Genomic DNA, 69,423 nt, shown 5'->3' with positions numbered 1-69,423 from the left:
TGATGAAGGGTAGTTCTCTTCATTTGGGAAAATGAGGAAACATGAAAAAATGCCTGCTAGGAAAGACTTGTCACTATCAGTGACCTAGTTTGTTAGACTAAGAATGAATTGTTACATTCTTCTACTAAAGGAGGGGGGAAAAGTGATTGATTTGCAAGTTAGAAAACTTAGCAATTGTTGTGATATTTTCTTGCTAACAGATATTTGTTTTGTAGGCATATTTCATAACAAATATGGAACCTATGAAATTTTGGGAGTTCGTGTCAGTGGTAGTGGAAGGTCTTGGATATGAAGGGTAGGTTCTTACGTACTGTTAACCATTAGATATTAATCAAGGATTCAAAACACCCACAAATTTCGTGCAAAAAATTGCAAGTTTTCTTTTTTTATTAATGTTTAATAATTTATAGAAAAAACCAATTTGAATCTCTGAAAAGGAGTATTTATAATCCTAGACTGAACCAATAGTCAAATCCTAATCAAACATAGAGGCTACCTAGAGATATGGAAAATTTTCCTAAACTTAAAAACTTAAATATAGCATAAATTATCTGAGGTTATGCTTAGTCTGCATCACCCATGGGTGGCAGTTTGGAATTGTCAGATTATAAATAAAATTTCTATGTGATTATACTCAGTAAACATTTATACATCCTTTTTCTTTGTTTTGTAAAATTGTATGAAAGATGCAAATTTAAGTTGTGCTTATCAGCAGGATTAGGCTGAAGTTGCTGTCAATTTGGGATGTTGGATTATGGAAATTTTGGTCTTGCTAGCCTGGCTAGTGGCTATTATTTGTTATCTATTTTACTGCATAATGATGATGATTTCTTTATGTAAATTAGAATATTGGCTTCCTATTATTAATCAATAATTCATAAGTATTTGTCTCTTGCTTTTATATTTAAAATAAATAAGGAACATAATTATGCTTTTTGTCCAGATAAACAAACATGAACATTATCAATGCCTCTTCTTGGTTATCTGAGTCATGTTACTTGCAGGCCAAGAATAAAGATCCCTACCTTTGTTATCATGCCATTTGCACATTTGGTGGAGTGGATATATAGGCTACTAGGCCCATATGGGATGAAGGTGCCCCAGTTAACTCCTTCAAGAATAAGACTCACGTCTTGCAGCAGGACTTTTGATTGCTCAAAAGCAAAGGATCGCCTTGGCTATGCACCCATCGTAACTCTACAGGTTCTATGACGTTTCAGAAAAGTTATAATATATATGCTCTATCATGGACATTCTTCTTGTTTGTTCATACTTTGAAAGAGAAAAAACATGAGAACTTGGCTAACTCAAGGCCCCCAAAATCACTGATGATAACAAGTTAAGATTATCTAATAATAATATATATTATGAAGTCAAGTATGAGATGTTATTCTTAAGTGGATGATATTTCAGTGCACCAAGGTCCTTACATCTATTGCAGTGAGTGTATTCATTAATCCTAATTTTTGCCTCGTGCTTCTCCCATAATAATGAGATTGTAATGTTTCTTGCAGGAGGGTCTGCGTAGGACAATTGAATCATACACACACTTGAAGGCTGAAAATCAACCTAAAACTAAAAGAGAAGGTTCCTCAAAAGCTTCCATATATCTTGGAAGTGGAAGAGGTGTGAATAATCAACTATATGTATCTAATTTCTTTGTTCGGGCAATCTGGACTTGCTGTTTTTACAATTGGTCTGGGTTTATTGTAAAGTAGAATTAAACTGTTAATAGCCATATAAAAATAGGCACATGGCTGCTGCTCTTATATTACTGTATCATATGTTTTATTGTCTCATGAGTCTGGTTAGATTATAATCAAGAGCATATTGATAGACATGTGATTCACATAACATTTATTTTCCAAGACAGAGAAATTGGGTAAAATTGTAACAGATAGTGCAGGAAGTTGTAGTTATGCTCACTACTGCAGGTCCTTATCATATACTACCTATTATCTATATATCTCAATCTTGATAATTCCTTTTTTAAAATTGTAATAAAGCATGTATGTGGTTGATGTGCTAGCTCTAAGAAGCCTAAAACAACAATTGAACCAATTTTGAAGTTAATGTTTGTAACTTAATTGATTATCTTAAATTGACCAGTTATTATCTATTTGTGTGATCAATGCTATCAAATCTCTTCTACCTACTATACCAACACAACATTGTAACCAGTTCATGGTGGAAGTAATTTTACAGTTTACATTTATTTCTGTAAGTTTTATTGATCTGCTAATTTGCAGTTGCCGACACATTGCTTTGGAAGGATAAAAAGCAAACTTTCATCGCATTGTTAGTCTTGATTGCAATATACTTCAACTTCATTGCATCGGAAAATACCATCATTAGTGCTCTGACAAAGCTTCTGTTGTTTGCATCGATCTTTTTATTCATTCATGGCATTCTACCTGCAAAAATGTAAGTACATTATGTACTGTTGAATATTACAGTTGTCACACCAACTTGTCCAATGATGTCTATAAAGATAATCTAGTTGTTAGAAGCATTGGAGTTTGTAATGTTAAAATAAATGCTAATTATTGCTCTGCTTTAAATGCTTGTGCAGATTGGGGTATACTCTTGAGAAAATACCCAAATCATGGTTTCACTTATCAGAAGATATGTCTCATCAAATTGCTCTCTCAGTAGCCTCATCATGGAATATTGCTGTGAATGTTTTGAAATCCCTTGCAGATGGGAATGATTGGGTGCTGTTCTTCAAGGTATCTGTACTGCATTTGTTTTAAAATTTCCATGTGAAAGTTTATTTATAAGCAAGCTTACATATGCAGACAATTTACTGAGTATAAGTTTATTAAGTATCAGAAGCACTGACACTCTTTCCCTTGCTGATTAATAGGCTGTTCTCTCTCTGTTCATTCTCAGCTTCCTTGGAGCCTTTTCACTGCAGAGCTTGTATACTATAGGTTCTCTCTCTCACACACAAACAAACATGCATGCGCCAACATGAACTTGTCTGCGCAGAAAATATACTGCTATGCTTGCCTCCATTTAATTGGATTTATTTCTGCAACCAATAAAATTATGACAGGAAGCCAATGTTATATTACTTGAATTTGCAAATCACAATATTTGTGACATTGGTTGAATTTTGAATCATGTTTGATAACTTTTTTATTTCAAAAAATTTCATTTGCAAATTGCAATCAGCATTCAGAATTCGCTTTTTGGCGGGGCTGTTGCCAGAAGACAAGCTTCTTCGATGCCTCATATTACTTATGTGTGTTGTTTGAACCCAGTACCCCCAATGGGAATGATACTAATTTTTGTCTCTTGTCATGGTTACAGGGGTTACCTTTGCGTTTATAGCTTTCTACGTATACGAACAGAAGGAGGAAGAGATTGGTGGCTTATTCATCAAAACACATTCTCTTGGATGCAAATTGAAATCTGATCTCACCAGGAAGTTTCTTTCTTCAAAGAAGATTGATTGATAGCTTTTGTAGCGCTAGCTTTTTTCTTAGTTGCACCTTACATATCCGTTGGAGTTCTGTGTATGATTGTACAATAATTGTAATTTAATTGATTGATATTTAGTCAACTTGCAAAAGTTTTGTTTCTGTTTTTTCGAAAATTCTTGCTTTGACGAGTTGTACTCATTACATTGAATTAATTTTGTTGGTTGGGCTATGTAGCTAAGTATAAATTAGAAGTAGTAAGGATGACTATGCCGAGGGGTGTAGTACCTCCGCTCTTGATTCCCATTTCTATAATCGAGTATTCCTTATCGTACAGGTAATAGGTAATTTCAGATATGAGAAATTATAACTGTTTTTTAATGTACTTTTTTTTAAAGAATCTCTGTTATTGATTATAATTTAATGAAAATTACAACTTTTTAAATTTTAATATTGGTAAGAAATAAAAGACGTGGGATTCATGATAAAATTTTAAAAATTCCCACACAAATTCATTCAGCCAAACACAAATGCACACTCAAATTCCACACAATTTTCTTCGTTTCATCTCTTGTTTATTGTAACCAAACAAAACTTTTCTTATAAAAGATGAATTTGTTAAGTGGCTCAATTTGAAAGTGTAAAAAAAATATAGCAGAGGATTTTTTTAAAATATTTTTTATTTAATATTAACTGTTTATCTCTTTAATTTATTTTTATATATAATAAAATGTTAATTTTCCGAACATTATGAGTATGAGCGGCTAAGTTGTGCGTGAAATAACTTTTTATGTCTGTTATTCACGCATTCAATTGTTTTTTTTGGGAATAAAACATTTGTTACTGAGTTTTTTCAAGGCAAATAATTGTTATTGATACTTAAATTTAAATCTATTTTAAATTAGTTTTATTTAAATTTAAAATAGTGCACAACATATAATGAGGTACAAAACAAGTATTTTTTTCTAATAATGAAAAGATAAATTTAACCTGTCAAATTTTTTATTATTCCAAAAACATAAATCACAAAATTCCTTAAAATATATTTTTCAACAACCTAAATAAAATATAAATTAGTTTTCACAAATAATTAAAAAAATCATACATTTTAAATATAACTTTTTAAATAATAATTATAAAATTCACTAAACGATTTTACTGCAAGCTCACTAAACTTATACTACATTAGGGAAAAGACAGGCACTTGGTGTCTAAACTGAAAATATTAAATATATATGTAATTGGTGTAACCTGTTTATAAAGATGTAAATAAAATTAAGAAAATTGTAATTGAAATCAGAAATTTATAATTATTGAGAATAGTTATAGATTATAATAAATAATTATGAAAAAACAAATACTATATATAAAAAAAAGAGGGAGAAACCTATCTTACCTGAGCCGCCGCCGCACTGTGGTTTTGCGTTTCTGAAAGTGGAGAGAACCCTAGAAACCAAACTGTGCTGTGCTTCCTACAGTCATGGCGGACGTCATGATTATGAAGGAGATCGAGGACACGTCGCTTCGTCTCGGCGTCGATCTCTCCACTCTCGATCTCGACGCCATTCGCCTCCCTACCGGCGAAGATTGCGGCATCGTCAGGTATCAATTTCTCTTGTTTTGGCCGCTGAAACGAAACCCTAGGTTGCTGTTCTGACTACGTTTCCTTTCTTTTGTATAGTGATGACGAGGAGGTTTACCAGGAGGAGAATCTCGAGTTTGAGTCTGGATTTGGTAACATCATTGTCGTGGATAACCTCCCTGTCGTTCCGAGGGAGAAGTTCGAGAAGCTCGAAGGAGTGGTTCGCAAAATTTATAGTCAAATTGGTGTTATCAAGGAGGATGGCCTCTGGATGCCGGTTGATCCTGAAACCGAGAAAACCCTAGGTTACTGCTTCATTGAGTACAATACCCCTCAGGTATACACGCACGCTCGGTCTTTCTAAAAAAATTGTTGACCTGTTTGTTTGTTGTTAGTGATTTTAATAATGTCAATTGTGTTGTTGGAAGTGCTTTTAGTCGAGATATTGAATTGTAAGTTTTTGTTTTTTTTTTTTTTTATTTGGGTGTGGTTAAATTGGGCGTTTGTTATTTTCTTAGGAAGCTGAACTTGCTAAAGAGAAGACTCATGGGTACAAATTGGACCGTGCACACATATTTGCCGTGAGCATGTTTGATGACTTTGACAGATTCATGAAGGTGCCTAATGAGTGGGCTCCTCCCGAAACTAAGCCATATGCTCCAGGGGTAAGGTTCATATACTTATATTTTATTGTATTATTGTATTTCTTTCTGTATATTGTAGCCATGACTTATGCCTAGTTTTGTCTCAATTGTTCCCTTTTGATACTATGATAATCTGGATTATATGATGCTTTTTGCTAGCTTTACATCCAATATATATTTGCACATTCAAAATATGTTATGAAATATATAGGCACTGGCTCCCTTTTAATTTGGTTCTGCTGATTATATTAGTATTTAGATGTATTATAAAGCACTTTCAGGTTTTCTCATGAACCTCCCTTCTATAGTTGATTTACTTGTTGTATAGCTTAAAGTTTGAAAAATATGTTTGTATTTTAGTTATGATTTATGATTTAGTAGATTTTGCCCTGGAACCTTGTACCTTATTGATATTTCTTATGCTCTTTGGTGTTGGTATCTCTGACAGGAAAATCTTCAACACTGGCTCACTGATGCAAAGGCCAGGGATCAGTTTGTGATTCGTGCTGGTTCAGATACTGAAGTTTTGTGGAACGATGCCAGGCATTTAAAGCCTGATCCTGTTTATAAGCGTGCAGTGCGTGGACATTTTATTTCAGTATCTTGCACTAGTTAATATTTACAATTGCCCTACTTTTACATGATTTTGTATTGCTGCTGGCCTGGGTTTTCATGTATTTTTTTAATTACAGTTTTGGACAGAGAGTTTTGTGCAATGGTCTCCTTTGGGGACATATTTGGCAACTGTTCACAGACAGGGAGCAGCAGTCTGGGGAGGTGCTGGAAGCTTTAATAGACTTATGCGTTATGCGCATCCTCAGGTTTTCTTTGAGATTTGCTGTCTCATTGTTTGGCACTTTGGCTTTGGATTTTTTTTTTCATACTAATGATTATATTTTTAGGTAAAACTAATTGATTTTTCGCCTGGTGAGAAGTATTTGGTAACATATAGCAGTCATGAACCAAGCAATCCCCGAGATGCCAATGTGAGCGCTTTCTTCTTTGTTTGTTTTTCTTTTATAGTATTTTAGATACTGTTCCTAACCCTGACTCTTTTTATTTTTGTAGAGAGTTGTGATAAATTTATTTGATGTGAGGACTGGTAAAGTGATGAGGGACTTTAAAGGAAGTGCTGATGATTTTGCAGTCGGAGGTGCTGGGGGTGTCACTGGAGTTTCATGGCCTGTTTTCAAGTATATTTTTTTTCTTTTAATCTAGCCCATGCAATTATTTTTGCATTTGTCATGTGTCTTATGCAGTTATTCATTCTTGTCATTATCTTTGCAGATGGAGTGGTGGAAGAGATGATAAATACTTTGCAAGGATGGGGAAAAATATACTCTCCGTTTATGAGACAGAGACCTTTTCTCTCGTTGACAAGAAATCTTTGAAGGTTGAAAATATAATGGATTTCTGCTGGTCTCCAACTGATCCAATTATTGCTCTTTTTGTTCCTGAGATGGGAGGTGGTAACCAGCCTGCCAGGGTAAGTGTGTTTTTTTCTTTCATGTATGTGGTTTAAAGTTTTGTTTTACTTGGGTATCATAATGAATGGTCTTATATTATTTATCAATTATTATATATATGTTCTTTGACATATTTATAGGTTAGTCTGATTCAAATCCCCAGCAAAGTGGAACTCAGGCAGAAAAACCTTTTCAGTGTCAGTGACTGCAAGATGTACTGGCAAAGCAATGGAGACTACCTTGCTGTTAATGTAGAGAGGTACACGAAAACGAAAAAAAGCACATACACAGGCTTTGAGCTTTTCCGTATAAAGGAACGGGATATACCAATTGAAGTTTTGGAGCTTGAGAATAAGAATGATAAGATCATTGCATTTGCTTGGGAGCCAAAGGGCCACAGGTTTGCAGTTATTCATGGTGATAACCCTAAGCCTGATGTTAGCATTTACTCCATGCGTACTGGTCAGAACAGCCGAGTTTCAAAACTCACTACTCTGAAGGGCAAGCAAGCAAATGCTCTGTTTTGGTCACCTGCTGGTCGCTACATTGTACTGGCTGGGTTGAAAGGCTTCAATGGACAGTTGGAATTTTACAACGTTGATGAACTTGAAACCATGGCTACTGCTGAACATTTTATGGCAACAGATATTGAATGGGATCCAACTGGAAGGTATATGGTCTATCTGAATGAGTAATGATATTGCTAATAAAGGCAGTTCATAGGTTAATCTTTTGTAAAATCAGTTTAAAATTGTATTTACCTTAGTCATTAAGTGTCTGATTTTTGCCACTTTACTGAAAAAGTGCTTATTGTTGGTTTGTTAATTATCCCAAGCTTATATTGCTTTCTCTTTATATGGCAGATATGTTGCAACTGCAGTGACTTCAGTTCATGAAATGGAGAATGGTTTCAATATATGGTCTTTCAATGGCAAGCATCTATATCGGATTCTGAAGGATCATTTCTTTCAGGTACGTTGACATTTGCTCTTGATGCATTGTTGGCAATTATACATGTATTACCATGGCACAATGAATGATGTGTATGTTCATATGGTGATAGGTTTGGACATTGTAATGCTCCATTTTTGAATCTATACTTTGGTAGCATAAATTTTTCTTATAGCAGAATTTTACTAATCATTGAAATCGTTACTGTAGTCCTTATTGGTAATCTGCATGTTTGGCACTGAATGCCTTTATTGTGTAATAATCCTGTGCTAGTCATTCATCAATCACACATTCTTATTTGTTTTTTCGTTTGCTATATAGTTCTTATGGAGACCAAGGCCACCATCTTTCTTGACTCCCGAGAAAGAGGAAGAGATTGCCAAGAACTTGAAGAAGTACAGTAAGAAATACGAGGCAGAAGATCAAGATGTTTCGTTGCTGCTGAGTGAACAAGAGCGGGAGAAGCGCAGGATGTTGAAAGAAGAGTGGGACAAGTGGGTTAACGAATGGAAGCGGATCCACGAGGAAGAGAGTTTACAGAGGCAAAAGCTCAGGGATGGAGAGGCTAGCGATGAAGAGGAGGAATACGAGGCAAAGGACATCGAGGTGGAGGAAGTGATCGATCTTACAGAAGAGGTCCTTCACCTTGAGTATGGTCAAGAGTGAGTTTTATAGGTGGACTTGGATTCGAACATTTTATTCACTTTTTGAGGTTTAGTTGGGCAGCTTATTTCATCTTTGTAAAACCCAATTTTGTAGTCTTTCATTAATTTTTTTTTTTATGTGGAAGGAATTCCTTTTACTCACAAATTTAACGTGAAAGACATTTTTGCTGCCTTCTTTGGGCGAAAGTGTTCACTCATATTCCTCGCTTCCTTGGCACTAACTATGCATGAAGAAATGTTGAGTTAGATTATATGTGGGTTTGTGCATAAAGGTTTTGATGTGATTGTACTTAGGGGTGTTTTTTAGATTTTAACTTATTTGAGCTTATGTTTATAGACTTGTTTATCAAAATATTTTAATTTATTCTAATAAGTTTCAAAGTCAATTTTATGAAAAAGTTTTTATTTGATAAAAAAATTATCGATTGAGTATTAAGTTATTTATCCAAATGCATTTTAGGTCACATTGTGATTTGTATCTATCTACTCACCTCCCCATTTTTTTTCCTAAGTACACTCTTCCTCTTTTTTTTAAAATAAAATTATTTAAGTAAACTTCTCTTCCTGATTTGTAAGTAGTTTTTAATCGGCAAACAACGATGCATAACGGAAATACATAAAGAGCAAGAATAACGAGATTGGGAAACAAAGGATAAAAGTTATCTAAATCAAAATGAAGATATAAATAAGAGAAAACAAGTTACCAACAAGCTATACTTATCTCAATCCCACCCAAAATATGTTCTGCAGGAAGGGTCGTGTCGTGGTCGTGGATCCACCAAAAGGAAAGATGTATATAAACCGACAAGAGTAAAAACAAATATATATGATATATCATCCATCACACTACCATGGTCAAAAGAATTGAACCTCCCCTGAACAAACATGCATTTCGCATCCTCCAGAGATTCCAAGTAAACGCCCCCCATAACACCATTCTTAATTACCTCCTTGCCACTGCCTGATGCAGTTGAATTGTTGAAGAAAATGCATTTTTGATACCAAAGGTAACACAGTAATGCCAAAATGACACCGAGGTTCACACTTGATATATAGCTTTTAATGCAAGAAAACAGCACATGGTGACAGAAGGAGCATCTATATATGATCATCCACAATATATAATATTTCTTCTTAAGAGGTTATTCATTGTCGGTAGACGATTGAAGAAGCATTGCACTTCAGATGGAACTTTAATTTTCCAAAACGCACCATTCTCCAGAGTTTACTTATCCCAATTAATTCCAATATCCACTACATCATCATTCAAAGTGACACCATGCATGTAACAGAGATATTAACATTTCTGTTTAATTTCGTTATGTCTTCCCATCCAAAAGGTTCTAATTCTCCATTGAATGAAGATGCCATTGCCAAACACCATTTACCCATAGACCCATGCATCCATGTCCACAAACAACGTACATCAGAAACATAGAAGCAAAAGAAGAAAACTCACCAAATAGAAGATTTATAGTTAGTTTGTGTTTCCCTCCACGGCTCCACTAACCCTCTCCACCCACTATAATATTATTATCTATTTAATTCATTAACATAAAACTCTAATTTTATTATAGTAAGAAATAAGTTGCTTACTTGAACTTGCCTATTAAGTTGGCCTTAATTACTGATTCACAATATGTGGCCTTAATTACTCCCACACGCATGTCCAGGTGACACGTGCTGGTTAAAGAATCATCCAAGCCATAGACTAACCTAGCAATTGAGAAGAAGTGTAATTTATCACCCTTTATGTTGGTGAATTAAATTAATTTAATGTTTTTTGCCCAGCTTCTGTTTTGAATACTTCAGATCAGACACTTGTATAGGCCTGTAAATTGTCGAAACCAGATACAGTTAAGATATAGTAGGAATGTAAGAACATGCAAAGTGAGAACAATGCATTTTGGGCAACTGGGTGAGTGAGATGGCAGCGAAACGAAGCAATTTTGTGCAAACCAGCCATACCTAAGTTTGATGGCATTGGGCTATATATGTATAATCTTCTTTACTCCTTTTGAATCTATATATGAAGTGTGAACCCATCCACCAAATGACCACGTATAATTTGTAGCAGCTTAAGTAAATTAATAATTGTAATTTTAATGGCACGATGGTGATGGGGTTGTTGGTGCATCACTTAATTTTAAGGTACCGTCTTTCCAAAACTCTTCTTCCTTATATATATATATATATATACTGCGCAAAACATTAAGCTAGTCTAGTTAGTGTGTGACACGAGATATTACTTGTAAACATCTTGGTTCCTTTCACCAAATTGCTGTACACTTGAGCAAAATTATCAAAGAAACCAACTATATATGCTTCCTATATATTCCTATATATAATGCACACCCATTATCCCTTGTACTCTGTACGTAAGACATGCATGCACCAATTGAAACAAACATGCACCGACGTAACGGACACACCTCACTGGAAATATTCCCTACGTAGTAATTGCAACATCACTAATTTTTGTATCTTTTGCCCTACTTTGTGCATGAATCGTTCTAGGGTGAAGTCGTAAAATAAGAGATACACCGGTGAAGCACTAAAAATCACCGTTAGATATATTAATATAAAATAGGACGACTGAGATTAAAGAAGGAAAACCCGATTAACGGGTAAATTTGTAATACATTTGATTTTTTAATATATTTTTTTTTCATTTTCGTCAACTCATCTCCACCCGTCCCCTCTCTTCTGCAATTGTTTTCATCACCGTGATGACAAATAGCTCTCACAGGGAGCTAGATCCAGATATCACACATAAATAGATATAAAAGAATTAAATAAAAAGCCCCTTAATCACTTCACTCACCAAATGAATCTCATGGTAATATTATGTAGTACGGCCATTTGGAGCACAAACAAAATAATCAAGGGATGGTTTGATTAATTATATCGAGAGAAAAAAAAATCAAAACCAAAAAATATTGTGAACAATAATTTTCATAATAAAAAAATCAGCTTATTTTTCAGAAATATTTTTATTTTTAAATTTCATTTTAGCTCTTAAACATTATAGTTATGTTCGACAAAAATAATTGAAAAACTAGTTGATAATTGAAGACTATGTTTGACGAAACTAATTGAAAGCGAAAAGATAGCCGATATCGGGTATCCGAAAGTTGAAAAACTAACATATTATAAATTATAAGTGTTTGATAAAATTAGCTGTTGAAGTAACTGAAAAGTATAAAATGACTGAAAAACACGATTTATTCAAAAAGGATAATCAAGAAAAAAGATAAATATATTGAGAATAAAAATGAAAGAAAATATAAAAAGTTAAAAATTAAGGTTTTAAAAAATGACATGTTTAAAAAAAAGTTAGAAATTACTAAGAATTCTAAAAAAACTTGTTTATCGAATTGTCAATCAAACCTTTCAGCTAGTAAAAAAGAAAGAAATTAATTGAAATGTCTTGTTGAATATAACCGAGAGCTGATAGCTGAATACTTTTAAACCAGCTTATTAATCATAAGTATTTTGTAAAATCAGCTGTTTAAATAGTTAAAAAATATAAAATGACATATTTAAAAAGGATAATAAGACAATTGAATAAATATTTTAAGCATATAAAAAAAATTAAATAAAAAAAAATTAAATATAAAAAACTAAAAACTAGCATTTTAAAAAGTACTATTTCATAAAATACTATAAAACACTAGTCTATTTATAAAAAAAATTGTTTACTAAATAGTGAAACAAAATTTTCAGCCGATAAAAAAAGCTAAAAGCCAGTTGAAACTAGTGAAATGTTGGTTCAGTTTGGCAAAATTAGTTGAAAAACTAGTTAAAAACTAAAAAACTAGCTGATAATTAGAAGCAGGAAACTATTAGCCAAAAATTAATTTATTAAAATAAAAAAAGTTTAGTAAAACTAACTGAAAAGTGTACAATAACAAAAATAATAAACCATGATTTATTTAACAAAGGTAATAAAAAAATGAATAAATATATTGAGGATAAAAATAAAAGAAAATATAAATAGAATATTATTTTTAAAAAGTTACTTCAAGAAGTGTTTAAAAATGTTAGAAACTACTAGGAAGTTCCAAAAAAAAATTTGTTTACCACATTCTCAAACAAACTTTTAAACTAGTAAAAACAGGTAAAAATTAATTAAAATATTTTGTCGAACATAGTCAAAAGTTGATAAGTAGAAGCTCTAAGCTCTTAACCTAACTTATTAAATCATAAGTATTTGATAATACTAATTGTTGAAGTAGTTGAAAAATATAAAATGACATATTTAAAAAAAATAAAAAAATTGAATAAATATTTTAAGAATAAAAATAAAATAAAATTAAATAAAAAACTAAAAACTAGTATTTTTAAAAAAGGTACTCGTTTTTTGAAGCTTGTACTTGTATTGACGTGGCATGACATGCCCATCCAAAACAAAGATTGGTGAAGACACCTAATTATTAACGTAGTTTATGGCTTTCCTCTCCTAAACTAAAGAATAAGACGGAGAGGCTTATTTAAATTTTCTGCTGCAGCTGAATGCAATCATGATGAATAACTTTAATTAATTATCTAGCCCATGAATCTACCCATTTGACAAAAAAAGTAATAAGAACACCAACTAGCTAGCTAGAAAACAAAAGTCATGTATATGCGTTCATTGTATTGGTTGTTGAGAGTGGATGGAGAAATATATATTAGAGAAGTGCTAGTGTGTTGAGATAATTTAAGACAAAGATACAGAATTTTATCATTGAATTCGAAGGATTCAACGAACTTTTTTCTTTGTTATAGTGTGAACCCTAATACATTTACCAAAAACAATCCTTAATTTGTTGGAAAAATTAGTGTACGTACCTCTTTTAACGTTGCATCAGATAGATTATAGATAAGTGGTGACTCCTTGACCCGTGATTAATGGTACTATAGTGCTCAGCAGGATCCTTCTTGTCTCTAATTGTGGAGCATTGTAGATCTAGAGACAGGACATCAAAATTTAATTAGTAGATTTGTTTTTTTTTTTTTTGTAATTTAAATAGAACTACTTTTAATTGAACTTTTGTTAAGATAATTAATTTAGAAACAAATACTATATGTTAAAAAAATAATTAATTTGTATTTTAAAAGTCACGAGTTTAAAGGTATCAATTTTATTTGACTAAGTAAATTTTTTAAAGTGTAAATATATATATATATATATATATATATTAAAATTAAAAATTCCAAACTTAAAATGAATTATTTAAGAGAAACTTAAAAAATACTTATCTAAACTTTAATTCTACTTAATTAATATAATAATTTTAGAGAATACCAAAAAATTGTAGAAACAACCTTACTTATTATGCAATCCATTTCTTATGTATATGCTTGAGATTCACTCATGTAGAAAATAATTTTAGAGGATACCAAAAATTGTAAAAATGGTTTTACGTGGATTCATGATAGAGAGGACAGTTAAGTACATGCTTGAGATTCACCCATGTAGAAAATAATCGTGTTTTTAATTTCTCAAAAAAATTAATACAGATAAACTATTTTTCTTTTACAAAATAAGTTGGACTAAAACAAACATTATATTTTATGAAGATAAGATTTGGAAATTTCCGTGGAAATTTAGTGAGCACGCAGGGTTGAAAGAAAAATAAAAAATTAAAGATAAGATTTCAAAATTTGAATCTATATACGAAGTGTGAACCCCATCCACCAAATCACCACTTATAATTTGTAGCAGCCTAATTAGTAAATTGTAATTTTAATGGCACGATGGTGATGGGGTTGTTGGTGCATCGCTTTATACGATTTTATTCTCTATCTTTAATTAATTATTATTCTAATACCGTCTTTCCACAACTCTTCTTCCTTTTCAATTTCTGTTTTTTCTATGTCACCTTTACCATGTTTTACGTCATACTCTAGATATATATTAGCCATGGTGATGATCTTCTTTCTGTGTTTTTTATTTAGTTCTAAACTCAATGTTACTTGTTCGCACGATATATATATGGAGACTGCATATAATTGGCTAGCTTTAGGGTAAAAAAATCCATTCTGATTACATCAACTTGTCATATTTGCTGAACAGTACATGTCTAGGAGAATATTGAAATATATTGAAGAACAATTCTAGAACTTTCATTGACCTCATTTTCATTATTAATTAGTTAATTAATTAATTGGGTGTTGTTAGATTCTATGTGATGTTAGTCATGATAGACGTTTCGAAGGTTTTACTAATGAGCACTCGTTCACATTGTTTAATTGTTTTTTTTTTCTTCCTTTCATTGGCTTTTTGTATATGTTGACAAATAGTAATGTACAGTCGGCGTTAGTATTTAGCTAAAAATTCGACTTATATATATGTTTTGATGGGTTATTATTAGCAATGCGACAACAATTAGTTGTTGAAGACTGTCTTTGGACTTTGGTTTTGTACAACGCGGGATAATTAAGTACGTTTCAAAACTTAACTAGGGCGAAAAGATATTTGAGACGACCAGACGTGAGTATATCTTCAACTTGGTGTTTTATAAAATCAAATATATAATTCTTTTTGAGTTTCTTTTTACTAATTAAAATTTTTACGTCTTTTGTTTTTTTGCTGGAGAAAATGTTTATTACGTCTTTAATTACATGGTAAAGGAAAATCTCCCCTCTATTCGAAAAACTGTTCTAAGACAAACTACGCATATGTTAGCAAAATTTTCATATGATAAAGTACTGCTTAGTAGAAACAGATTCTAAATAATCCCTTTTCTTTTTTTCTCCTTGAAAGCTCATAATTAATCGGATGTGCTAATTGTTTTCAGAGAGCTTCTTCTTTTTTACTTAAATTGACTCACATTTATAGGAAGGATAATCATTGTGCAAATAACATTATCAATTTTTTTTTATGGATAATAGATACTATTTTTTTTTTTTTTTTTGTGTGGAATTCTATTATATTCCCTTTTCTGCTCTTAATTTTATGCCCACAATATTATGGGACTACCTGATTATAAATTTCGTTTCCATTGACATGGGTTTTGGCCTAGTTCTCCCATGATATTTTAGTTTCTTCATCCTTAATAAATTTGGGTTGGTTTGGGTGTGAGATTCTTAAGAAGCTGGATTGTAACATAGTTGGAATATCGTTTTCTAATTTGATCCCTTTGCCTTCTATTTTTTTAAAAAAATAAAGATTCTAAATTCAACCATAAGATTTTGTATAAGAACTAATTATCGCAATGTATTTTCATGATCATATCCTACAACTTCTTGTCTAAACATCGATCTAAACTGCACTATGAACACCTCTGTTTGAACAAGTTTAACTACAACCGTGCTATAATTTTGTTAGTAGTGTAATTAATTAATGTCTCCAATTTGCATAGGTTAAAGAGGACAATACATCTGGAGCAAGCCTTGATCATATTGTACTGCATCTTCATATATATTTTATTGTTGTATTCCCTTTTGTGTGTTTGAGTGTTCACAAACCTAATTTTAAATGATTTTGATTTTGTAAAATAGATTTGGTTAAAATTGAGTTTGAGGTGAAAAATATATATATTTCTAAACTTTTAGCTATGTGGGTAGTAAAACTTTGTATTTTTATCTCTTTTTATGTCTTTCATAAGTGTTCAATAGTTAGCACAATGGGTGCCTAAAAATCAATTTTAAAACTCAAACTCTTCTGTGGATAAAGAAAGGGGTTTGTGATCAGTATTAGCCTGTTGTTACTTTTTATTGAATTTAACTGTCACAAGCCCCATCGCATCACCTTTTTGGATACATACATGACTTATCTTCCATAAATTAAACATAAAAAGAAGTGCGTAACTCATCTCTGAAAACTACAACACTGCAACGTGCAGACAACTAGGTCCCTCAGAAATTCATCACAACCCCTTGAATTGTTTGAAGTGTGATGCAAAACAAACGAATCAATATTTAGAGAAAGCAAAAAAAAGTGAGGATATATATGAACACTTATAGTTTTGATCACTTGTTTAATTATTAATATAATATGGATTTTAAATTATGTGACCCATATATATATATACTATTGCACCGATAGAACCGCTCTAATCCTCTTTGCATGCTGCTTTAATTTGTTTGATGAAGGGACACACAATCCAAAGGAATTGAAAATAGATGAAGAATTGATCAAATATATTATGTTCCACAATATTGATGGAACTAACTAAACAAAACTCTTCCAACTTTCAAGAAAAGGATCAAGCAACCATTTATCTAATTGACTTAATTTAAATTTTTTATAAATAGCTAGCTATCGAGCACTCCTATCAAATTGAAAAACAAATTTAAATTTGCAGACCCAATTAGTCATCAAAATCCAAAAAAAGATTGACATCATCAAGGCCAACAGAATCACACATGGCAGAATTAGACATAACATCCCAGGGATCAGGCGGTGGTAGAGTGACATTATTATTATGCCTCGAAGATGAGGCCGGAATCACCTCCTCTAATTTCTTCACTGATATTGGTGAGGGAAAAGATGATAAAAAGGGGCACTCTTGTTTGGTTGGAGTAGGGAAGGTGTTGTTAAAGCTAAGCAATATGGAAGTGTCCGAAGGAGAATTATTATTGGAATCAGGTATGATTTCATAGTTTAGCAAGTCATTGCATGTGTGGTGGCTCAAATAGGTGGTCTTATACAATGGAGGATCCTCTTGAATTCTTTGCACTTGTTTTGTTGCTTGACAATTCTGATCATACTTGTGAGTGCACCTGTAGTAGCTCCTGCATATAATATTATATATTAATATTAATTAACTAGTTAGGACTTAGGCTTATACAGGAGAGACAAATTAAGGAAAATATATATATATATATATATATATATATATATATATATATATATATATATATATATATATATATATATATATATATATATCAACAACAAAAGCGACAGTAATGTTAAGGTGTTCTGACATCATGTAATTACATTATGATTGTAATTGTTTGCGATTGTATTAGTTGCATGCATTTGCAACTTTCTTGAGAGTCCTCAGATTTAGTAGTGTGAGAAACCTCGTAAGAGGGATACTTGTCCAAGAGGAAAAGGGTGTTGGTGAAGGATCTGAACACGTTCTTGACAAGACTTTGAACAAATGGGGTTGTCGTTGTTGCTGATGACTCATTATCTTTTCCATTAATCATCACTTGTCGAAGTTGATTAGCAAACTCAAGCCCTCTCACAAGCTCCTCCAATACCTTTCTATCATCCATTCTTTCTTTCTCTTCACTATCCTCAAATTAATATATTCTTCTTCCTTGCCTTGCCTCTTATATTTATATTTTTATATTATATATGTATATTGGTTGCTTTCATAATGTAAAAGCTTTCTTTTGGTCTCCCAATGTTCAAGGTACATTGCCTGCTGCATCACCTTGAATTGTTATTTCATTTTTTTTACTATTTAGATCTTTGTGAACTTAGAATTGCTAAAATGTCCTTTTCCAAAAAGACATGATCTTGTTAGTTATCTCATTTTTCTTCTTAGTTAAATTTATTGATTTGAGAATGAGACTCAACTAAAAAATCAATATTCTATATTTAGTGATGCTAAGGTAAAGTTCACCCAATGAAATTAAAAATGTGTCAAAAGGAGTGTTAAAACATATCTCAAAAGTTTGGGGGAGGAAATTATAATAATTGAGATGGAGTAAAAGAAGTATTGATCTGTGTGTGAATTAACCAACTTAGTGTAAAATTATTTTAACTTGTACCTGTATCAAATACTTAAAAAGAAAAATTATACAATCTATAATAATCTTTTTTAATTCGAATAAAGTTATCTTCAATGAAAAACATATAAGATATATTAAAAAAGAAAAAGAATAAAATTACTATTACTTTTAAAATTATACAAACAAAATTATTATATTTCATTTTTATATGAATCATTTATGTCTTTTTATAAATATATTTTTTTATTCTTTTTCTCTTTTCACTCTTGTTAAATAACTAAATAATTGTCTTTTTTTTTTCATTTTTTCCTTCTTTCTTTCATATCAAATATAAAGTGTTAATGATGGTGGGGTGGGGGGGAGTTTATGATTGAAACAGGTTACAAATTGGATCATAAACAGTGAACCAATCTGTCCAAGGACTATATTTGAATATTTTATTATCATGTTGCTAATTAATTAATCTCAACCTTTCATTTTATATGTATTATTATATCAATGATTTTTTATTTTTATTTTTCACGTGCACTGGTGCATGTGTGGTCATATTTATCTAGTATGGTTCAGCATTCACATAGTCAAATTATGCCAAACTATTTTATATTGCAAGACAAAATAAACAACCAATAAATGAGCCACTTGCTATTCAATAAGATCTAGAGTTTCGTTCCAGGAAAATTCCGCAACCCATACGAAAATCGACGGCTTCGGACGTGCCACGTGTACGGAGATGCCTCAGGTGACGTCACCATGATTCTGTCATATGATGACATCAGGAGCCATGAAACATATGACTGTATTTGTGGTTGTGATAGGACGATGTTGCCCTTACAGGTTGTGCGGAGCATTGGCGTTAAGGTTCGGACAAATTAATTATATTTTCTCAAAAAAAAAAAATCTTTACTTGTTGTTTATTTTATATTAATAAAAATTAAAAATATTTTCTATTTTTTATGACAAATTAATTATTTTATGACTTAAATATATTTTTAATATCTAATAAAAAAAAACTATCCCTTGTTGGTTCTAACATTTTTAGAATTGTTTTTCTTATTAGTTTTTTTTTTATCATTGGTATAGTCTATTTCACCCTTACGTAACTAACGAAAAGCCAAATTTGCTATTTCATGTTAATTAAGTAAGATCACATGTGTACAAGTTAATATTCTCTTCTTCTCTAGAAAATCTCCACCAGCGTAATTAAACTCTTATTCCCCATTTTAGAATTGATTTTTCATCCTCATTTTTATGCAACTTAATGTATTCAATGAAATATTAATGATCTTGCACCTTGACATAATGTTGTAGGCCATAACTTGAGTGGAAGAGGTTGATAAGAAAGTTTCAAACGTGAAATATATTTCTTGGATTGTCTTAGTTGCAATTGTTCCAAATATAAACCTAAGGCCAGCATCCAAAATTACCTATAAATTTGATTTTATATACACAAACACAATTTTCGCTGAGAAGGATGTTTAGCTGAGTTGAATAAGATTTGTGAATTATTATAAATTTGATAATATATTTAATTCTCACTACTAAAAAAACACACAATTATTCTCTCTCTACACACATATATTGATTTTACATGTGGTGGACGCAACATATTCCCTACAACAAGGAAGTAATCATGGGATTGGAGAAGAAATGTTGTCTGCAGATCAACTTTGGTTGACTAGATTTGCTTCCAATAAGATCTTGAAGTAAAAAGGGTCTCCCATAAAAAATATTTTGATGCATCTTCTTCACAATTAGGTGTTTATTCCAGAACCATCAGTTCTAAGAGAGTTCTACCAACAACAAACTTATGGCCGGGGGGGAGGGGGGTTGGCTCATGATGGTTCAGATTCAATTAATATAAAGAGCAACATTTAACAGTGTAAACATGAGATATACTAAAAGGCAGAAAACAATGGGTGCTGAAAGGGGTTAGGTTTCTCAGACAGCCAATATTAATCTCATGACATGAATAGCGGAGAATTTGTCATCACTGCCATGTCTTTTGAAAGGATTGTGTTAAAATGCGGAACCACCAAATAACCATAATTTTATGTTTTCAGGAAAAACACAAGATCAATCAGCTTCATTCTTGTCTTGCAACAGTAAAAAGATGCCACTGCTTAGAAATTCAAGGACAAAAAGGATACATTACAAACCCAAACAATATGTTTTTACCCTTAATGTGAATGCTTATTTATTTATTTTTGACGGAATAATGTGACGGCTAAGTTGAATTTGATTCCCATAAGGAGAAGAAGATTTCTAAAACTAACTAACCTTGCCATTCACCTTAGCGTCAATACCATCTGGTTTCAACCTTTGAGAAATCTGGTCACACAAGAGCAATAAGGCAATCTGGACATAGTATAAAGACATATAAATAAAATTTTAGAAAGTTCCAAGTCAGAAAACATACTTGACACTCAAGACTCCTCAACACGAAATGGAAGTTGTTTGCAGCAATGTGCAAACGTTTGAGTGATGCCACTGGCTCTAGCATTTGGGCATCTTGGAGAGACTGGGAATCGTAAAGGCCTACAAAGTTGTTGGCAAGGGTATGCTTATGAAATATGTTCAAATTGAGGTTCTCAGCATCCTCCAGCTGCAAAGAAGAGTCAGAATGTGGAGGAGGTTTGTCCAAATGGATATTTTGAGTGTAGGAGAAAAGATGGAGATAGGAGTATGAAAGATTGAGTCCTTCTTCAATACCAAAATGTTAGTCTTTTAGTTTCCAACTAGCTTTGTAGCTTTCAACCTATTTTTTAACTAATTTTATGGAACAACCTAATTTAGTATTGAATTAAGATTCATATTAGTGTATATGGAAGAGTGACACAATGAAGTAAAATCAATTAATTTTTTACATGGTTTACAGTAGCCACCACACATCCCAACATGTTATTAATAGTTTAATCGGGTGTTCATGTTTGGCTTTTGCCACTAATTACGTTGAAAGGTAATATAAAGGGATCAACAAGCAAGATAGTTGTGGGGTAAATATATCTTAAGGAAAAGAAAGTTGTGGCTTGTGGGGGTGAGCATTTAAAAAATCGTTACATATTTTGAGAAAATAATATAATATCCTCTTAACTGACCAAGTAGAGAGGGCTTTGCTGAATTTACATTCTTACTCTTTGAGCCTGTTAAATGATAAGATAGAGTGAAGTGATTATGTTGCTATGTAGTTTATGGAAGTGGAGGAACAAGAAGCTTTGGGAGTAGGTGAAATCCCATTTATAGATCAAGTGGGGCATAGAGCATCTGAAGTGTTGGTCCAATGGAAGATTAATCAACGGGCTCACAATGTTTGCGAGTGCTAGAATCCTAGGAGGTTTAGCACGTGTTGGACTCCTCCGCCACAAGGAACTTTGAAATGCAACTTAAAAGGGTTTTCCTTTGTGCACCCAATAGAATTGCTGGGATATCTAGTATAATAGTGCAATTCCAATATTGTCCTTCCATAAAGTTGATATGGATTGATCAATCCTTAAGTGGCTGAAATGATTTTTTTTAATTTTTTGAAAAATATATTTTACGAATTAATTTAAAATTAATAGACTATGCAGGAAATAAATCTATGACTTTCGCGGGTTATTAACATGACACTTTAACCAACTGAATTTATTATCTAAATTTACATATGCGTTAAATATATATTAAAAATTTTAGTATTATATATAACGATATTAATTATTTTATAACATAATTGATCTATTAGCTCAATTGCTTAGAGTGTTGTGCTAATAATGTAAAAATCATAGGTTCGATTCCTACATACGGATTGAGCAATTTATATCGGATTTACGGATTTGTAATCCATATCAGTTTTACGGAAGAGCAAAACTGGAATTGCGCATGTTGTGACGGGTGTACAACAATTTGCTGGGTGCGCAAACCAATGCTTGCAACTTAGATGTTGCTTTCTTTTATACTCGGCATTGTATGGGGATCGATATGAGCTTGAAAGATCATCCATGTTAATTCATCAAAGCAAGGAGCAATTGTAAGAACTGTCTATCAAGGGTGCAGGAAAGAGAGGCAATGACACGCCCTATAAATTATTTTTCTTTGTCGAATTTGATAGATTGGTGGATATTTTCTTTGGTTACAAGATATAAATGTGGCCAAAGTCTACATGGATGATACTATTATAAAATCATTGGATAAAAATTTAGAGTAAATTGCACGCCCTATAAATTATTTTTCTTTGCCGAAATTTGATTGATTGGTGGATATTTTCTTCAGTTACAAGATATAAATATGGCCAAAGTCTACATGGATGATACTATTGTAAAATCATTGGATAAAGATTTAGAGTAAATTACATGAACCCATGAGGTTTTCACTTATTACACTTGATGTCCTCTATTTTATAATGGTACAAAAAAATTCTAATTTATTTTTTCATATAACATCGGGCACCCCTCCCCTTTACTTCACCCATGTGTTTTATGTGGATTGTGCTTGACGCCCTCTATTGTTTTTGCTACCATGAAACATCTTAACTAATGATGTAACAACAAAGTTGATAATGTATTGACTTGTCACAATATTCAGAGCGAAAATAGTTAAGGTAGATAAAATTATTTAGTTATCTAAAAAATATCTTAAAAATAAAACAAAAAATTCAAGTTTTTATTGGTTTTGATTTTTTTTTATCAATTTTTCCTTTTTATTGAATGGGATCTGAACACCCCAAGGTTAAATAAGTAGAAAAATAATTATTAAAACGAACTGTAACTTGTTATTGTCATTTATTTTGTGGCTTTTTAAATGTTAAAATTTTATGAAAAAAAGGAGTTAAAATGTGTTTTAAGTTTTTCAATTTTAAATCAGGTGTTAGTCTTTATTATATTTTAAAAATAACAATTTTGGGAATTATATTTTTTATAATTGGTAACTTTCATGCTTTTTTTTTTCTTTTTTATATAACTTTAGATAACGAAATGAAGTTTACCGATTATAAAAATAGGAGGATCAAAATTTCCGTTTTTAAAATATAGAGGCTAACACTATTTTTAACAAAAAAAGATTAGAAGGGCTAAGAAATATTTTAACTTAAAAAATTATAAAATTTAGACCGCATATATATTCAATATTTTTGAAATAAGAATTTATTATAAATTTGACTATAATCTTTTAATGAAACAAGATTATAAAAAAGTTTATTTTAATATTTTCGGGCATAAAATTTTAAAAATAAAGTTTTAAAAAATTACTCCCACTTAAAACTATTTTCATAAATAAATAAATAAATGTAAATAAAGCAACCTTGCACAGGTGTTAGTATTTATGCGGTTTGAAGTTTAATGGATGAGGTCTTAAATTTGGACCAAGAGAAGAGAAGAGAAGAGAAGCCGTGGATAAAATAAAGTGAGGAAGAAGAAGTGACAAAAGAGGTATCATTTGGAATGGCTTCTCTGCTCCTCCCTCCAACTGCTACTTCTTCCACACTTAAACACAACAACCAAATCCTGAAACTGAAACCAAACAATAATGCTCATGCTACATGTAACGTCTTCTTATCAAACTCAAACCACTACCGTTTCAACTCTGCAAAGTGCCATGCATTGTTCGATGACGTGGCCAAAGGGTTGTTGGAGAGCAGCAGTGTCGGGGTGGACCAGTTCCAGAGAGTGACAGAAGGCTTATCCGACATGCAGAGGTGGGTGTTCCTTGTCTTTGGTGGGTTGACGTGGATTTACCTGACTGCAAGACCAGGTGTTCTTGTCGGTGCCATTGATGCGTACCTTTTGGCACCTCTTCAACTGGGTTTGGACAACTTGTCTGGAAGGAGGAACTTGAAGAGGAGTGACTTTGTGGTTGGAGACAAGCTCGGTGAAGGGTCCTTTGGTGTTGTCTATTCGGGTGTTTTGCTTCCAAAGAATGTGGATGTGGATGTGCTGCAGAAGAGGGGGAGAGCCAAGACAACTCAGCTTGATGCCAAGTCTAAGGATAAAGTCATTCTTAAAAAGGTATTTATTGTTCTTTGATTTGGTGGATGGATGTTTTTTTGTTATCTCTGGGAATGAAAGTCAGTGTCAACCAACTGAGCTAGACCCCTTAGATACAAGAATGTTTGATCATTAGGATTCCTCATCCATTCTGTATTTTTTTGTTCTTCTTTTCTAAATTCTTGTTTTCATGATCAAGAGAAGAAAGATGTGTAAATGAACAAATATTTTAAATTGAAGTAGGTCCGTAAATTGCATAGTACCTGAGTTGCTGAATTACCATTTTCTGTTTTTGGATTAAAAAGCATGCATTTTGCGTAATCTGACTAATGGAATATGCAGGTTAAGGTTGGAATCCAAGGGGCTGAGGAGTTTGGTGATTATGAGGAGTGGTTCAATTACAGGCTATCTAGGGCAGCACCCGAAACATGTGCTGACTTCCTTGGAACTTTTGTAGCTGATCAAACTAATTCACAGTTTACAAAAGGTGGAAAATGGCTTGTTTGGAAGTTTGAGGTGCTCTAGCTTGTATTTCTGTTGCATAATGGATAAATATGCACTATTTAACTGTCAGGAGTTTTATAAATATTTTGTTCAGGTGGTGCTAAATGCCATCTTGAAAATATAAATTGAATTTGTCATCTTAGTCTAGTTTATTCCTTCATTTACTTAAATTAATTCGAGGGTTGCCCCTGTCGCAGGGAGATCGTACTCTTGCTGATTACATGAAAGATCGCAACTTTCCTTCAAACTTGGAATCAGTGATGTTTGGACGTGTCTTGCAAGGTGTGGACTCTTCGAAACGAAATGCATTGATCATCAAACAAATAATGCGCCAGATCATTACGTCTCTTAGGAAAATTCACGATACAGGCATTGTTCACAGGGATGTAAAGCCAGCCAACTTAGTGGTTACTAAACGAGGGCAGATTAAACTCATTGATTTTGGTGCAGCAACAGACCTGAGGATTGGAAAGAATTATGTTCCAAATCGTACCCTTTTGGATCCTGACTACTGTCCCCCAGAATTATATGTACTTCCAGAAGAAACACCAAGTCCACCACCAGAACCAATTGCTGCTTTCCTTTCACCAGTTCTGTGGCAGGTTTTGCTACTTATATTCTATTTATGCACTCAAAATATGGTTCTTCTGTAGTAATATTAGTTTTAATGAAAAATATAATACTGGGGAGTGGGGATCAACAATTTTATCAAATCGGTTAAAGCAGCATACTGGCCAAGATCTGTTCACAAAGAATATAATTGTTCTGTAAATTAAAATTAAGAGCGCCTAGTTAAGATGTAAATGCAGGAACATTAACTAAAAGATTGGTTAATATGTTAATCACATACTGCTGAATTAACTATCCTCTTGTTTGTTTCACATATACACCTATTTTGCTCAGGAAGTGCTAAAGTGGAGTTATGTGATTATTGTTGCAGTTAAACAGCCCTGATTTGTTTGATATGTATTCAGCTGGGATTGTACTACTGCAAATGGCAATACCAAGCTTAAGGTCTCCTGCTGCTTTGAAGAATTTCAACTTGGAACTAAAAACATGTGGATATGATATGAAAAAATGGAGGGACTACACTCGCCTCCGGCCTGACTTGCAAATTCTAGATAGTGAATCCAGTAGAGGGTGGGATTTAGCAACAAAGCTTGTATCTGAAAGAGGTTCCCTAAGAAGAGGACGCTTATCTGCTGCTGCTGCTCTGCGACATCCTTATTTTCTTCTGGGTGGTGATCAAGCAGCTGCAGTCCTTTCAAAATTAAACTTGAACAGAAAGTGAGCTGCTTCGCAATGTGAGTATATCGTTCCATTTACTGGTTTATTTTTTATTTTTAATCCCTGGTTATCTGCAAAATTTATATAGTCAAGCTTGAGCAGATAATTTTTTTTGTTTCCTCTTGCTTCTGCCCATTTTGGCATCTGAAAATGTGTATAGACTATAGAGTTATCTACTGTTTCCTTGAGAAAAAACTAAGAAAAATGATTTAGAATGAATGTGGAACTGTGCTTTCTATTTGACTTTATTAAACTGGACGAAAGAAAATCACTAGTGTGAACCTCTTGCAATCTGTGCACTCTCTTTTGCATCATAAGGTGATGTAAAAATTTCTAGTTAACCCAAAAGGCAGTCTCTCAGTGTAAAAACAACAGGTTTCTTTAGGTCCTGGGTTACTGATAATATGTCAGGATGGTTTACCCATTTCTTTTTTTGTTCTTTTGTTGTGTAAGAACTATGAATCATATCACTTTTGATTGAAGCTCTCTGAGGTAATATTATTTCAACATTTATTTCTACCAGGAGGAGCACATTTGAATTCAAAGGTGTCCCGCGACAAGCCTACTTGTGAATTGACAACCATCACATATAAGATTTTGTTCCATTTTTTGTGTTTGGCTTTTCCTCCCCAAGCTTAAATCAGAAAAAGGTTTTCTACTTCATTACAGGCACACCATAAGCCTGGGGACATCAAAGCTTACAGAAAGAAACATTATTGCTGCAGTATACATTTATAATTTTCGTGTAATCTATATGACAACAATCTCAAGCAGGAGCACCTAATGGTTGTAAGAGATTAATCAGTTGCCTCCTATGGTTTCTTTATACAAAAGGTGAATGCTTGAAGATTGGCGGGACCGCACTTGTAATACCTAAACTTCGAGTTCTATGCCTTGAAACAGGACATACAGCTAAGTAGAGCTGCATTCTATCGACACTTACTAGATAAAACTTACATACTTACATCCAAGATGAGATTATATATTCAGTTTCATATAGCTCTGTCATTTGATTAGTATTCTTGTACGAAATTGTGCTTCTTGTGGCCTTCAAAGAGTTGTCATCGATATAATAACACAATAGTTCTTCACAACAAAATTACTAGCTTATTTTACAAAATGCCACACATATGTCGGAACATATAAAGTAAACTATTGGCATCAATACAAACAGAATGGTACGGTGAGCCCCATATTTATCTCGTCTTCGTTTTACTATGTATTATCGTTTTCAAAATGAAGCTAATACTCTTGCATCCACCACGGACATGCTTTTTTACATAGCACTAGTTGGCAACTTTCCACATACGGTGTTACAGTTCGTCATGATAGAGTACTTTTTCCAACACATTTCTTTTCTTACAACCCCAACGGCATTTCTTAGAACACAGGGAATTGAAGAGGGCTAGCCTTGTGGATTGAAGGGATATAATGCTTGACGTGGAAGGTGACTTTGAGAGAACAATTGCATAGCCATCATCCATGTAATCCGTTCCGTCAGGAAAGAGCTGCCACACAAGGCTTCCAGCCCCACTACCTCCTTTCTTTGTAGAGTTCAGGATGGTCTTGTACACAGTGTTTATAAGGTTGTCTCTATATGTTGAATTGTAGCCAGGAGCTTTTGCAGATACACCAAACTCAGCAAAAACAACGGGCATTCCAAGATACTTTTCAGCATCCTCTATGTGGGCTTCCATCCAAGTCTTTATGAATGGGAGATGGGAATCTGCAACTGATTGTGAAATCCTTTGACAAGGTAATTAATTCATAGTTAGAAACTATCATACTCATGTCTAAAGGTGTGGATTTCAGATAATTAGATGAATGGTAAAAGCAAAAATGAAGCAATTATGACATAATACATTAATTTAGTTTAGAATGGAGTTTACTTGTATTCACTTGCGCGTGAATATGATTATAAGATGAATCTTAAAGGTTTGTAGAAGTTCAGTTTTGTGATACTAAACATACTTCAGTAAAATTTACCGATGAATAAACTCACCAAGAGTCTGGATATATGTGAACAGAAGCGAAGTCAACACCTAGAACCTGGTGGTTCCTGATAAAATCAGTTCCAACCTCATGAGCATATGAATTTGGGTTGAACTGATATTTCTGAGGTGTTGAGGGGCCATAAAATCCTTCTAGTCCAATCTCCACTAGGTGTTTTGGATCAATGCTCTTCACATAGAATGCCATTTCTTTTATCCAATCCTAGAATGTATTCAGTTGAGCACAAAATGTGATATCATGGAGGGAACTGATTAGTTGAATGCAATTATTACATGATATGACAAACATATTTGTTGAATGCAATGATCCTATGATTAATTATATGGTGTTTCTTTTAAAAACATAGGTTCACATGACTTTTTTTTTCTTTAATGGAAAGCGAAAGTTCTGGAGGGGCAATTGGGCAAACCTGTAACACATCACCTGAGGAGTCTGAGGTGCATCGAGGCTCATTCATCAGTTCCCAAGCAAAAATTGTTGGATCTTCCTTGTAAGTGATATTTGTGAATGTATTAACTCTATTGAGCACCGTCTACACAGTGAAAAATAGTACCAGAACCAGTTAGTTAAAAGGAATAAACAAGGAAAAAGACCACAACCACATGTATTCATTATTAGGTAGTTGAGCATTGCAGCATCACATAAAAAAAAAAAGCAACAAAAGGTGGTTTTTGTTCTGTTGGATTGTAAGAAACTACTTGCCTTAACATGAGCCTTGTAGTAGCTTCTGAGAGTTGGATGTGAAAAGAAGTCATCATCAGAGGTCAAGTTAAGGCCAGCTGCATTGCCCCACTTCACATACTGTGGTTTGCCACCATAAGCCTCCCAGTTGTTAACCAGTGATAATATGAGCCTGATTTTGTATTTCCTTGCTTCACTTACCACAAAGTCCAAGGCCTATGGTTCCAATAATAAAATGGAACTACATGAGGATTGCTATTTAGCTGCACATTATAACTAAAAATTTGACAGTATAATCATTCAAACATCAATAACCACTAACCACAAAATACAATGGTGAAGAAAGATTCATTATACTAGAGAATTCAAAATCATAATACTGTTTTTAGTAGTATATAATAAGTACTGAAAATAACTAGTATTTTCTCCGTTCTTAAATATAAGACTTTTTTTAAAAAAAATTTGTTTGTCTGCTTTTATAAAATTCTTTTCAAGTTGTCTTTTGCATTAATTATTTTTTGACGAAGATATCCTTAATTATTTTACAATAAATGTTATGAATTAAGAAGATAAATACATTTTCTCTCTCTTATAAGGATTGGAGAAAAAACTAGCATTAGGTAGAGTGTAATTAAGTGGAAAAAGAAATATGATGAGTCCAATAATTTTAAGGGTAATTAAATTAATCAATTTTCTTAAATGACCATGAGTTTAGAAACACTAACCTTGAATACGTCTTCATCATAAACTGATGGAGATTTCTGAAGAGCACGCCATTGGCCATCATTGAAGGCCCAAGTCCTACAAACTGACATACCCACAGAGGATGCATGTTTGAACACCTCAGTGACCTTCCCTCTTGTGGACTCATCCGCAGCAAATACCATCAACCAGTATGTGTTGAATCCATTAACATAGAAAGGTTGGTCGTTCACCACAAATTGGTTTCCTTTCGTTTGCACCATCTGCCATTCATTTTCTTCCATGTCTCCCAATTCACTTCTTAACACCACCCCCCACCCCCCAAAAAAAAAATAAAAAATAAAATTGAAGTGTTCAAGTTAGAATAGGCATTCGTGTGGGTTTTAGAAAATGAAAAATTAACAAGAGGGGAGGTTCTAATACATACCCATAACTTAAGATAGAATCTGCTATATCAATGCTCTTCCAATCTTCATATTCACTAACATCAAATGCAGTTGAGCTTAGACTTTTAGTAAGAGTCAGAAAAAGGACCAAGGTAATAATAGTACGTAATCCAAATCTCTTGTGTGTTTCCATAGAGTTGGTTACCCCTAGCCACGATGTCTTATGGTGTTTTGGACCACATTATATAACTGATCATCTTAATTTTCTTACATAGAAGTGGATCAAAGACAGAAGAGTGGTGTATAAGTTGAGATCATGTCACTACTCTAGCTTTAAAGCGAAGAAAAACTATTATTCTATTATATTCTCTTCCATTTCTTAGCAATGGATAGGCAAGTAGGGTAGGAGTAAAGTAGCAAAAATGTGTGACCTAACTCCTAAGGTACGCTCAAATCAAATGGGTTCCACAAACCAGAACTTGCGATACAGGGAGGTGGGAGGTTTTGTAGGATTAGAAGAAACTAGCAGTTACAATAACCACATAATTTGAAGATCATTACACATAAATAAACAAACTCTTAGAATTTAGGCTTAGGATCTAATTCAATCCGACAAAAATCAACTTGTTTAACGAGGTTTGCCAAAAATTTATAAGCACTACTTAGGCCACCTTATCTCTAGTCGATATAGAATCCCATTTCCCTAAGAGTCAATGTCCTGACGGCTGTACACAACAACAATGCTGCACTTAGTCTCTTTGGTTACCCCCTTTGTAGGTAACCCTTTTTCGAGACATTGATAAAAAATTTTGATAGATTGCAACTACAACCAGTTAAGGATGATAACAATTAAGATGATTTTTCAACACAAACATGACATAAATATAACGTCATCAAGTTTATTGTTATTCTATCATCATTTTCTAAAATAACGTCTTCACAATCAAGTCTATCATCTATGATGAAAAGAAATTTTCCAAAGGAGAAATATACCTGTTTGTGTGTGTTGTGTCCATGTAGTTCTCTTCTTTTCTAAAACCTTGGTGGAGGAGTTTGATACCTAGTTGGGGAGAAAAATAGCAAATGAAGAAGAGTGGATCGGTTGGAATTGGCACTCTTTGCGTGTGATGTTTTATGAGAATGCTAAGATACTTTAATGCCTTCCTTCCAAAGTCAAACCGTCATCTTTTTGGAACTATTAGTGGTGCTTGAGCTAGCTATATACTTGTCCTTGTTCCCAAGCATATATTTATGTTCTTACTATTCATCAAGTCCTTCATTTCTTTTACTATAAGATTTGTTCTTGCAGCATTTTGATTTACAAGATTAGAATTAATCTGTCCATTTGGTTAGGATTTAGGAACAAGATCCAGGTTGCCTTGATATCAAATTTCTATATTTCCATTTATAGACAAAGGTCAAGTTAATTAATTTGGTCCAAGAAGGTTTAGTAATTTGTTTCAAACAAGAAGAAATAGCATTACCAATTTGCATCTAGTTCAAAGCAAGATTTATTGCTATGTTTGTTCATTGGTGAAGGAGAATTAATATGAATGAAAAGTAGTTACAATGTAAATTTCGCAAGTTATTATACATGACTTAAATATATTTAAATACTGCAATGAAGACATGCACTTGATAAAGAGTAATGGTGGTTAATTATATGATACGTGGCGGCCATCAAGGGAAGATGAAGTAGCCGCTACTGGGTCATTCTCTCACCCAACATCAATATAAAAAGACACGCGTTTTGAAATTAACAATACATGGACTTATGGCTATTCATACTTAATTTGTCAAATTATAAGAAGTCTTGCTAACCTTACTTGATGTTGGCCAACGTACCCTTGATGATTGCAAAGGGATAGGAATTCTTTTATGAGTAAAACTCTATTTTAAGTAAGTTAAATTTCTATGCATTGTGATTATAATTTTTTTACAATATAAACTAATCAGATATCAGAATAAATGTAAAGGTAAAATATATATTTTATCCTTTTAAAAATTTTCAAATTAGTTTTAGTCTCCCAAAAAATTGTCTTATTTTTGTTCCTCTAAATTAAAAATATTTCACTTTAGTTCGTGTATTTTTTGGTGATTATAAATGTTATTAAATATTAATTATAACCCCTTTGAGGATCGAAGATTGAGTATTTTTAATTTGAAAGGATGAAAATAAGAGAATGGTTTTTTTGGAAGATTAAACCAAATTTGAAATTTTTTAAGGGGACTAAAATATTTTATCCTAATTATAATTACTATGAAATTGAATGATATATTTTATTTCATTTTATCCTAAATACTTTTAGTCCTTATAATATTTACTTCATTTTGTATTAGTTACTTGAAAAAAATATTTGATTGGAACTAATAACAAATGTTGTACATATTACAGGGACAATGAAAAATATTGATATACTAGAAGAACTAAAATAAAATAATAAGGACCAAAAATATATTTTTTTATTAGGGATATAAAATAAAAATAAAAATTTATTAGAAATCTAAAACATATTTAACCCTAAAAAATATAATCAAACTTCATCAATTGGTATAAAACATAAAGTTTAACTATATGCAATAAGTATAATTAAGATTTGAATCAAGAAAGAATTGGTCTCATAACTACTCTAATAACCGAAATTTGGGAGAATATTCCTGTATTCCACTAGGAAGCCAAAAACAATAGTTATAAAAAAAATTATATGTACAATACATGCATTGCAAGTACACAACCCCCCACAAATATATATAGGTATGATATGATTAAATTATTTACAGAAATAAACATGAGAAGTCAAAAATGAGGAAAAAAACAATCCATTGTATAAGTTTATTGATTCTATATATTAAGAATAAAAACAATATGTTTAGTTGTAAACATGCAGCTAAAAGGAATTTGCAATTGGTGTATTGAACATATTGCTCTACTGCTCCCAAGGCATCGCCATAGTGGATCGGAGGAGGAGGCTTTTGCGACCGATGGCGTCTCATAATCGGTTTAAAAGGTACCCGACAAATAAAAAATAAAACACTCATTTCATGACCACAATTAATACGAGTGGGAAAATAATTAAAACAAACTAAACAACTATAATTTGATTCTCTTAATTCTAAATACTCTTGTTTCTCCATTATCTTTTTCAATGATTAAAATTTAAATTTTTGTTTATAAAGATATATCATTTATTCAAATAATTTATCTTAAAATATTTAATTTTAGAAACAACATTATCTACTGTCTAGTCCGTTATTGAAAAAGAACTGTATAATTAGATAGGAGGATTCGTGAAGTGTGTATACATATATATAACAGCTAGGTGAGGCAATAGCTGATAGAGTGATCGAAAATGGAGATAAGAAAAATGTTGGGGGTTGTTGTGGTGACACTAATTATGTTTAACAATGGTGAGAGTGAGAGCCAACACAGTCTCGTTGCCAATGGCCTTGGTGCCACTCCTCCAATGGGGTATGCATCACACATCTATCTTTTTTCTATCTAAATTATTCAGCTAGAATTGTCGCATCATATCACATTTTTTCTTTTGTACAATAAATCACCCTTGTTTCTACTGGTCTATCCAAGATTGGATACATTTATGTTAACATAGGTACATGAAAAAACAACTTTATTTGCTTCTTTTTTTCTTCAATCGTTTCTAGTTTTATTCTCCTTTTTTTCACTTCCCTTTACTTTGCAAAATGACATAAGAACTGCAATTAACCTTGATAGTTGATCCATAATTCTTCGCAGATGATAGCTGGGGTGAAATGATCCGGGATGTCGATGTATGAATTGTAATTGTCATTAGATGTTTTGTTTATACTTCTCTTGAAATCAAATTAAAATGATTTCATTGAATTAATAAAGTATTTGATCCAAAATATATATACATGACAGGGAAATTTGGTAGCTCATAAAACAAAATTAATTTCCTTCTGGCATCAAAGCTGTTGCAGATTATGTTCATGGGAAGGGTCTTAAGCTTGGCATTTATTCAGCTGCAGGGTACAAGATTTAACCAAAGCATAATATGTTTCTCAACTCTTTAAAATTTTAGCTCTATGCATATATGATTGGGGTAATTTTGCAGGTATTTTACTTGTGCAAATGTGATGCCTGGTTCACTTGGTTATGGAGAGCAAGATGCCAAGACTTTCGCATCATGGGTATATAACACTGCTTCTTTCTTAAATTTGATTATTCCTTTTGCTTCACTCAAACATATCAGTTGCTATTAAACAAACGGTTATTATCATCATTGTTTTATCTTTCTTAGGGTGTTGATTATCTTAAGTATGACATTTGTAACAATGGTGGAACAAAGCCTATTGATAGGTAGTAAAAATAGTTATATTTTCACAACACTGTTATATAGTTATTTTTCAATTTCATTTTCATACCTAAAAATGAAAATTGTTTTTTTTTTTAATGTATAGATACCCTATTATGCCTCGATCTTTGATGAAGGTAGGCCGTCCAATCTACTTCTCACTATTTGAATAGTAGTTTGTGTTTTGTTTTTACAATGTTTTAGATATTGTTTTCAAATTTTGCACTCAATTTTTCCCTCTAATTGCACATTGCTTTGTTAATAAGGGGAGACATGCATCCTGCATTATGGGGTTATCAAGTGGGAAATAGCTGGATAATTACTGATGACATTAGGGATAACTGGGATAGGTAAAAAGCGATAAACAAAAAAAATTGTATTAAAGTTGGGTTTATACTTGATAGTTGTACAAACTATATATGTAACTTTTATTCTGTTTGGCAGTATGCTTTCAAAAGCAGATATGAATGAAGTTTATGCTGATTATGCAAGACCTGGTGGTTGGAATGGTATGAATTTCACTATGCTTTCTTTATTTTGTCTAGATGATAATGACTAGTGAGAGTATTTTTTGTTTTTTGTTTATGTTCATCTCTCCTGTCATTCTAAACATTTAAATCGATCGATCCTAACATGCTCGAGATAGGAAATGAAAGGATGAACAAAAATGAATATATTGTTCACTTCAGTTTATGGGCCACTTCCAAGGTATTATACTATCCTTCGTAAACATGCCAATGTTCTTCTACGTATATATATAATTTTTATGAAAGCATAATATACTTTAATGTTAAACTTTCATCCAATTACAAATTATCTATATAGGATATCTATACCACAGTATAATACAACTATATACACCCACAATATAATATCTATATTTATATTTTATTTTCTGGTAAATAAATATTATATTAATGGTGTATTTATTACGGATTCATATATTAATGGTGTTAAGATTAATAACTTTGTCTTTGTTTTTGACAAGCAACTTTTTTTTTAATATATGTTTGTTGATTTTATGCACTTATATAATCATTCAATCATAATTCATTATGTTAAATTTATTAACTTTTAAAATATTTATTTTAAAGTAATTCAAATAATACTTATGATTAAATAATAATTTAAAACTGTTTTATTCTATCAGGATATAAACATTAAACTTTTTGTCTAATAATTATTTTTAAAGTCATGCCTACTGTGATTCCTTTCAGATTGATTGATAGTATAAAGATGATTTTACGTATAAAACTTAAATTCTATACTTTATACATTCCGTTTTTCATGCAAAGAGTTACCGCAGGCCCCTCTTATTATCGGGTGTGATGTTAGAAATATGACTGAAGACACTAAAGAGATACTATCAAATACGGAGGTTATTGCAGTTAACCAAGGTGATGAGAAGCTTAACATGTGTCTTCATGTATAATTATTTGGTGTGCATTAAGTTAAGGGCCTTTTATGAGGTTTTTAATATCTTCTTGCTCCAATTTTAGATCCACTTGGTAAACAAGGTAAAAAGGTTAGGATGGAAAGCACTCTCGAGGTAAATTGTTCTTGCTATATACTATCTTTGGTTCTTATTATAAGAAACAAGTTATAGTGTATTCTATCTTGAATGTAGTTGAATAAGAAAGAAAAGAAATAATAATTGAAATGCATTTTTTTCCCATCAGGTTTGGGCAGGTCCTCTTTCAGAATATAGGGTGGATGTTGTTTTACTCAATAAATACTCTGATCTTCGTGCGTCCATTACTGCTCTATGGGAAGATATTGGCCTTCATCCTTCAACTGTTGTTGAATCAAGAGATCTTTGGGAGGTAAAATAATAATTTAGTGAGAAATTCTATGGTATTTTCAGAAGATATTGACCTTTATCTTTCATTACACTTTATTGGTCAATGATGCTGTAACATATCTTCTTTTCAATGTATGCAGCATAACACATTGGAAAGACAATTCAGTGGTAAATTGACTGACACTGTTGAACCACATTCTTGCAAAATGTATGTGTTGAAGCCAATAGCTTGAGTTTCAAAAAGATGTTTGGATTGTAACTTTGGGAGCCATTGCAGCACAAGCACATTTTTCATTTGCTCACGAACTTTTCTTTTACTAGTATCTCGTGAATTAACATTCTTCTCATGTTTCTACTCATGGACATATTCTACTGTAGTTTGTTTAATTTAAACAAGGTTGCAGTTTCTACTTTAGTTAGTTTGTTATTAATGATGTTGGATTTGTGCTTCTTTAGTTAATTTATGCATTGCTAATTTGTTTTGTGTTAGTACAATATCAACAAAAGTTGAATAATTCTATTTATTTGAAAATTTGTACAAATATTATATTGAAATAAAGATGAATAATTAGGATAAATTGTGAGATCTATTATAAAAAAAAAACTTTTAAGACCTGATAAGTCAGAGGAATTAGTTCAATTGTTTGAAGTAATAAAAATGATCTTGTAAGTGGTGAAACTTTACAAAATTTCTTTTGACAACTCAAGAGAGTTACTCTCCATTAGAATTGTTCTTCGTGTTTGAGTCTTAAGTGCAAACATTCACTTCCTTTGATAACTAAAGTATTTTAAAGAAAATGAAATTAAATGGATTGCCGAATCAAATGGTAGAGAATATACGAAAAGAAGATAAAATGCTTACGAGACGATATATGCTTGCTCACCCACCGAAATATTACAGGCCAAGCTTCAAAGTTTTTAGATTATAAATAGATAGATTGCAATTAAAATTAAACTTCATTATTCATCCCGTATAGATAGATACTTCCCTTGTCTGACAATGAAGTTCAACATCTTAATATTAGTAGCATGTCAATCAAACATGCAATACATGTTGATTTTCCTGAAGTTCTTCGTCGTAACTTAGATAGAGTACGACTAAGAATTGCTAGGATTATTGATTGATGGTGGAAAAGGCAATAAACATGACAAATGTACTAGGGAGCTCAATCTTTTAGATGTGGCAAAGAGACATGATTAAGTGGAAGTTTGTTTCTTTTGATAGTGCATATCAGACTGATTACAAGAGACATGGCATGGGATTCACATGTAACGCGAGCATGATCAAACTTTTTTCAAGGGCAAAAATATTAAACTAGACAACTTGGATAGATTCTTTTCTACTATATTGATTTGAGGAACCAACAAGAAAATTAAGCGCTACAAGAGAATAGTGATATGTTTTGAAGAGTCAGAACTTACTTTTGGAGCAAGAGATACTCATGGTATGCTTCTCCCAACACAACATACTTTCAGCATCCGTTCCCAATGGTAACCCAATCGAGCAACCAACTTTTCACCATGACTATGTGCATGTTTGGTTTTCAGGTGAAAAATTACTTTTGAGGCAAAAGTAATTTTGCCAAAGGAGCAAGACCATGGCTTTTGCTTTTATTTTGTTTTTATCTGTTGGATTTACATTGGAACGTGCCCATAATATTTTTAACTTCGATCCAAACATGCACTATGTTTTCTAACAAAGTAAGAGAAAAGATGTTGGGTCCTAAACATGTGTCCATTGCACATTTCTTATTTGCAGAAATGGGGAAATTTTCCCAATTTACTTCTAATATTGATTCACATTCACTAGCTCCAGTTAAATGAACGTCAAGATGTTGAAAACAAGAAGGTGCAGACTACAAAATTTAATCTACCCGAAAGCCACTATAGCAAACTAGTGAAGCTGATGCACACAATATTCATATTTGGTTCATCTACCGGAAGAGCCTCGAGGATGATCTCTTAAAGACTTTTCCTTCAAGCTTTAGTCGTCTATATGCTTCTCTCAGATGACAAGGCCGGATTGGTCCAGATTCCTTCCTCTCTTTCATAACTATTCTAGCTGCAAAATATAGTACAATTGAAACAATTTGAGTCCTGCATATTGACCTTGATATTGTTTGCATTTTGTAATGATTTTAGAAGCAAGCATCACATGCTTGTTTACCTGTTTCAACAACTTCACCAACAAACATTTTTGCAATGCCCGATACAACAATCGTCATGGGCACAGAAATTTTCTGGGTCCCAGTGATGCTAGCCAATAACTGCTTTCATGCCATCAAGACAGGAGAGGTGAAAAACTTGTGAGCAATCTTATCTTATTACAACAATGATATGTCTGCAAACTATTATAAAAATACATGAGCCCAAAAGCAGCCAAAATGCAAACAAGGGATGAAGTCCAATTGTAAATAATCTGACAATATCTTGTGTCTATGGCTATGGTGGAATGATTGAATCATTTAATGGACATTAGAATTGGTTTTTCATCAATCAATTTGGGAGAAAACAAAAACCTAATGCTGACAGAAAGCGAAGCAAAGCAAATCGAAAAACAGAAATACCCTTTTCATGTTGGCTTTCTGAAAGCCAGCCCTCCGGAAGGACTCGTATCGACTCATCTGCTCTTCGGTGAATTGCGACAAAATGGCCCTGAAGAAGAAGAAGAAGAAGAAGAAGAAGGACAAATTGGTAAATAGTTAATTAAGAGATGGATCGAATCGAAGTTAGTTGGTTAGTTACTGACTGCATCTTGGCCATTTTGTGAGGGTCGCCGGTGGAAGGGAGCTTGGCGAGCTCCACGTCCATGTTGTCCTCCTCCTCCTCCTCTTCCTCATTGTCTTTGTTCTTCACTTTCTGATTCTGAGGTTGTTGTGGATTCAGTGCTACTACAGCAACACCAGAAAAAGAAGAAGGAGGAGGAGGAGGAGGAGGAGGAGGAGTAGGGTTTTGCGTCTCTGCCTCTGTCTCCGTAGCCGTTGGGGATTCTGGCGGCGATTCCTCGAACGCTGCTTCGAACGGATCCTTTGATTGCTTCATCCTTTCCTTTTGTTTCAGACCGGAAGGAAGGGATACACATACAACTTCCCCCTTTTTATTTTGGCTAAAAATATATGTTTGGTCCCAATTTTATTTTTTTTTTTGTCTAAATTAGTCTCTTATCTTAATTTTTTTTTAAAATGACCCCTTATAGATTTTTTTTAAATAACACATTTATCTATCCTATCCATTAATTTTAGTTTTGACTGCATTGACACATTTATCTATCCGTTAATTTTAATTTTAGTTCTTCCTAAATGATATTGAAAAACTGAATTTCTTTAATATTAATCTCATCAATGATTATAACCTCTTCATGATCGTGAAAAAAACCAATAGAAGGATAAACTTGTTGCTAAAAAATTATTTAGGTGACTATTTAAATTCAAAACATAGAGGATCAATTTAGAAGAAAAAAAACAAGTTAGGAAACCAAACATATATTTTAGTGTAGTGTAATTTAATATGGAATTAGAGTTTGAAAAACATTTAAAAGTTAAACTTGTGAAATCCATCATACATCACTTCTAATGATACTTTCAGAAATTTCCACAAATTTAAAACACAAACCTTGGATTAGAGAAATGTGAAGGGATGAAAAGGAAAGCAGACAAACTAGACAGATTAACAGAGAGAGCTGGAGCGGGGGAGAAACAAGAGAATTGAATAGGAGGAGGATAAACTGAGTAACGTGGGAAAGAGGTAGATGTAGAGCTGTTCTCAAATTCTATATACGGCTAATGGAGAGCACCGGTGTTGTGTTGTGTTGTGCAGTGTTCTAATAATAATAATTAGGAAAAGGAAAAGGAAAGTGAACGGGGAATGTGATTTGTGAAAGGGGTTCTTATAACAATAATGACTCAAATAAGGATAAGGCACACCAATACATTATATTTCAAAGATACCACAGTGACAACATGTTGAAATTTTGAATGCAAAACATTCATTTGAAACGTCATATATTTACATTAAAAAAGAAATACAATGACAATGTCACGGTATTGAAAGACATGCAGAATACGCACTGCCATATGAAGAGAGAAGAGAAGAGAAGAGAAGAGCAGAGCTTCTATGAATAGATCTACAACAACAACAACAACGACGATCACTATTGCTTATGAGGCACTGCATCATTAATCACAACAATCTTCTTCTCCAGCTCTGGCTTGTTGGCTCCTACAAGTTTGTCAACCTCTTTTCCATCTTTAAGAAAGAAGAAAGTTGGTGTGGCTTTGATGTCCCATAAAGTGCTGAAGTCCTGCAACATACAAAACCATGTTCACTAATGTCATATTAGGACAATTGATTCAGTCCCCATAACATCCACCAGGGAGAAACTACATGATCATCCAGGAAACTTTCATTTGATTATGGATTTACAAATAAAGATTTCTGTTTCCCAGTGCACGTCGACATAAAGGGCAGTACTGATTAATATGTTTTTACTAAGCTTTAAATAAATAATAATAGTAATAGCTTTGCTACTTACAGCTAGTTCATCCACATCGACTAATAAGAACATGATAGATGGGTATTTCTCGGACAACTCGCAATAATATGGTGCAATCATCTTACAAGGACCACACCATGTGGCACTGAAATTTGCAATAACCTGTTAAACATGAAGCTTTAGAATTAACTATTGCACCCAAAGGAAATACAGTACACTCAGGAAAGGGGGGTAAAAAAAGATATACTGAAAAATCTTCAAGCAATTAAATTATCATATATTCTATCAGAATGGGAGGGGTCAACTCAAACAATATCTCCATGTGCATTTTCTGTAGAGAGAAAAATTTCCAAGTGGGGGGATCTGAAATGGACAGACATCATGTGTTTGGGAGGCATGATGATGTGGACAGAATCTATGGGGTTCATACATAAAAAAAAATTAAAACCATGCCCTTGAACAGTCTGCCCTCAGAAAATATCGTCACAAATTCCACACTACTGTACTAGTCATAGTATAATCAAGTTCAAAGATACAAGTCAAATTGTCCTTCACAAAGTTCAAGTGTAAATGATAGGACCACCTCATGCCAATTTTGAGAATATAAGATTATATCCTTTCACAAGTTTAAGAATAAATAATAGGATCTATCCATGCCAATTATGAGAATACCATGTTATATCATATGCCTTCTGTCAGACCAGGCTAGCAGATAGAAATTGCTGTCAAGAACTGGAAACACAGATTAACTCATGTTGCCAACCACATACATGCATGGTAAATTAATAAGGGTCCAGCAAAACAATACAAACAAAATGGTAACTGGCCTTCCGATAACCTTTAAGATTATCGAGCAACAAATTAAATAAGAAGCAAAACTTACAATTTTACTGTCCCTCCTCGCTTGTTCCAACTTTTGGTCCCAAGATTCTTTGGTAGTAATAACTTGCACATTCCCAGAAGCAAACTCCACATTATGATCAGAATCATCATCCGCTTGAGCCTGCAAACATTAGAAACATGAAACTTCCCAGTCAATCGAATTATTAATGATAGATATGAACTGATACGTTACAAAATTGTTTTAGAAGCATTGAGGTGCCACAAGGTTTGTTTTATTGCCTTAATGGGTTTTTCACATGGATAGGGATAAGGAAGAAAAAAAATGCATTCTTAGATATCATGAAGTTAAAGACGAGCCCTCAGTACCATTAAAAACATGAAATTCAAGAAAAGCAAACGATAGAGAAAAGCGGGAAAAAGTGAAAGAAACAAGCCAGAATGCTAAGGATAAGCTATTAGTAAACACAACTGAATAGACCAAGATTAGAGCAATTAGTACATTACTGCAAAATAGAAATGATTGATGATATTCCAATACCAATAAACCATAATCGTTTTAGAAATACAAAATCATTCATAGGCTTCTACCTAATAGCTTAAGCTCTAAGGACAAACAGTTTTTGGCATAGTATTAGAGCCTTTATAACCAAATGGACAAAAGTTCAAACCTCGTCACCTCCATTCTTCTACATAATGTTGAATATCATCAGTATAAGAATTGCCCACACTTAAAGTCCAATTGGCTCTTAAATGAAAGGGAATGTTAGAAATCTAAATATCTTACTACAATTGAGGGTGCTAACAATAATCTAGATATCTTCCTAGTATATTTCTCCATTTCTAGTTTTTTGATATTCTTTTACAATCTATCTGCTAGTGATTACTTACAATGCAGTCCAGGAAGGCAAACTGAAGATGTAAAAGTATAGGTTCTAGATGTTGCAAGCAAAAGACCATCAGTTCAGGTTGCAACAGCAGGGCTTCCTTACACTATTATCCTCATAAACTATAACAGGGGAGAAAAAAAAGGTTACAGACATTCAAAATCATAACCTACAGTGGAAGAGTATGCCATCTGTTTAACATAACGTTTAGCAGGAAAGCTTTAGGCTTTCAAGTTCTGATGAGAATAACTATAAAGATTCTAATTTGAAGTATCCAAATATTCTCACCTTACGCAAACAATTCCCCATCTAATAGTTTCAGAGCCGCGAAATTGTAAAACTTGAATAAACTGAACCCTGCAAGCAGAATTTCAGCCCAACAAATGTGTCAAAATCCATAAAACTCAGAGAGAATAAACAACGGAATTTGGCAATCACATAGAAGAGTGAAGGAACACAACATGAAAACTACACAATGCTTATTTAGACATGATTTTCCTACTTAAAACTGTTTTCAAGTATTCCCAAAATGCAAAGTAATAGCTAGAACGAAGCTGATGATGATGCAAGTGGGGTCCCATCATTCGTTCAGAAAAAATGAGAAGAAAAAAAAAATTGCTTTGGCTACTGAGATGAGAACACAAATTTGCTTGCATCTAATAGCACAATATCTATATCTGGAATTTATTAAAGTTGCCAACTTTCGAGCAAGAAAAGGAAAACCCATGAAAGATTAACCAAAATGAAAGGGATAATTTATGAAATTGGATTAGGAACCTGATTGAAAGAAAACCCCAAAACTTAAAATTCCAGAGAAAAGCAAAACCCACTGTTGGGGGGAAAAAAAGCCTAATTTGCAGATTTGAGCTGCAAGGAGCGTTGCCTTCTTCAATGCGTGAGTGAGGTCATAGTAAGGCCTATGAGGAGGAAGAGAAGATAAAGAGCGTTTCAGAATTAAATAAATGTATTTTTCGTTCCCAACACAAAAAGTTGTATAGTAATGAATTCGATTCTGGAGTCGATTAAATTTTCAGACATGATTATTTATTTACTTATTTAAGAATTGATATAATTGAAACGTATAATCAATTGAGACAACAAACAATGACTTTACGAAATTACTAAATTGCACATTTCTCATGTGTGAAATGCTAATTAATTAAAGCCAGTTGCTTTAAGAGAACTAATAATAATAAAAAAAACACTAATAAGGTATGAATTGAAATATGAATGCGGTGCTTGAAATTTGACCCTTGACCTTTGAATACGACCGATTACCAAGTCTTCCAGGTTATCCATTATAAAATTATTCATAAGTATTGTCCTTTCATTTTTATTTTTTTTCATTTCTTCATTGACTATAAGATAACCATTTATTTTTATCACTTATTTTTTTTATTCCTAAAAGCAAAATATTATCATAATAGAAAGTGTTGAGATTAATTCTTGAGACATGAAATTTATCAAAATGAATTTTTTCACCCAACAAAGTATTTTTTATGTACGTACCATCCATGAAATATATTTCTACTAACCTGCTTAAAAATGATTTAATAATCTATCAATTGTATTAAACTTTGTTGATTGAGCACATTAATAAGTGGATAGGAAATAGGAGGTCTCAAAAGATGAAGAAGTTTAAAAGAAGAAAAAGAAAGTATAAAATAATTTCTCATTCAGATAAATCATATATTTCCTTTCTCACTGTCAATTATCACATATTAAAATAAATCAACATTGGGATTCCTATAATACTTTTAAAATAGATGATATTTCTGAAATAAAAAAAAAATAGAAGAAAAATTGTACCAAAAAGTAGATGATATTGATTCATATTTATAGGATGAGTAATGTTCAATTTTTATACTCTAATCTGGGTGGGATTGTTTAGATGGGTAAGACAAAAATATAACTAGTATTTTGTTTTAATTTTTCAACCTAGGGTATGTCTCTTGTGAGAAAGAGATATAAGCAAATAATTTTATTCAAGAAGTGCAACTTAGTTCAATCCATATATTGAGAGACATGACTTACCCTTTTTGAATGGATGTGGAGCCACTGCTTTGCCTAAGGATTCTGTCTTGAAGACTTATATTCAGGTTCTCTTTTGGTGATTGCTGTGATGCATGGTTCTGCACTCATTTATATATGCTGTAATTCTGTTTTGCCTACATTGGGTTTGATGGGATTTACGAAGTGGGTTCTCATAGTTATTTTCTGTAGGTGCCGGTCGTAACAGATTCTGTATGTATCAGTTTTTGTTATTCTAGAAAGCACATATACTGCATTCTGTTGTGGCCAGGTTTGGTGTCATTTCTAATATTATATCCTTTTTTGGCTGTTAAAAAAACACTACACCCTATATGGGCCAGACAATCTTAGTACGTCCAACTCAAATTCCATTTGAACAATGTTCCAAAAAATAAGATTTCCATATGAACCCAAGAAAAAAATCATTATCAAAATCTAATTTTAATCAAGTCAAACACACAACCCTTGTCAAAATTCCCTTGCATGAGAACTATCTAATTGTGATGTAATGATACATTTAGATTTTTTTGAGAACTAAAGATACATTTAGATAAATAATTAATTAAACATTTAATATTTTTTATTACATGGTTTATGTCATAATTTAAATATGAAACTTATTAAAATAAATTTAAAATTATTCTGATAAATTACACTAAGAATAGTATTCTGATAAAAAAAAAAAACTTAGTTCAAATTATAAAGTATATTTCTATAAGCCCATCGTACGTATGCCCCCTAATAAGTAATGAATTATTAAATTAACGTTGCAGACAAAAAAATCGCATAAGCTTTTACCTAATATAATTTTATTTTTATTTATTATCTTTTACTCTAATATTGATATTATTTAACTTGAATGATTTTAATTTAATATATTTATGAATAATAGAATTTTAGGCATATCTTTAGACGAGAAGAATAGGTATAGGTATTCATTAATTTAGCAATTTCTATCGATAAATCAAAAGATTATTTATTACAAGATTGTCAATCCATAGGTATATATATAGGCGTTACAAACTATATTTTTTTTTTCCTTCATCTTTCTCATCTTCTTCCTCACCTTCTTCTGCCTCCTCTTTTAAAATAAAGAGATTCACACTCTATATCTTCTCTCACTATCATCATTGACGAATCCTTATAATCTAGTATGATTGTGATTTGTGAACCAATTAAAAAAATTTAGTTGTTGTCAAACAATAATTAAATATCTTTTCCAAGTAAAGTTATTATTTTTGGATTTGTCAAATAAAATAATATTTTTATTGAATAATTATTAATAAATTTGATGGGACATAAGTTTGGAAGAGAATGAAAAACTTGAAAATGCTGAAGACAAAGAGGAGGCAACGATAGGAATTCTTTAACTTCATTACGTGGTTATTCTCATACATTTAAATTGATGATGCCTCTCACTTATATTAGAATAATAACCTCCTTTCTTAGGTTTGATAGTTCTTCCTCTTTTCACATGACCTTTATATATAATCCAGCTTTATAACTTTTTGCATAAATACACTTTGTGAACATTACTCCTCTAGTCTCAAATATATAAAAAAACATTTTTTAATATTAAATATAAAAAAAATTATTTTATTTTATTTAATGATAATATCTCTAAAATACTTTTCATTTAATTGAAATGTTAGTTTCAATAACTATTTCTTATCTTTGGTACCAAATTTCAATAAAAAAATAAATTAGAAAAAATAATTAATTAAAATTGATGTAATTAAATATAATCAACTAATTTTCTTAAATAATATAACATGTTATATATATATATATATATATATATACATATATATATATATATATATATATATATATATATATATATATATATATATATATTTTTGAGACCAAGAGGTTGTAACTATCTTATAACCAATTTTCTCATAAAAAAAAACACATTGCTGAGACCTACGTTGCATGGATATATATAGGTAAGAAATTTTTCAAAAATCTAGGATACGGGTACATAATATAAACTTTAAGAAAAAAAATACATACATTAAAAATAGAATTTTATATAAACATGAAAAAATTGTATAAATGATAAACAAACCCAAATAAGCATAATATATAACATAAAAGGAGATTAACTTCAGCATGAAAAAAAGAATAGTATCACATAATAGAAAACTAGAATATCTAAATGTTGTAAACATGACTATGATATCACATTTTAACAGTTAAAATAGCATCATTTCCTTTTCCATCGTCAATGAAAAGAACCACCTCTAAATCTGGTTTATCATCAAGAGAAAGAATAGCATATTCAAGAATGTCAACCCACTCAAATGGATCACGTTCATTCCCACCACCAATATCTCACATGTTGCTCTCACCCCCATTATAACTCATACTCTTTTTTGAGAGGAGACAAAGATTTGTATGTATAAAAATTAAAAACTAAATGTTCGTCTTTCTTAAGAATGAGTCTCTTTCTGCTAATAAGGTACGGGCATGATACATACCCAAATTAGATACTCTTGTTTTGTTTTGTTCTCATAAAACAAATGTTATTTTGGCATGTATCTACTACATGCCCACCACACGAGTATACGTGTACACTATACAACAAGACTTTAAGACTTTAGGAGCTCCCATGTTTCATAGGCTGAGATAGATATTTTCATATGTAACAAACACGTAGCATTTAAATTTCAATAAAAGAATGCGCACAATTACCACAATCCACCTTAGAAAGAGGAGCATTTGGCTCAATCTCACTCATAATGACTTTATAAAAGGGGTAACATAACAATGATAGTTGTACTGAGGGAAATCTAAAACAATTTCTCAAGCTTCCTATGATTACTTTGCAAAAAAAGAAAACACCATTTACAGCAATATTTGAATGTTTAGACCATAATTAATAATTACTAAATAAAGGATGGAAGAGCAGACCTGCGCTGCAAGAAGTGGGTGGATCTTTCTGCAAGTCCTTGAGCACTTTCAAGATTCTCTTTGAAGCCATCGATATGATGAAATTAATGCTTCAATCAGAATAGAACCTGCAATGCAAAGACCCCCGGAATATGAAACAAAAATTCAATAATAGAAAAAAAAACAAAAAAACAATAAACAAGAGATCTCATCTCTCATACCAAGGTAGCTCTTCCTTAATCTTCCCAAATCCCAAGTCATTGTTTGTTTGTTAGTTCGTTCCCAAACCAAACGCTCGTCAACATCAAATGACAACCTTATCCATTTCTTCTTTCCTTATTCACACCTTGTCCTCATTCCTTTTTCTTAATTCTTTCGTTAAATTAGTTTTTTTTCTCTATTTTTTTTATTTATGTTTAATTTAATTTTCTAATTTTTAAAATCGATTCAATTTAGTATTTTTCTCCAAATTTAATTGATCATGTTAAGAAATATATGTTTTGTGATGATTTACAATCATTTAATGAGACTTTAAATTACTATTAAGTGTGATTTCTTAATATTTTTAACTCAATTTAGAGATGGCTTCTAGCGTAGACCACTCAAGTGGTCCTCCACAGAACACCATTTTTATTTTCAGCTTGGTTAGTTTCTTGACTACATTATTACGGTGCATCCATGGAACCATATTATTTCTCTGGACCCTCCTTCTCTCTGTCTACAACTCGCCTTCTCTGGTAAACCTTGCGTCGTGACCGGCGACACCGCAACACCCCCTCTTCCCACTTCCTTTTCTCTCTATTAAAACCACTAGCATGTTGGATGGATTCTGTTGTCGGTGTATCCCAATCGTCAGTACCCAAACAACGTGTTTTTTGTTTTGTCTCCATCATACAAGCCTCTCGACGAACGCAAAGTACTAGTCATTGTCGCCATCTTCCACACCTTTCACCACTCTCCTTTCCCACCCTCAATCCTCAAATTCAAATCGAAACCCAAACTCTGTGAAATGCATCAAATTCTTGAGTGATGGGTGAAGTGAGTTTGGCAGAGATTTAAGTTTTGGGGGAGCTGCAATGGCAATTGAAGGGATATGTGTTAGTGGGATTGGCGGAAGGGAGATATAATTTATTTCATGTTTCTTATGAATGCTGGATTTATCTCCAAAGACCTTCAGAAGTTCTTTGGTGTTAATTCAAAAGGATATGGTAATAGCCAAGATGCCTAAAGGCTTTGGTGGTGTTCTCAATCTTTGATTCAATTGGAAAGTAGTGCTAGAATCTTCTTGTGAGAACAATTTTCTGTTGAGTTCATTCGGGATTGAGTAATTCTTCTAGCTTTTTTGCTATTGTTATGAATGAATAAGATTAATTTGTTGTGAAAACAGAAAAAAAAAATCGAAACAAAGTGGAGCTTTTTTATTTTATTAACAAAAAAAGAGAACTTATACTTATATACATGTGATAGTATGCCTTCTATTATTAACAAAATAACAGCAAAATAACTACCTAAGGCTACCATCTAATCCCCAACTAACCAACTAATATTAGAGCACATACAACAATCTTCACCCTGGTATAATGCGTAGTTAGAACCAATAATTCAACAATTGTAAACAATAGTTAAACTTCTCATTAGGTAAAGCCTTTGTGAGCATGTATGCAACATTCTCATTTGTAGATATCTTCTTAATAGCAACATCTTCACTCTAGATCATATCTCGAAAGAAGTGATACTTGACATCCACATACTTTATTCTATCATGATACACTTGGTTCTTGCTCAAACTCACTACACTTTGAGTGTCACAATGTATTGCAGTGGTTTTCAGCTCTTCCACTTGGAGTAGTTATGAAACCAAGCCTCTTAACCACAATGCTTCCTTTACAACTTCACTAGTTGTTATGTATTCAACTTCAATAGTGGATAAGGTCACTATTGATTGCAGATTAGCCCTCCAACTGACTAAGTTTCCAAACACCTTGAAAGCATAGCCAGTAATGGACTTTCTTGTATCAATGCTCCCAACAAAATCAGAATCCACATACCCTTCAGTAATAGGAACTTCACCTCGATTAGTATACTTCAATCCAACATCAATGGTCCTAGATATGTACCATAAAACCCATTTAGTATCCTCCCAATGCTTCTTGCTTGGACTTGCCATAAATTTGTTTACTACACTCAGAGTATGACAGATCTGGCCTACAACACACCAATAGAGTACATGATACTTCCAACAACACTAGCATATGGCACTTTTTACATGTAGGCTATATCTTCATCAATTTGGTTCTTGTTCCTTAGACAACTTAAAGTGTTGTGCTAGGGGAGTGGTAACTGACTTTGCTCCTTTTAAATTAAATTTTTTCAAGACCTTTTTGAGGTAATCTACCTGAGATAGGTACAACACTTTTTCCTTCCTATTCCTGGTTATTTCTGTACCAAGCATCTTCTTAGCATGTCCAAAATGTTTCATCTCAGACTCTAGATTCAACAATCTTTTAACTCTAGCAATTTCAGTCATGTTTTGGCTGGCCAGTAGCATATCATCAACATAAAGCAACAAGTAAATTGTTTTCACATTCTTGTGACATTTACAATACACACAACATTCATAAGCACTCCTAGAGAATCCAACTTTAATCACATAATCATCAAAGTGCATATACCACATCCTAGGAGCTTGTTTAAGACCATATCAAGACCAATTAAGCAAACATATCTTTTGTTCATCACCCTTTTTGAAAAAACCAGTAGGTTGCTTCATATAAATGGTCTCATTCAGCTTTCCATGCAAAAAGGTTGTTTTGACATCCATCTGCTCAAGCTCCATATGAAAATGAGCCACCATAGCAAGAAGAACTCTTATTGAATTATGCTTTACCAGAGATGAAAAGATTTCTACAAAATCTACTTTTTCCTTTTGAGTAAACCCATGAGCTACTAGTCTAGCTTTGAACCTTGCACTTTGAACTCCTTTAGCACCTTCTTTCCTCTCGAATAGCCATCTGCATCCAACAATTGACTACCCTTTAGGACAATCCACAAGTATCTAGGTTTGATTCTTTTCTAGAGAAGTCATTTCTTCTTCCATAGCTTCAATCCATTTTGAATTATCCTTGTTGTTTATGGCATCATCATAGGACTGAGGTTCCTCCTGATCTTCAATCTTTTTTCCAGCTATTAAAGCATATGCGATCAGATCTGCATGACCATATCTTTCACGAGGTTTGATTGTCCTCCTTTCCCTGTCTCTAGCCAAGCAATAATCTTGAGCTGCTTCTTCATTTGCTTGTCCAGGTGCAGGAACAAACTTGTATCTTGTCACAATTAATTCCTCATAAGTCTAAGTAGTCACACTCTTTTCAGACTTCACCTAAACCTGTGAACTCTGACTTCTAGCAAACTTGAATGACATAATTAAATTTGTCATTTTAGTTCATTAAACACTACATCTTTGTTGATGATGCACTTCTTGTGTCCAGGTTCCAAACACCATAGCTTGTATCCCTTCACTTCTTATGGATAGTCTATGAAGATACACTTCAAAGCATGATAACCAACTAATATTAGACCGCATACAACACTGATGTTATGCTAATAGTCTTTTAATGGGATACCTTTGTTAGATCTTCACATATTAGCATGTTGTGCTAAATGCTTCTTGAATTATTTTTCATTTTAAGAGTGGGTGGTAGATGGTGAGGGGTAGGGTCCAAAAATAATATGGTACTCAAAGTCCACTATAATAATGTATGCACTAGATTCATCTAGTAGCCATAAAAAAAATGGTGTTTCATGGACCACTTGTTAAGTTCGTTCACGCTAGAAGCCATCCCAATTTAGATGGTAAGATAAATTGAATCGATTTTTTTTTTATAAATTAGAGGATTAAATTAAATCTAAAATAAATTAATGGATTAAATTGAATAAAAAAATTAATTTAACCTAATTCTTATGTCAATTTGTTATTTGTGGATTCTATTTAAGCAATTCTACTAAAAACGAAAAAACAATGAAATTAAAAAAGCCCAAACATGTGCTGAAATTTAATAGAAACACCTAATATAAAAATAAACATTTCAAATCGAAATATAAGTTAGATACAATAGGAAACTGATTAAAAAAATAAAAATATTTGTTTTATTTTGAAAGCAAAATTTTCTTTTATAAAAAAATTAAGAACTACAAATATTGTAATAATAATAGTAATAATGTAGAGAAGTACATTTGATAAGCTTCAAAATATTATACAGTACATGATTGTTTAGTTATTTTTCTCCACTCTCTAAATTCACATCCTTCTTTTTGGTGTTACATTTTGTTCGCTAATTCTTTTTATGAAGACATTAAGCTCTCTAACATAACAATGCCTTCAGAAATGAAAGCACCCCAAAAACAGCAATTTGATTTATTGTCCTATGCCTGGTAATAAGCTTCTTGTTTGAGAGATCACTAGGTGTAATTATGGGAAAATATTGGTAGAAGGGGAAAACTGAAAACCATTGGTATGAGAGATCACTTGTGCCAAAATCTTCGGTCATCAAATTCCTTTCAATCAGAGGCACAGGAGGAAACTTCTAGAGGGAGTAAAGGAATTGGAGTATTTAGGTAGTTATAGCTTACTATCAAATCCTTTCATAACCTTATTCTTGAATTGAAGGACCAATTTATACTTATGCTCAAATTTAATAATGATACACGTTGACGTTGTTCAATACTCATATGCCTACTATCCTTCTCAAGAAACCACCACTCACGTCAGTAGAGACATAATAAGACTTGCTTTTGAGTTTCAAATATCCTCTTAACTTTAATATTTTGACAAGTAGTTTAGTAAATAGTAAGAACTTTTATGAATGACAAAGCAGAAAGGAGGGAGAGTGCAGAGTGGATATCTCTTCTGTCATCTTTACCTAGATGCTTTGGACATACATTTATTAAAAGGGAAAATTCTACACAAACGATCTATTTTATACATATCAAAGATTCACCTTCTGTGTCATTAAATTCTTGCATAGTATTATTCACTTGTAAGATCCAAGTTAAGTCCATACATTTTATACATAACGCATCTTCATTTCCCCACCTTTGAGAAACAATAATTAAAATGTAAATATTACATTACAAATTAATGTGGCAATTAAGAAGAAGCTTAAGAATGCTAAAAGAGTCCAAAAGGTTCAGGCAGGGACTCAAATCCATTGTCAAAGATGGGTCCTTGATCACATTTATCATCAACACTACGCAGCCAGTTTGTGTTGTTTAAGTCTTCTTTAAGCAACAGTGAATCATAACGATAACTCTCGTACACATCCAATACTTCACTCAATTTTCCCAAGTATTGCTTTTGCCTTTCATCTATCTCTCTTCCATTTTTCATATTATTATTATTATTATTTCTTCTTTGGAGGCTTCCGCTAATATTGTTCATTGACACTGGAACACTCAAACCTCGACTGTGGTGTGTCTTGGGAGTTGAAGTTCGAATGCTCTGAGGATAGAGTTTGGCGTTTGGAACTGAACGAAGAGTTCCTGAGCTGTTCCTCACATCCTGCTCCAAGGCACATAGATGTTAAGATCAAAGTAAGAGAAAACTAGTAGAATTCATATATAGAACCATTAGGAGAATGATTAATCATTGTATAACATTTGGGGTGTGTTAGCATTAACTTCTAAATAACCAAGCTCTTACGATGCACTTCAACTTTTATCCTCTTTTTGGAGAAGCTAAATGGAGAAAACTTGTATAAAAGTTGAAGTGTACAATTTGATTTTAACTTATGAGAAAAACTTAATTCATTTTATCTTCTCATTTTCTTCTTCCACAAGTACTTACTAAGATTTTTATCCAAACAGAACCTTAAACCATGATTAGTCCTGGCACCATAAAGTAATGTGTGGGATTATGAAAAAAATTTGGAATTGTCAATTGTGATACAACATAGTAAACAATTGAGGTGTAAATTCTAATTGTAGAAATGGACCTACCATGTGTCTAATAGCCATATCCAATGATTTCTTTGAGATGGTCCTTCCCAGTCCACTGTTTTCTGAGGCAGTAGTTGAACACTTAACAGATCTCCTAGCAACTACCTCAGAGGCATCAGCAGCATTGGTATGGCCGCGGCCTTTTCCTGTGTACTCTGACAGTCTCCCCCTATTGGCAATAGGAGATGGCTGTCTCCTTGACATGCTAACTGGGGCTTGCATTTCTGAGTTTGGCTTCGAAGGAAGAGTAACAACAGCACCGGGACGAGACCTGCCTGCGGAGACAGGTCTATCAGCAGGCAATGTTGTTCTGAGGTTTGGTGGTGTTTCAAGGGGGAAATCAGGTGGGACAACTGGCAGGGGACGCAGCGAATGGCGACGAGTGGGGGTAGAGGGCCGCGAAGGTGACCGAGAAGTGGCAGACTGGGATGGCCTTGAGCCTTGTGATGTTCTAGTTTTGTTGATGTCAATTGATGATGAGTTGGTTGGACTTGGAATTGAGCGTGGTAGTAGTACTCTGGGGGGTGTTGGTGTTGATGTTGATGTTGATGTCGTGCGAGAGGTTGGAGTGGAAGGCCTTGCTGCAGACGGAGAGCGAGTTATGGGGGAGGATGGCCTTGTGTTAAGGATGGAGGAGGATCTGTTTGGACTGCGAGTCACTGAACCACTTCTTGATGGTCTAGAGTGATTGTTGTTCTCGGATTGTGAGACTGAAAGCTGAAAGATATATATGGAAATAAGAATTTATACATAACAGCATCTAACTGACTTATTCTAGTGTGTCCATAAAATACTTGAATACCAATTTGTGTTTCAAAGCTATAGAACAAAGTGGATATAAAATTCAGAAGGGCCAGCTTAATTCATTTCACTTTCTTATTTTTACCTCCTATAAATGCTTATTGAAAAGTTTATCCAATCAAGTCTCAAGTAATTACCACAAATGATGCATAGTCTTCTTTTGAGTGATTGAGTATGCTTGAATTCAATTTTGGTGAGTTGAAAACAAACATATGATGATTAGCACATAGGAGTGCAGTTGAAGTAACTCAAAGGGACCGGTGCATTGTCATAGGCATGTAAAGAAGATAACATAAAAGAGAAGCTTGAACCCCCAAAAGCCAACCCTTCTTCAGTTAAGGTTGGTCATTGCAATCACTTGCAAAGCTTAAGATGAGGTTGATCTTATTAATTAAGCACTAACAAAACTATGAGCATCAGTATGGTTATGCCTACGGAATAAGAATTTATTACAGGAGCATACCCTTGAGACATTAGTGTTTGACATTAATCTACCCAGATTGCTTCTTGGAGGCACCAAAGTTGGTTGGGATTCACCTTCAGATGATGGCAAATGAGGGGTCCCCGGAGGAGTAAGGAGCCTAGAGCACACAATGCCAATAGTTACAAATCGAGTAGAGAAGATTTAACAAATGCATGTGCCAACATTGGGAAGATGGTACTATTTATAAATAAATAGAACTATTTAAAGTTGAGGAAATATGAAGCCAACCACTGAAAAAATGTATGAGTTTACATGAAAAGTGCTGTAAATTGTATATATTGTGTTAGTTTCTTTTACTGATGCAGGTAGCAAGGTACAGGGCACTTGGGAATCAAGCTTTGAGAAAAAAAAGAGTTTTTTGTCTGCTTTTGATTATCGGTCTATGACATTAACTTGCAACTCACAATAATCTGAGTCTAACATGAAACTTCATGAGAATATGATTTTAGTTGGTCGGTCCTCTCTTATTAAATGTTTTGTAGGCCAATTTAAGGAAGAACAATGGCATTGGTATTAATCTTGTACAATGATAATATAGCCCAAACCTTGTTTACAAATTACCCACAGAAATGAAAATTATGTAGTGGAGAAAAACTAGCACGGACTAATATGATAAAAGTCACAGAGAAATGCAATGTTACCAATCATAGTCATGCTTTCCTCCTTCCGTGGATGACAATAGATCATCAATCCCACTTGTGGCCAGTTTTGCTGATTCAAACGAGAGTTTCCCTATCCAGAAATAACAGTAGTGATGATGAGCATATCTAGCTAGCAATATATAATCAATGGAAGAGAATGTTGAGTGAATGAGCATAGCTAGCTAGCAATATATAATAAGGTAAGGAGTTAGTTAGGACCATGGGAAGAATTAATTGTGTGGGAGATGGGATTGATGTTGGCAAAGCCATTGAAGCTGTGACCTCTGCGGTGATGATGCTGATTCACATTCACATTCCTGCTGTTCATGATGCCAACAACAACTCAACGCTGTTATTTGCATTCATCCCTTCAAGGCCAACTCACATGTGGTGTTGTTATATTAGTGTATGAGAACATGAGCTATGATGAGTTCAGGTGCTTTAATTTGGATTAATTTGAGTGGGAGAATGAGAATGCATTGCAGTGTTGTAGGTGGCAAGCAAGCAAAACCATTCACTTGTTTGTACGTCAACACACAAACACAAACCGAGAGTGTCGGGGGTTCAATTCAGTAGATGCTCTAGCTTCATTGTTTGTTTCATGACATTCTTCATTCTACCTCACTGCTTGTCCCTCACGTTTAGTTTCTCTTTTCTATTGACTGGTGTCAGAATGTGTTCAATTATACCAACAATTCATTGGTTACTAGACACAATTTCCTTAAACAATCTCTTGGTTTAAGTCTTATAAATAAATAAAAAATAATTAAAATTTTTTTTACAAAAAATAGTCTGTCAAATTTCGATCGAGATTAGTAATAAGCTATGAAGCACGGACACTCCAGTCCCTTGTCGTGTCCAGTGTCCGACACGTGTTCGTGTCAGTCCGACACCGACACGACACCCATACTACGTTCTATATTTTGGATATTACAAGTGTTCACGTGTCTGTGTCGTGTCCGGTGTCCGTGTCGGTGTTGGTGCTTCATAGGTAATAAGCAAGAGTATTTAAAAAAAAAAACATAATGTGCTCAATTATAAATCATGGACATTCCCATGCGGCAACTTCCTACTGGCCCACGTGTCCACTTCTTTGATTCATCCTTTTCACTTCATCTATTTATGATAACTTTGAAATTGAGACAAACAAATTGGGGTTTAGATGTGCCCCCATTGCACATGGGATCATATCATGAACGGGTTCTTTTTGGAGTTTGTTTTGGCCCTTGTGCTTGTGGGTTACTATGGTGATTGATTGCTCAAGAATCATCGTGTTCCAGTAGCCCCCCTCCATGCCTACGCAATTTTACAAATGGAGAAAGAAAATAAATAAAAAAAACTACTAGTAACAAAAACACTTTTTAACATGTTTTATATCATTGGATAATTTTTTTTAAAAAAAAGAGATTCATTAAATAAAAAATAAATTTAAAAATATTTATGTTTCTAATAATTTTTAACATTAATAATTAAAAAGTGTCATGTGGCCTTACGATGCATAATGTGACCTCATTATACATGATTCCACTTGTGCTGCTGTGCATGTGATCATTTAGATTACCTTTTTCCAACAATACTTGGAGAGCGGACTCTTTAAGTCTAGTCTTTGGTTATGTGAAGTGAAGGTAATAAAGCGTGAGAAGAGGAGACTTTTAACCTACTTCCAAGGCATTGTGTTATTATCATTATTTGGGGTTATGTCAATTCCTTAAGATTGGCTATTAATTGATTACCCAACCTTAAGCTCCTCTCAACCACTCCAAGATTATTACATGATGCTCATAAAATTGGTTTTAGTTAGACAAACAAAAAATTACTTTAATGATTATTCATTCAAGAAACAGGTTAAGCACGTGTTTAAACCAATTTATATTTTGAGATTAAAAGTGTTTTGATAATTTTTTAAAGGTTAAAAAAGCATTTTTTTAAAAAAAAAATAAAACTTGTAAATAAACTTGAACTGAGGAATCAAATGATGCTACTTCCTTTTTTTTAATAATATTTAGGTTATATTTGAATTAATAAAAAAAATTAACATAATGTGATATGATTAATTAATAATCATGTCCCTTAAATGTGTACTTAGGAATTCAATCATCAAGTTTATGTTTATGAAATAATATTGCTTGGGAGGAGTCAATTCTTTAATGAATATCAATCTATAGTGTCGTGAGACAATAACTATTGCCGGAAAGCAAATTTCGATAGGACTCCGGTGTAATCTGATATTCGATTTATGTCTTCCAAGGGTTTCAGAGAAGCATGTTTGAACCCATGCACTTTGAGGTCAAAACATGTTAGAGCCTCACAATCAATGCCACGAAGAACTCTACAAGAGGTTTGATAGGGGGAAATTTTTTTTCTTAGGAATTATAGGTTGAAAAACTTAATTTTTCTGTATTTGGTATCAATTTTTAAAAAGTAACATGATGTTTCCCAAATATGTGTTAATTAGTTTTTCACAAAAAAAAAAATTCATGAAAGAGATGGTATCTTACTTAATTGTGTAAATTTTTTTAAAATATCATTTTACTCTATTAAAATATTACGTAAGTCTTTGATTTTTAAAAAATTTATTATAAGATTTTAATGATCAATCAAATAAATTTTGTTCATTCTAAAAAAATAGATTCTTATAATTCATGATTCCTAATAATCATGATTTTGTAGTCTTTCACAAAATATAAATATTGAGAAGGGGAGAAATGTTAGTGGTATCTCAAGTCTCATTTTATTGTTCTCTATGTAGTGCAAAGGAAATCAGTCTGTTGGCAAGGGTTTAAGAGTATCTTTTATTGCCAAGAAAACAAAACTAACGGGTATGAATAATGACTAATAAGGTCATTATATTAAAGTATCATTTTTTTTTAAATGCAAAGCAGTATATTATATATATGGTACCAGTAGTACCCAAATATCTCATGTACAAAAAGGATCTCTGGTTAAAGACCATTTGATTAAAGTATCGTTACATCAAATATGCCAACGGTAAACAAAAGAAATAATTAGCACTTACATACCGTTATTTCCATATTCTCTAACTCCTGACTAGTGACCAGGAAATAATCCAGGTCACCCAAAAAAAACACCAAAAGATAGAGTGTAACACATTTCATTTCATCAGCTATGTAAAGAAAACACATTTCATCAGTATCACTTATTTTTAATATTGATCTTTATTTAATTTACGATTTGTTTACTTTGGTGATGGTGGATTGAGAGAGAAAATACTAGACAGAAAGAAAACGTCTACATTTGCATTTGTTCCATTGTTTGGCAAGTGACAACAATAGACAAAGAAGGATAGAAGCATGTAGTATGGGTCCCACTGTATTTTACGTTCCGTCCAAATGTGAACAAAAGATAGAAAGAATGAGTTGTTTTTTTGGTACAAATGACAAAAAATACTCTTATTTATATTATATTTCAATTTTTTAAAATCATGATATTTACGTCATTTTATACACACTTGTTTTTACTGGGAAACATATTTTGAATTGTTAGAAGCACTAATTTTCAAATGGATGGCTGAGATGTCAAATTAGGTTCAGCAAAAAACAAAGCCTCTTGTAATCCAAGCGTGGACTCCAACATCCCACACCCACCTCTCATTACGCAAACCAAACCTATAACAAAAAAACCCAACCTACAAAGCATATGTGCTCTTTCACCATATGTACCCTTCTTCATGTAAACTATTTGCTTTATCAAATGTAGAACTCACATGTATTTTGCAAATGTTCAACATCTCAAAGCCCAGGGAAAATGAAGCTTGTGGAAGAGATTTGTGAGTTGTGGCAATCATAAGAGTGTGTTTGGTTTAAAAGATAGAAATAATAAGGATGAAAATAAAATAGAAATTTTTAAATTAAAATAAAGTGTAAAATTTATGGATAAAAAAAATACAAAATTTCTCTTCAATATTATTTCTCATTTTTACCTAACACGTACACCATAAGTGAGGATTGTCGTTTCTCAATAGTTTAACATGTGATAGTGAAGGTGCTATTCTAACCATTTCATTTTAAAATTAAAGTCTCACATTCTTTAATTTTAGATCTGTTAAAGAATTTATATGTTACTTTATGTTTCAAATAGAAACAAGTTAGTTTTAGACATTAGCCATGATGAGGCATGCATGATGTTGGGTTAAGTTGGCTTGGTATAATGTAAATTTGTCTAATTTCCATGTATATGATATTAAGTATCACGGTTTTTTTTTTTTACTTTTGTGTTATTTATTTTTTGAAAATCAGATTTTAAATATTTTTTTGGTGTATACCATCAAATTTTAAATTTAAATTAAGGTAACATTTTTTTTTATTAATATGGTATGTTAAACTTTAAATTTAGAAAATTCAAATTTAGATTAAGTAAGGTTATAATATTAAAATCTAATTTATATAAAATAAGATATATATATATATATATATATATATATATATATATCTTTAATTTGATATAATGTGTTCAAATTGAAAATTTAAATCAAATTAAATTTAAGTAATGGTGTTGATATTGGAAGGAATGAAAATTATAAATATAAAATAAATCATATAATCAATATAAAAAATTCAAGTGAAAAAAAGAAAATAACTCTAAAATGATCTTATTTAAAAAAACTATCATATAATTAAAAATTTAATTAGACCAAAATTCCACCAAGTTAGTTAATTGTCAAATTAGTTTAAATAATATATATATATATATATATATATATATATATATATATATATATATAGAGAGAGAGAGAGAGAGAGAGAGAGAGAGAGAGAGAGAGAGAGAGAGAGAGAGGACGACTTACGAAATAACAAAATGGGAATCACAACGTTTGAAAGTTCAAGTTCCGTTTAAAATTAAAAGTGATCATCTATGGAATAAATTAATTCTATATCCACATAGTGGCCTCTTACTAAGTCTTTGCCTATGTTAATTGTTAAGTGACCCATGAATTATATAAGTTAAATTGTAATTTTCTACTCTTTAATTTTCTAAATTTATAATTTTAGTTTCTTTAATTTTTAATTATAACATTTATTTCCTCTAATTTTATAAAGTATTAATTTTAGTCTCTAATAAATTATTAAATAATAACTGTATTTAGAAATTAAATTAATTATAAATTAAATAAAAATTATTAATCATTAAAAACTTTCATAAAAAACTATTAATCCTAACGTATGGAGTTGTGTGCGGTAGTAGAGATGAAAGAAATATTGGAAAAGAAGAGGAGGAGATCAATATTGTTGTGAAGAATTAAAATTATTAATAATGTTTTAATAATTATTAATTTTAATTAATTTATAATTAACTTAACAGTTAATTGTAATTATTTGTTAATAATATTATTTAATAATAATCTATCAGATAATCAAAATCATTAATTTCTAAAATTAAGGGGACCAAATGTTATAATTAAAAATTATGAAACCAAAATCATGAATTTAAAAAATTAGGGGATCAAAATTATAATTTAGGTAATTATATATATATTGCACCATTTATTGTAATGAAATTTCGTATTTAATTTTATAATATATTTACTTTAACTAATACAGTATTTTTTATTTTAAATATGTAATCTTTAAAAAACAATAAGAGGTCAAAATTTATAAAAAAATAAATATATAATCACATAAAAAATATTTTTTCCTAGAATATTTTATATATATATATATAATATGTCTTTTATTTCATTATATATGCTATTTAACAACTAATTAGTTTAATAAGTTAACAACTTTAAGCTTTTAACTAAAAATAACTTATTAACCTATATTTAAATATATTAATTAATATTTTAATTATTGCTTGGCCATTATGGTTACAAAACCTGAAAATTCAAAATTATTTTTTGTGTGTTTAGGTAATAATGTGTTTAACTAAGTGTTTAGTCAATGCACTCTATCATATAAAAAATTATACTATAAATTTTACATAAAATTTATAAAAGAAAATTAACTTGTAATTAATAAATTGTATCATGAAACTTATTAAAATAAAACATTTATAAAATTACTTTCATAAATTGAAATAATTCTTGTATGAAATACCCATAAACCGACGTTCTGCTTACTTTTGCCCTTTATTTCTACGGTTGCTTACTTTTGACCTTATAGTGTAATATGCTTACACCTCATATAAAAGAAGAATTGCCTCCAAGAAGATCGTGCAACACAGCATGTAGAAATGTCAAACACTTCCTTTCTTAGGAACTTCTTAGGTGTCTTATCCCTCTATATATATATTCTCCACCCTCATTGGCATAGAGTGAATCCGTTGCCCACTATCAATATAAATCTCGGCCATTTTATTTTAAACCAATGTCAAAGCTCCCAAATAGAGCACTAATATTCCAATATCGAGTTTAGTTGGATGTTGAAGAGGACACACAAAAGAAGAAAAGGACTTTTTGTATTTATTTATTAAAACCTATTTGGGATATACGCATGACATATGATTTGGTCATGATTCACAATATCTCTTGTCAATAATCTTTAACACATGAAAATTCATTTGTATTGGCTGATCAAGATAAAACAAACAGTCAACACTAGCTTATTTTCTTTCGATTTTTTTATGTTAGTCAACTATTATTCTTATGCAGAGTTTAATTTCCATAGAATTTTCTAGAGGTATTAATAACACAGAAATGTGTTAGATGTCCGGTTACTAACACAGTTAATTATATATATATATATAATATTATTTGTATGGATTATTTATCGACTTTGTTGATTAATAATTTTTATTGAAGAATTTTTCTTTTTTTAATTATATTTTTTATATGTATAAAACTTAAATTTAAGATTTTATTTAAGAGAATAAATCTAGCTAATATCATTTAAATCAACAGGTAAAGGAATGACATACAAAAACTTGAACAACAAAATTCAAATTTATTTCTTATAAGATATGAATTCAATAATCTAGCTACGTACCTTGGGTGTATGAGATGATGATTGATCAGACAAGAGAGGAGGGAAAGAGGCAGGATCGGTTAGAATTGCATGATGCATTCCCTTGTGGCTTCTGACACTATATCCACTCTAGGCAGCATCCTCAATAACAATAACCTTGGAACACATTCCATTCCTCAACGGTGGTGGGTCCTAGGAACCCAACACTGCATGTTCACCTCTCACATTTTTCCTTTGGGTCTCCACCATACTCAACATTATTTTTGCTCTCTGACGCCAACCCCACCCAATCAACATTCCATATTGCAATTTAAACGTCATTTATGGAAACATAAATTAGTGAACTTATTGCATATGCAATGCATGCATAGTTCCTTTTCCTAGCTATGTATCCTCTCTCTATAAATAGCCAAGCTAGGTTTATATTTGGTATCAAACTGGGAATAACGTGCTATATATCGTCAACCATCCTTTGCAATTGCAAGAATCTTTATTAGTTTTTTTTTCTTCCATCAGTGTCTCCTTTAGCTGAGTGCTACTTTTAAAGCAGGTGCGGCTAATATTTCGCCAGGCACATCCATTCTATTTTCAGCTCTGTTTAGTTTTTTTTTAGTTCCTATTCAAGCAATTAACATTACATTATCTATTGCTTTTTTCTTCTCTTCTCTTGAATCTTGATAGTTGCCAACTTGAAGTTGAAGGATAGATGGGTACGCATAAATTTTATTTTGTCATGTTCCAAAAAAAGCAGTTTATGATTTTACTAATTAAAGAATTAATAAATTGAAAATTTATATTAGAACATACAGCACAATAAATTTTCTATTTTTAATATTTTTTGTTTTAATTATTTAACTGTTATCGTAAGAGCAATGCTTGTTACTTGTCAGCATAACTATATTGGCATGGGTGTGTAAACTGTAAAGCATAATATTAATGAATATATATATATATATAACGAGTAAACTATATGTGATTATATTAGACAGAAAAGAAAACCATAAATTTTATCACATATAATGATAAGTCGTCTTATAATTAATTATAATGAGTCCTTATTTAGTAAAATTTATATGCAGAAATTGAAAACAGTAGTTAGAAACACTTAAAAATAATTCTTTTAATTGTTTGTGTGTAATTTTTCAATGGTAGGATAAGATATTTACCTTATTCTATATGTGTGTCATCTAATTAATTTTTGTAAATGATAATCGATCATTTCTTATTTTATCTATATTTCCATAAAAACTTCTCATTCCAAATATATATAAAAAAAAAAGTAAATTTGAAGATTGTATAAATTTCTTTGATGTAATATGCGTGATTGATGATTTGAAGTTCTTCCAATTAAAATACTTAGAAAAATAGTACATTGGACAGACACACGTACGTTTAGCGATGCGACATATATACCACCCATAAATTCGTGGGTATAGTTTCATCATCTAAAGTCCAAACTTTATTTTTATAACCTTACCCCGTCTAATTAACAAATAATATATTTTACCGTACTATTATTTTTTTTTTCCATGTAAAGTAAAAGATGTTGTTCCTTGCACTTGTCCTACGTATACAACCCCAAATTAGGGGTCATTGCATCTATAAGACAATATGCAATATGCATGCATTACCTTGCACTTCTCCCCTTCACTTAATGTTGGAATACTGACACCTCTGTTCAATAGCTAGTGAAATTCCCCGTCCCCAACATCAAAGAATCTATTTTTATTTCTTCAAAGGTATGATAATGCTTGGTGACTTGACATGGCATATATTCTCTTTCTGAAAAATAATGTCATACATAAAAATTTATTTATGTAAGTAAAACTCATACTTATTGTATTAAGAAAAAAATATTATAAAACAATTAGTGTGATTTATGTAATATTAAAAAAATATTAAATACTTTGGATCTAACATTCACAACGTGATGAACTAAAGTTTGAATCTCAACTGAGAGAGAGACTCATGTTTAATGTCTCATCATATTTTGAACATGCTTACCTTCAAAGGAGGAAATACATGAGGAATATATATATATATATTGAATGCAAGATTATAAATAATTAATAGAAACAAGATATATAGTCATGTGGTTTCAATTAGCAAGAAACTTTGAAAATTGAATAATAAATTATTATGTGCTACTATAAAAGTCAGTTGTAGTTTGGTGAAGCCATTAATTATCAAAATAATATATCTTCTCTGGCCATTATTGATGTTTTTATTTTGGTATAGGTACAAATTAAGAAGGAAGAAGCACGCGTGAGGGTGAATGGCGCAAAGAGTACTAGTAGGAGAGATGTTGGTGTTGGTGTTATTGTTGTTGGCACCAAAGACAAAGGCAAAGGCAATGAGCATAACAAGAGGTCAAAACAATAAAAGCAGCAGGGGTAAAGAGTCCTCTGGTTCTAGTGATGAGGGGGGTGCAATTAGCTTTTGTTTGAGTTGGAGATTGGCAGTGGAGGCAAACAATGTGGTTGCATGGCCAACAGTTCCACCTCAGTGTTCCCGATATGTTGAGACTTACATGATCAATGGCCAGTACGACCGGGACTTGGATTTGATTGTGGAGGAAATCTTGGCTTATGTCAACCAAACTTTTCTCCTTGGGGATGCCATGGATGCTTGGATTTTGGATGTTGATGACACTTGCATCTCCAACATCTATTATTACAAAGGCAAGAAATATGGGTATGCATATATTAACTTGTGTGTGTGTGTGTGTTTTCTCTTATTAGTCTTAGACCTCTAATCTAACATCTACTATTACAAAGGAAAAATTTTGTTTGTAGTAAATAAAAATTCTATATGCAGGTGTGATCCGTATGACCCATTTGCCTTTAGGACGTGGGCCATGAAAGGAGGGTGCCCTGCAATTCCTTCCGTACTAAGGTTGTTTAACATATTAGTAAATAAAGGATTCAAAGTATTTTTACTCACCGGAAGAGATGAAGAGACCCTTGGTCAAGTTACCCGGAACAACTTGCACAATCAAGGATTCATTGGCTATGAACGTCTTATTTTGAGGTATGTGGGCATAGTTGAGTGTTCTATTCTACCTCTCTTCTTTCATATATTCTTTTTTATTAGTTAAAATTAACTTAGATCTCATTAATTAATTTGAGAAAGAGATTGAACAAATGGGAGAATGAAACTCAAATATTTACCAATACCAACTTGAATTTTACTTCTATTAAATTAATGCATCAAACAAAATCTAAAATACATATTCACTGACTTAATGGCTCTTTTAATTTCTCAAATATAATAGGAACTGATTATCAAATGTAAGGCTTATTCCATAAAATAAAAATAAAAATTACTAGCTATATTAAAATGACTTCTCTTTTAATCCGTCTGTGGATATGAAAATTTAACCATTGAAGAGTGAAGGCATATTAAAACTAATAGAACTATCTGGATCAAATTTGCAGGAGTTCAGCATATAAAGGGAAAAGTGCAATGAAATACAAATCCGATGTACGAAAGCAGTTACAAGACCAAGGTTACAGGATATGGGGGAATGTGGGAGACCAGTGGAGTGATATTCAGGGAGACTATTTAGGGAACCGAACTTTCAAGCTACCTAATCCCATGTACTTTGTTCCCTAATCTAATTATGGTTTACATGTATTATGAACTTGTGGCAAATTAAAATAGCCAACATTCAAATGTATTAATTTGGCATCAATAATTTACTTTTGGGTGCTGCTACCAAGTTTATACAATATGATGAGAGGGATATTAGTAAGGTAAAAACACTCCAGACATACACTATAAGTCTATAATTAAGCAAATACACACATAATTAAGTTCTTAGAAGGTCTTTAAAGAAGTTTAAAACATTTAGTGACGGCTAATATTAACACGAACATCAGATTTTTGTAATAAACAGGTGAGAACATATGACAAGGAAATTTTGATGATAACTGTCGCCCACAATCTATAATATATATATATATATATATATATATATATATATATATATATATATATATATATATATATATATATATATATATATATATATATATATATATATATACACGTCTACAGATTGTCTAAATATGTGACAGCATCAATTCCAAGCCTTGCCATCACAAATACTAATACGATCAATCCCAAAATTATCCAAAATAGATCCTAATTAATGCAATGGATAGCACTATTAATCCAGTGTCAACAGTCGCTCCTTCTAATGAACCAACCAAATAGGAATGCAATTGGTTATACCAGTTATGAACTTCTCTAAACACTGTTGCTTTAGTTTCAATATGATCTATGGCTTCTGTTATTTGGGAGACCTTGTGCCAATTTTAAGCATGTTTTCTTTTCTTTTCTGGAACATGGAAGTTTGAAACGCTTCCTTACTTTCTCAATAGTCAATTCCCTCCCCTGCCTGGAGAGAGTAATGCTAAATGCTGACCCTTTTTCTTGAAACAAAAATGAAAGAAATAAAAGAAACCGTCTGTCATTAGATCACTCTGCATGTTAGTAAATCTAACAGTCTATATTCATGGGAAGGAAAGGAAAGGAAAGAGTTAATTAGGCAGAGACAAGGAGAAACCATTAGGGGAGTTGGAAATTATGAGGAATCTGTTGGGAAGAATCATGAGAAGAAGCCATGATAATAGAATTGATTTTGTTGTGATCAACAGCAATATAAAGGAAGGTGGAAGGAAGGCGAAAGGGTATCCAGAATCTATTATCCTTTTTGGTATGTGCTCAAGGCAAGTCTGACATGCATGGGAGTCTCTGCTGATGAATTCTTTCTTGTTTTTGATTCTATTGTTCAAGTTCTAGTTAACTACTCATCATGGAACTTTCTTTGTTTATAAGGATCACCCCTCTGTAGGGATTGTTAATAAATAACAGCAGAAATTTTATCCCAGCTCTACCACTATCCTTATGCTTGGTGAACTTGTATATTCCCTCTCCGTGTCTCTCGTGTAAAAATTTCTATTTGGCTCAAACTATACGACGTTGCTTTCTGTGGGATGAGCTTTTCGATTGTTCTTGGGTAATATCAATTTGTGTAAACAAGGGAAAATTGCAGCCGTTAGTCTGAGTGATGTAGCTTGATAAATGTATGAGGCTAGTCCAGGCCATTCTATTATTTTTAACATGGATGTTATTGGCTGCATTAATTTTGTACAAAAGCAAATTAGATCTAATTATAGATGATATACCTTGGGTGACAGCAACTCCGAAATATACTAGCACTCCTTCAACTAATTAATTGGTAAAATCTTGAATGATGTTCATAAGCCTGAAACTTGAGAAATTTCCACGTTAATGACCTCTTTCTGTTAGTGTTCTCTATCATAGACAAACTCTATAAGGGTTCAGTCATTAATAGAAACTGATGATAATTGAACAATGAAAACTTGATCTTTATGTTCAAGCCAACTTGGGTGTTGTGTATGTTAACAGATGAACTGAAGTGGGAGATGCTTGTGTTGTATGTGGCGACTACTTCGGAATAATAATATTTGGGAATGCTAAAGGGTTATGGATGTAACATGCTCATAAATAAAGAGAGACTTATCCCATGGTGTCTCAAATTAGATTGTTCTTTATAGATAATATTTGTGATTTATATGTATAAAAAAAGATTTAACTATGTTTAAATTGTTTGGAGAATTCACTTTTTGCTTGATTTTCATCATGTTTAGAATTATTTTTTTTGTTCAAACATTGAGTTATATAAATTTTATGAATATGAATGTAATAGAACATGTTTTATGTATGGAATTATTAAAAAATTGTATCTCAAAATCGAAAACCTAACTAATTCAAAAGGATAACATTGACCCAAATTTGAGAGATAAAAAATTAAAATAAATATTTTAAATTATAAAAAACCAAAACGAATTTAGTTTAAAAATAAGGAATCAAAAGTATATTTTAGCTTATATCCCTCGATACTTAATTTTTTTTTCCGTTGTCACCAATGAGCTATCATTCTTAACAAACAACAAGCTTTAACATATGATCAAGTTGTCCCGAGTTCAATTGATCCCTGAAGTACTAGTATAGAACTAAGTATTTGGAATTTTTAAACTTCAAATAATTTTTTTGAAATATATTCGATTATTTGGTGCTCTTACACATTTTTATTTTTTTTACAAACGTGCTCTTTTTTTTATCGGCAAAATAACTATGTATTATATTAATTAGTAGGTATAAGTTATACCCAATCATTCAGATACAGTTTTACAAGCGTGCTCTTATACTTTAAGGGCTTTAAATTTTGAAATTTGGAATAGAATAATCAATTACCACAATCATTGAAAATAATAATCAAATAACTTACAAATAGCTAGAAATAAAAAATTGCTATCATGTCAACTAGATGAATGAGAATTCTTTCCAATAATCAATTATTCTTAACAAAAGGCTAAAATATGAATTGAATAATTGATGGCAACGACGATCAATTATAGACAAATAACTAATTATTATAACCAATAACTGATTATTTAATGTGGGCTAAGAGCTTGATGTTCTTTATTTGCCCAAGTTAATAATTGATTGTTTGTTAGGACTATAAGTTTGAAAAAAAAGTTAAGGTCTAATATTTTACAATCAGTTAATTAAATCTCAATTTTAAGTGAAGATCAAAGTTCTAAAAGTTAATTTAACAAGGTGTATGGTTTAGTTGATTAAATAGTGAGTTATTATAAATTCGTACTTGAGTTTGACTTTTATGGAGAAGAAAGGTCATAAAAGCTAATTTATATTAAACAAAATTGTGAAAGAAAGAATGGGATAAAGGTACAAGATAGAGAGGCAGTGGAAAAATCCAAGCATATAGCCAATTATTTAGTGACTTAGAAAAATGAAGGATAAATAAAAGAGGTAAGTATAGTCTTTTCTTCAAGTTAGGTACGCTCCATTATAATAGTAGTTAAGCAAATTGTACTTTCTTTTTTTTTTTTCTTCAAAGAATAATTGGGAGAAAAATATATTTAAAGATCAAAGGGAGATATAAGAGATTGGCAGATATGTATTTTCAGTGTAAAATTTCTTTATATTGATATGTAATAAAGTTTAAACAATTTTTCATGTTATTATTTTCATTAAAGTACAGTTTAGATTAAAAAAATCTAATAAGACGAGTTTTTTTTTTTTTTTTTTTTTTTTGCGGACTAATAAGAAGAGTTATTCCAATGTTCTTGCTCTCTTTTTTTGTGTCTCTATTCATGTTTCTTTCTCTCTGTTAACATCTTCTTTACGTTTCTCCAATTCTAATGTAGCATCTATTAATCGCTAGGGGAGTAGGACGAAAAAGAGTGACTAGGAAAAAAAAACTATGAGTCTGGATTTTGAGACGATGGAGCATAAAAGGGTTGTAAAAAA

General features: G+C 32.1%; 10 protein-coding genes across 20 annotated transcripts in view; 5 read left to right on the top strand and 5 right to left on the bottom strand.

Moving 5' to 3' along the window:
* Window positions 1–3,563, top strand: part of LOC100799363 (3beta-hydroxysteroid-dehydrogenase/decarboxylase) — a 5,686-nt gene extending 2,123 nt beyond the window's left edge. For both annotated transcript variants that reach the window (XM_003522067.5, XM_006576223.4), the window contains exons 6-12: window positions 216–295; window positions 1,005–1,203; window positions 1,515–1,626; window positions 2,250–2,424; window positions 2,573–2,729; window positions 2,867–2,933; window positions 3,316–3,563. In XM_003522067.5, coding sequence (XP_003522115.1) covers window positions 216–295; window positions 1,005–1,203; window positions 1,515–1,626; window positions 2,250–2,424; window positions 2,573–2,729; window positions 2,867–2,933; window positions 3,316–3,461 — 936 coding nt within the window. In that variant the 3' untranslated portion in view covers window positions 3,462–3,563. The remainder of the gene's footprint in view (window positions 1–215; window positions 296–1,004; window positions 1,204–1,514; window positions 1,627–2,249; window positions 2,425–2,572; window positions 2,730–2,866; window positions 2,934–3,315) is intronic.
* A 1,246-nt stretch (window positions 3,564–4,809) lies between these two features.
* Window positions 4,810–8,930, top strand: LOC100779711 (eukaryotic translation initiation factor 3 subunit B). The gene is made up of 11 exons (XM_003522054.5): window positions 4,810–5,027; window positions 5,107–5,344; window positions 5,526–5,672; window positions 6,100–6,228; window positions 6,344–6,472; window positions 6,554–6,637; window positions 6,720–6,844; window positions 6,939–7,137; window positions 7,258–7,787; window positions 7,981–8,089; window positions 8,390–8,930. The coding sequence occupies exons 1-11, from the start codon at window positions 4,906–4,908 to the stop codon at window positions 8,732–8,734; spliced, it is 2,157 nt and encodes a 718-aa protein (XP_003522102.1). The 5' UTR covers window positions 4,810–4,905; the 3' UTR covers window positions 8,735–8,930.
* A 7,914-nt stretch (window positions 8,931–16,844) lies between these two features.
* LOC100811812 (probable WRKY transcription factor 70-like) lies at window positions 16,845–17,915 on the bottom strand (the record flags this gene model as incomplete). The annotated part of the gene is given in 2 exon segments (NM_001252891.2): window positions 16,845–17,459; window positions 17,710–17,915. Coding segments are annotated over 2 exon segments (597 nt in total), but the record flags the coding sequence as incomplete, so codon positions are not given.
* Window positions 17,916–23,731: 5,816 nt separating this feature from the next.
* On the top strand, window positions 23,732–27,151 carry LOC100786843 (serine/threonine-protein kinase STN8, chloroplastic). 2 transcript variants are annotated; one of them, XM_006576220.4, is made up of 5 exons: window positions 23,732–24,386; window positions 24,708–24,881; window positions 25,067–25,459; window positions 25,810–26,173; window positions 26,680–27,151. In XM_006576220.4, exons 1-4 carry the CDS (start codon window positions 23,823–23,825, stop codon window positions 26,158–26,160), a joined length of 1,482 nt encoding a protein of 493 aa, XP_006576283.1. In that variant the 5' UTR covers window positions 23,732–23,822; the 3' UTR covers window positions 26,161–26,173; window positions 26,680–27,151. The 2 variants fall into 2 exon arrangements, with proteins under 2 accessions (XP_006576283.1, XP_003522077.1); XM_003522029.5 differs by having other exon boundaries at window positions 25,067–25,471.
* LOC100801139 (mannan endo-1,4-beta-mannosidase 6) lies at window positions 26,792–31,267 on the bottom strand. Of its 4 annotated transcripts, none has more exons than XM_006576219.4 (7): window positions 30,932–31,267; window positions 29,980–30,033; window positions 29,576–29,849; window positions 28,872–29,066; window positions 28,579–28,701; window positions 28,159–28,370; window positions 26,792–27,902 (listed from the first exon to the last, which is right to left on the bottom strand). In XM_006576219.4, the coding sequence occupies exons 1-7, from the start codon at window positions 30,952–30,954 to the stop codon at window positions 27,470–27,472; spliced, it is 1,314 nt and encodes a 437-aa protein (XP_006576282.1). In that variant the 5' UTR covers window positions 30,955–31,267; the 3' UTR covers window positions 26,792–27,469. The 4 variants fall into 4 exon arrangements, with proteins under 4 accessions (XP_006576282.1, XP_003522088.1, XP_006576281.1 ...); XM_003522040.5 differs by having other exon boundaries at window positions 29,576–29,852; window positions 30,932–31,266; XM_006576218.4 differs by lacking the exon at window positions 30,932–31,267 and having other exon boundaries at window positions 29,980–30,845.
* A 2,009-nt stretch (window positions 31,268–33,276) lies between these two features.
* Window positions 33,277–36,662, top strand: LOC100806804 (alpha-galactosidase 1). Its single transcript, XM_026127702.2, is given in 14 exon segments — window positions 33,277–33,407; window positions 33,693–33,727; window positions 33,840–33,869; window positions 33,871–33,947; window positions 34,033–34,108; window positions 34,219–34,277; window positions 34,379–34,444; window positions 34,539–34,622; window positions 34,717–34,779; window positions 34,896–34,980; window positions 35,579–35,669; window positions 35,772–35,821; window positions 35,952–36,095; window positions 36,214–36,662. Coding segments are annotated over 14 exon segments (1,017 nt in total). The 5' UTR covers window positions 33,277–33,343; the 3' UTR covers window positions 36,307–36,662.
* Window positions 36,663–37,779: 1,117 nt separating this feature from the next.
* LOC100305481 (TBP-associated factor 11-like protein) lies at window positions 37,780–39,196 on the bottom strand. 2 transcript variants are annotated; one of them, NM_001249083.2, is made up of 5 exons: window positions 39,038–39,142; window positions 38,823–38,896; window positions 38,641–38,728; window positions 38,241–38,340; window positions 37,780–38,135 (listed from the first exon to the last, which is right to left on the bottom strand). In NM_001249083.2, the coding sequence occupies exons 1-5, from the start codon at window positions 39,113–39,115 to the stop codon at window positions 38,008–38,010; spliced, it is 468 nt and encodes a 155-aa protein (NP_001236012.1). In that variant the 5' UTR covers window positions 39,116–39,142; the 3' UTR covers window positions 37,780–38,007. The 2 variants fall into 2 exon arrangements, with proteins under 2 accessions (NP_001236012.1, XP_006576141.1); XM_006576078.4 differs by having other exon boundaries at window positions 37,826–38,135; window positions 38,823–39,196.
* Window positions 39,197–39,980: 784 nt separating this feature from the next.
* On the bottom strand, window positions 39,981–43,326 carry LOC100527258 (uncharacterized). 3 transcript variants are annotated; one of them, XM_006576133.3, is made up of 6 exons: window positions 43,070–43,326; window positions 42,581–42,649; window positions 42,297–42,414; window positions 41,449–41,568; window positions 40,605–40,727; window positions 39,981–40,373 (listed from the first exon to the last, which is right to left on the bottom strand). In XM_006576133.3, the coding sequence occupies exons 3-6, from the start codon at window positions 42,363–42,365 to the stop codon at window positions 40,224–40,226; spliced, it is 462 nt and encodes a 153-aa protein (XP_006576196.1). In that variant the 5' UTR covers window positions 42,366–42,414; window positions 42,581–42,649; window positions 43,070–43,326; the 3' UTR covers window positions 39,981–40,223. The 3 variants fall into 3 exon arrangements, with proteins under 3 accessions (XP_006576196.1, XP_006576197.1, NP_001237133.1); XM_006576134.4 differs by lacking the exon at window positions 42,297–42,414 and having other exon boundaries at window positions 43,123–43,323; NM_001250204.2 differs by lacking the exon at window positions 42,297–42,414 and having other exon boundaries at window positions 40,093–40,373; window positions 43,070–43,267.
* Window positions 43,327–52,122: 8,796 nt separating this feature from the next.
* On the bottom strand, window positions 52,123–55,836 carry LOC100805749 (mucin-5AC). Its single transcript, XM_014773389.3, has 5 exons — window positions 55,358–55,836; window positions 55,139–55,229; window positions 54,477–54,594; window positions 53,213–53,929; window positions 52,123–52,775 (listed from the first exon to the last, which is right to left on the bottom strand). The coding sequence occupies exons 1-5, from the start codon at window positions 55,464–55,466 to the stop codon at window positions 52,386–52,388; spliced, it is 1,425 nt and encodes a 474-aa protein (XP_014628875.3). The 5' UTR covers window positions 55,467–55,836; the 3' UTR covers window positions 52,123–52,385.
* A 6,565-nt stretch (window positions 55,837–62,401) lies between these two features.
* Window positions 62,402–65,820, top strand: LOC100777758 (acid phosphatase 1). 3 transcript variants are annotated; one of them, XM_006576215.4, is made up of 5 exons: window positions 62,427–62,608; window positions 62,740–62,768; window positions 64,297–64,752; window positions 64,876–65,088; window positions 65,496–65,820. In XM_006576215.4, exons 3-5 carry the CDS (start codon window positions 64,334–64,336, stop codon window positions 65,671–65,673), a joined length of 810 nt encoding a protein of 269 aa, XP_006576278.1. In that variant the 5' UTR covers window positions 62,427–62,608; window positions 62,740–62,768; window positions 64,297–64,333; the 3' UTR covers window positions 65,674–65,820. The 3 variants fall into 3 exon arrangements, with proteins under 3 accessions (XP_003521996.1, XP_006576278.1, XP_006576279.1); XM_003521948.5 differs by lacking the exon at window positions 62,740–62,768 and having other exon boundaries at window positions 62,402–62,608; XM_006576216.4 differs by lacking the exons at window positions 62,427–62,608; window positions 62,740–62,768 and adding an exon at window positions 63,185–63,797.
* Window positions 65,821–69,423: the final 3,603 nt, after the last annotated feature.

This window comes from Glycine max, chromosome 3, assembly GCF_000004515.6.
Source record: "Glycine max cultivar Williams 82 chromosome 3, Glycine_max_v4.0, whole genome shotgun sequence".
Classification (NCBI taxonomy): Eukaryota; Viridiplantae; Streptophyta; class Magnoliopsida; order Fabales; family Fabaceae; genus Glycine; species Glycine max.
The sequence above is the reverse complement of the archived record's forward strand: the minus strand, read 5'-3'. Positions and strand labels throughout refer to the sequence as shown.

Bases quoted from the DNA above. Each gene is read 5' to 3' on its own strand.
- LOC100305481 (XM_006576078.4), bottom strand. From the start codon at position 39,115: ATGAAGCAATCAAAGGATCCGTTCGAAGCAGCGTTCGAGGAATCGCCG. The intron at 38,729-38,822 runs GTCAGTAACTAA...CTTCTTCTTCAG, and splicing joins CACAAAATGGCCAAGATGCA to GGCCATTTTGTCGCAATTCA. The intron at 38,136-38,240 runs GTAAACAAGCAT...TATATTTTGCAG, and splicing joins TGGTGAAGTTGTTGAAACAG to CTAGAATAGTTATGAAAGAG.
- LOC100805749 (XM_014773389.3), bottom strand. From the start codon at position 55,466: ATGAACAGCAGGAATGTGAATGTGAATCAGCATCATCACCGCAGAGGT. The intron at 54,595-55,138 runs GTAACATTGCAT...TGTGTGCTCTAG, and splicing joins GGAAAGCATGACTATGATTG to GCTCCTTACTCCTCCGGGGA. The intron at 53,930-54,476 runs GTATGCTCCTGT...TATATCTTTCAG, and splicing joins CAAACACTAATGTCTCAAGG to CTTTCAGTCTCACAATCCGA.
- LOC100786843 (XM_003522029.5), top strand. From the start codon at position 23,823: ATGGCTTCTCTGCTCCTCCCTCCAACTGCTACTTCTTCCACACTTAAA. The intron at 24,882-25,066 runs GTGCTCTAGCTT...CCCCTGTCGCAG, and splicing joins GGCTTGTTTGGAAGTTTGAG to GGAGATCGTACTCTTGCTGA. The intron at 25,472-25,809 runs GTTTTGCTACTT...TTATTGTTGCAG, and splicing joins TTTCACCAGTTCTGTGGCAG to TTAAACAGCCCTGATTTGTT.
- LOC100779711 (XM_003522054.5), top strand. From the start codon at position 4,906: ATGGCGGACGTCATGATTATGAAGGAGATCGAGGACACGTCGCTTCGT. The intron at 6,638-6,719 runs GTGAGCGCTTTC...TTATTTTTGTAG, and splicing joins GCAATCCCCGAGATGCCAAT to AGAGTTGTGATAAATTTATT. The intron at 7,788-7,980 runs GTATATGGTCTA...TTTATATGGCAG, and splicing joins GAATGGGATCCAACTGGAAG to ATATGTTGCAACTGCAGTGA.
- LOC100801139 (XM_006576217.4), bottom strand. From the start codon at position 30,131: ATGGAAACACACAAGAGATTTGGATTACGTACTATTATTACCTTGGTC. The intron at 29,067-29,575 runs GTTAGTGTTTCT...TTGGAACCATAG, and splicing joins ATGATGAAGACGTATTCAAG to GCCTTGGACTTTGTGGTAAG. The intron at 28,702-28,871 runs GCAAGTAGTTTC...TTCACTGTGTAG, and splicing joins ACTACAAGGCTCATGTTAAG to ACGGTGCTCAATAGAGTTAA.
- LOC100777758 (XM_003521948.5), top strand. From the start codon at position 64,334: ATGGCGCAAAGAGTACTAGTAGGAGAGATGTTGGTGTTGGTGTTATTG. The intron at 64,753-64,875 runs GTATGCATATAT...TTCTATATGCAG, and splicing joins TACAAAGGCAAGAAATATGG to GTGTGATCCGTATGACCCAT. The intron at 65,089-65,495 runs GTATGTGGGCAT...TCAAATTTGCAG, and splicing joins TATGAACGTCTTATTTTGAG to GAGTTCAGCATATAAAGGGA.
- LOC100527258 (XM_006576133.3), bottom strand. From the start codon at position 42,365: ATGGTCTTTTGCTTGCAACATCTAGAACCTATACTTTTACATCTTCAG. The intron at 41,569-42,296 runs GTAAGTAATCAC...TAATGTTTGCAG, and splicing joins TTGCCTTCCTGGACTGCATT to GCTCAAGCGGATGATGATTC. The intron at 40,728-41,448 runs GTAAGTTTTGCT...CATGTTTAACAG, and splicing joins CGAGGAGGGACAGTAAAATT to GTTATTGCAAATTTCAGTGC.